Source organism: Rhinoderma darwinii (genome assembly GCF_050947455.1).
Source record: "Rhinoderma darwinii isolate aRhiDar2 chromosome 4 unlocalized genomic scaffold, aRhiDar2.hap1 SUPER_4_unloc_1, whole genome shotgun sequence".
Classification (NCBI taxonomy): domain Eukaryota; kingdom Metazoa; phylum Chordata; class Amphibia; order Anura; family Rhinodermatidae; genus Rhinoderma; species Rhinoderma darwinii.
In genome coordinates this window covers 841,879-907,042 of record NW_027461753.1, presented here as the reverse complement: position 1 = coordinate 907,042, position 65,164 = coordinate 841,879, and the positions used below count along the sequence as shown (strand labels likewise).

Below are 65,164 nucleotides of genomic sequence, written 5' to 3'. Positions count from 1 at the left end.
CAGCTCCAGGCCAAAAATAAGCGGCGCTGTGAACAGGACTCCGTATTAATCTCCACCGGCGTCACCTGTCACAGTGTAGCAGGAGCAGCGATAATAACCTTATATTAGGCTGATACAGTGTCCCGGAAATAAAGGAGGCGCCATCCAGTCCTGAAGGGGTTAAGAGGTGGTCAGAATCCTAATAACCGTGTATGGGAGGGGGCGTCGCGTGACAGCGAGGCACCATCCACCTCTCACCTGACTGATTTATCTTCATCTATTCTTGCCATGAACGGGGGGGGAGGATCGGGCCCCGTCGGGGTGTATTCACACGGTGCGGTCATATCGCAGTTTCTTTAGGATCGGGCCCCGTCGGGGTGTATTCACACGGTGCGGTCATATCGCAGTTTCTTTAGGATCAGGCCCCGTCGGGGTGTATTCACACGGTGCGGTCATATCGCAGTTTCTTTAGGATGAGGCCCCGTCGGGGTGTATTCACACGGTGCGGTCATATCGCAGTTTCTTTAGGATGAGGCCCCGTCGGGGTGTATTCACACGGTGCGGTCATATCGCAGTTTCTTTAGGATCAGGCCCCGTCGGGGTGTATTCACACGGTGCGGTCATATCGCAGTTTCTTTAGGATCAGGCCCCGTCGGGGTGTATTCACACGGTGCGGTCATATCGCAGTTTCTTTAGGATCAGGCCCCGTCGGGGTGTATTCACACGGTGCGGTCATATCGCAGTTTCTTTAGGATCAGGCCCCGTCGGGGTGTATTCACACGGTGCGGTCATATCGCAGTTTCTTTAGGATCAGGCCCCGTCGGGGTGTATTCACACGGTGCGGTCATATCGCAGTTTCTTTAGGATCAGGCCCCGTCGGGGTGTATTCACACGGTGCGGTCATATCGCAGTTTCTTTAGGATGAGGCCCCGTCGGGGTGTATTCACACGGTGCGGTCATATCGCAGTTTCTTTAGGATCAGGCCCCGTCGGGGTGTATTCACACGGTGCGGTCATATCGCAGTTTCTTTAGGATGAGGCCCCGTCGGGGTGTATTCACACGGTGCGGTCATATCGCAGTTTCTTTAGGATCAGGCCCCGTCGGGGTGTATTCACACGGTGCGGTCATATCGCAGTTTCTTTAGGATGAGGCCCCGTCGGGGTGTATTCACACGGTGCGGTCATATCGCAGTTTCTTTAGGATGAGGCCCCGTCGGGGTGTATTCACACGGTGCGGTCATATCGCAGTTTCTTTAGGATGAGGCCCCGTCGGGGTGTATTCACACGGTGCGGTCATATCGCAGTTTCTTTAGGATCAGGCCCCGTCGGGGTGTATTCACACGGTGCGGTCATATCGCAGTTTCTTTAGGATGAGGCCCCGTCGGGGTGTATTCACACGGTGCGGTCATATCGCAGTTTCTTTAGGATGAGGCCCCGTCGGGGTGTATTCACACGGTGCGGTCATATCGCAGTTTCTTTAGGATCAGGCCCCGTCGGGGTGTATTCACACGGTGCGGTCATATCGCAGTTTCTTTTCTGTGAATTCTCATTTTTTCCCTCCTCGTTTGTACAGTTGGGATCCTTAAAGGGGCCTCACCACGATTAACCCTCACGGCATGTCAGGCTTTCATCAGAGTCCCTAGGTCACCGGTTTCCAGGAGGGGGCGGGTCATACATGTGCGCCGCCCACAACAGACCACAGCTTTTACTTTGGCTCCACTATTAGAAGTAAAAAAAAATGTCCCCTTTTTGCTCCTGTAGATTGTCCAAAATAATATCGTAGTATCATCATTCGTAAGGCCGAAAAAAAGAGCTCTGTGATCCGGGCACACGGGCGAGTGTACTGGCGGGAGAGGGGGAGTCAGGGTCTCCTTCTCTGAGAAGTTCCTCCGGCACAGTCATCCCAACCTGGTTCCCTAGGAGAATGGTTTTGGCGGACTGGAGGCCGACTGGGAATGTCGCCTTCCTCCCCATTATGCTGAAAGATACAAGTGAGAGGATGACATCACTGACACCGGCCTCCCCCAAAGGTCTGCGCAGGTGACCCTGATGAGCTGCCGCTGTCTGACCTCACGCCCTCTGATAGGCCGCATGGTGTCCACAACCTGGAGACAATATGACATGATGATGGAGGAGACCCCAGGACCGGCTGAGGGGGTGTCCAGAGCTTATGACTAATAGAGGTTGTTTTCGGAGCGCATATAGATTCCCTATAGTCACTTCATTACCGTTCATCAGCATAAGTCCCCTCAATGCTGAGCAGATGGGGCCACATACAGCGAGATAGTGTATATACCATGAAGTCTCATATGTATCACATGATCACTATTATCACTACTATATCACATAGTCACTATTACATCACATGATCACTATTATCACTACTATATCACATGGTCACTATTACATAACATGCTCACTATTATCACTATTATACCACATGGTTACTGTTATATCACATGATCACTATTATCACTACTATATCACATGATCACTATTATCACTACATAACATGCTCACTATTATCACTATTATACCACATGGTTACTGTTATATCACATGATCACTATTATCACTACTATATCACATGATCACTATTATCACTACATAACATGCTCACTATTATACCACATGGTTACTGTTATATCACATAATCACTATTATCACTACTATATCACATGATCATTATTATCACTACTATATCACATGATCACTATTATCACTACTATATCACATGGTCACTATTACATCACATGATCACTATTATCACTACTATATCACAGGATCACTATTATCACTACTATATCACATGATCACTATTATCACTACATAACATGATCACTATTATATCACAGGATCACTATTATATCACATGATTACTATAATAAACTATCACATGATCACTATTATATCACATGATCACTATTATCACTATTATATCACAGGATCACTATTATAAACTATATCACATGATCACTATAATATCACAGGATCACTATTATCACTATTATATCACATGATCACTATAATAAACTATATCACATGATCACTATTATATCACATGATCACTATTACATCACATGATCACTATAATAAACTATATCACATGATCACTATTATATCACATGATCACTATTACATCACATGATCACTATAATAAACTATATCACATGATCACTATTACATCACATGATCACTATTACATCACATGATCACTACTATAATCACATGATCACTATTATCACTACTATATCACATGATCACTATTATCACTACTATATCACATGGTCACTATTATCACTATTATATCACATGATCACTATTATCACTACATAACATTCTCACTATTATCACTATTATACCACATGGTTACTGTTATATCACATGATCACTATTATCACTACTATATCACATGATCACTATTATCACTACTATATTACATGGTCACTATTACATCACATGATCACTATTATCACTATTACATCACATGATCACTATTAACACTACTATATCAGAGGATCACTATTATCACTACTATATCACATGATCACTATTATCACTACATAACATGATCACTATTATCACTACTATATCACAAGATCACTATTATATCACATGATTACTATAATAAACTATATCACATGATCACTATATCACATGATCACTATTATCACTATTATATCACAGGATCACTATTACATCACATGATCACTATAATAAACTATATCAGATGATCCCTATTATATCACAGGATCACTATTATATCACATGATCACTATAATAAACTATATCACATGATCACTATTATATCACATGATCACTATTACATCACATGATCACTATAATAAACTATATCACATGATCACTATTACATCACATGATCACTATTACATCACATGATCACTATAATAAACTATATCACATGATCACTATTATATCACATGATCACTATTATCATGACTATATAACATGGTCACTATTATATCACATGATCACTATTCTCAATAATATATCACATGATCAATATAATCACTACGATATCATATGGTCACTATTATCACTACTATATCACATGGTCACTATTATCACTACTATATCACATGGTAACTATTATCACTACTATATCACATGGTCACTATTACATCACATGGTCACTATTATCACTACTATATCACATGGTCACTATTACATCGCATGATACCCATTATCACTATTACATCACACAATCACTATTATTACGACATAACATGATCACTATTATCACTACTATATCACAGGATCACTATTATCACTATTGCATCACATGATCACTATAATAAACTATATCACATGATCATTACATCACATGATCACTATTACATCACATGATCACTATTATCACTACTATATCACATGATCACTATTATCACTACTATATCACATGGTCACTATTATCACCACTATATCACATGATCACTATTATCACTACTATATCACATGATCACTATTATCACTACATAACATCCTCACTATTATCACTACTATATTACATGGTCACTATTACATCACATGATCACTATTATCACTATTACATCACATGATCACTATTATCACTACTATATCACAGGATCACTATTATCACTACTATATCACAAGATCACTATTATATCACATGATTACTATAATAAACTATATCACATGATCACTATTATATCACATGATCACTATTATCACTACTATATCACAAGATCACTATTATATCACATGATTACTATAATAAACTATATCACATGATTACTATTATATCACATGATCACTATTATCACTATTATATCACAGGATCACTATTATATCACATGATCACTATAATAAACTACATCACATGATCACTATTATATCACAGGATCACTATTATATCACATGATCACTATAATAAACTATATCACATGATCACTATTAGATCACATGATCACTATTACATCACATGATCACTATAATAAACTATATCACATGATCACTATTAGATCACATGATCACTATTATCATGACTATATAACATGGTCACTATTATATCACATGATCACTATTCTCAATAATATATCACATGATCAATATAATCACTACGATATCATATGGTCACTATTAATACTACTATATCACATGGTCACTATTATCACATGGTAACTATTATCACTACTATATCACATGGTCACTATTACATCACATGGTCACTATTATCACTACTATATCACATGGTCACTATTACATCGCATGATCACAATTATCACTATTACATCACACGATCACTATTATTACGACATAACATGATCACTATTATCACTACTATATCACAGGATCACTATTATCACTATTATATCACATGATCACTGTAATAAACTATATCACATGATCACTATTATATCACATGATCACCATTACATCACATGATCACTATTACATCACATGATCACTATTACATCACATGATCACTACAATAAACTATATCACATGATCACTATTATATCACATGATCACTATTATATCACATGATCACTATTCTCAATATTATATCATATGATCAATATTATCACTACTATATCATATGGTCACTATTATCACTACTATATCACATGGGCACTATTATCACTACTATATCACATGGTCACTATTACATCACATGATCACTATTATCACTATTACATCACATGATCACTATTATTACTACATAACATGATCACTATTATCACTACTATATCACAGGATCACTATTATCACTACTATATCACATGATCACTATTATATCACATGATCACTTATATCACATGATCACTATTATCACGACTATATAACATGGTCACTATTATATCACATGATCACTATTCTCAATATTATATCACATGATCAATATTATCACTACTATATCATATGGTCACTATTATCACTATTATATCACATGGGCACTATTATCACTACTATATCACATGGTCACTATTATATCACATGATCACTATTCTCAATATTATATCACATGATCAATATTATCACTACTATATCACATGGTCAATATTATCCCTACTATATCACATGATCACTATTGCATCACATGATCACTATTATTACTACTATATCACATGATCACTATTACATCACATGATCACTATTATTACTACTATATCACATGGTCACTATTATATCACATACCAGTCCACTGAGTGAAAAGTCTACATTAAGACCGTTGGGATTGATGGTATTGAGCCCGCCCATCCATTGCAACTCTCTTGTTTTAAGAAACTTGGTCCTGTTTCCACCACGTCTGAGGGGGGGGGGGGAAATATGATCTAAGGCCTCATGCACACGACCGTAGCCATGTGCTCGCCTGTGATTTTCGGGTCGGCCGGCAGCAGACCGTTAGCCGCAAGCTGCCCGCAGATCTTGGGCCATGCACATGGCCGCGGCCATTATTTTCAATGAGCCCGGACCGCAGAAGACGGCCGTAATAAGACATGTCCGTTCTTTCTGCGGTGCGGGCTCCCGGGCCATGCACAGACCGTAAAAACTACCGTCGTGTGCATGGCCCCATAGAAATGAATGGGGCCGCATTTCTCCCGTGGATTTTCAGGGGAATTGCGGCCGCAAAAGCACGTTCATGTGCATGGGGCCTAAGATCCAAAACCTTAATCGTTGTTCAGTGTGACCCATGTCTGAAAAATGTTTGAATACAGGAAGATCCAGGCGATTTTTTCGGATGGTGTACCTGTGTTGATTCAACCTAGTTTTTAGGTCAAGTGTGGTTTCCCCAACATACAGAAGATGGCAGGGACATTGTAAAACATACACAACAAAATCAGTGTTGCATGTGCAAAAATGCAGAATGTGAAAAATTCTTTTAGTATTGGGATGTACCAGAGTGGAGCCTTTCAACATGAGACTGCAATTAATGCAGCCCAGACACGGGAAAGAGCCTAATTTTGGTTTGGTCAGGTATGTCCTTCTATAAGATTTAAGAGGACCCATATCGGCCTTCACCAGTCTGTCCCTCAGGCTTCTGGATCTATGATAAGAGAGTAAAGGATAATTAGTGAGTTCAGGAACATGTGTCAGACAATTCCCTAACATGGGCCAGTGTCGTCTGATGACTTTCGATATTGCATTGCTTTCGTCCGTGTATGTAGAGACAAAGGGAATGCGGTCTATTCTAGGTCTAGTGTCCCTAGGTCTAAGGAGTGTGTTCCTGTCCATCCGTCCAAGTTTAAGTCTATGTTTGTCTAATAACCTCGTTGGGTAACCACGGGTACGGAATCGATCAATCATAATATCAAAAGTTTTTTCTGTGGTATCTGTGTCACTAACAATTCTTTTGACCCGCATTAACTGACTCGAGGGTAAGCTTTCTGCCATCTTCCGCGGATGATTACTGCTGTATAGAAGTAGATTATTACAGTCTGTGGGCTTTGTATATAATTCGGTAATAAAACCATCATCTTTGATTTTAACCAAAACAACTATTAATTGAATATCAGTTTCCGATTGTACCAACGCGAATTTGACCTTATCATCAAAAGAGTTTAGGCACCAGAAAAAAACCTTGGAGTGTCTTAGAGTCACCCGACGAAATCACAAAGATATCATCAATATATCGCCACCACTTGATAACATGTTCAAAGTGGTGGGACCTATAGATGAATGATACCTCCAGCATGCGCATAAATATATTGGCATAGGTGGGGGCAATGTTGGACCCCATCGCTGTACCTTGTAATTGGAGCTAAAAATTATCCCCAAACAAAAAGTAATTATGCCTCAAAATTATATTGAGTAATTGAAAAAGAAATGTACAGCATTCTGGTGTAAAATCAGATGAATCAAGACAATTTTTCACTGCTTGTAAGCCCCTAGTGTGGTCTATGACTGTGTATAGATTGATAACATCAAAGGATACCAATGTGATCTTTTTGTCTGGCGGTAAAATAACACCCTCAAGTTTGTTAAGAAAATCTGACGTGTCCCTGATATATGAGGTAGCCTAAGTGGCATAAGATCTCAAAATTTTGTCCCGGAAACAATGGGTCGACCAGGAGGGTCAACCAGAGACTTATGTATTTTTGGAAGTGTTTACAGAACCGGAGTTCTAGGCTGTTCAATTGAAAGATACTCGGCCAGGTTACAATCTATAATCCCACCAGTTATAGCCTCATCCAGAATGCTTCTAATCTCCCTGCTGATCTCAAGTTTAGGATCATGAGTAATACGTTTATACACCACGGTATCGTCTGTCTCCTGATTTCTGTAAGGTATGACGAGGTGTCCATCACCACCACTGCTCCACCTTTATCTGCTGGTTTGATTGTAATGTTAGTGTCTCTAGCTAATTTTTCCAATGCTTTAGACTCATCCACAGTCAGATTCGGATGTATAAACTTTTCACCACTGACTGACTCCGTCTTGATTATTTCAATATCGCCCTTTACAGCTGTAATGAAAGCATCTATAACGGACATATTGACAGGAGGCATAAACTTACTCCCTTTGGTAAGACCTAACTTTCTAAGGTTTAATTCAGGATCAACATTGTGTTCAGTCAAAGAAGAAGATGGATCCGCCGTTGTCAATCCACTCTGTGTGATCTTTTCCGTCTCCTATTGTCTCTATATTTAGACCCATCTCTGTGGTCCACGTTTTGTTTGTTTTGTTTTTGTATAGATAGTTAGATAGATAGATAGATAGATAGATAGATAGATAGATAGATAGATAGATATGGGATAGATAGATAGATAGATAGATATGGGATATAGATATGGGATAGATAGATAGATAGATAGATAGATTAGATATGAGATAGATAGATAGATATGGGATAGATAGATAGATAGATAGATAGATAGATAGATAGATAGATAGATAGATAGATAGATAGATATGAGATAGATAGATATGAGATATAGATAGATAGATAGATAGATAGATAGATAGATAGATAGATATGAGATAGATAGATAGATATGAGATAGATAGATAGATATGAGATAGATAGATAGATAGATAGATATTAGATAGATAGATAGATATGAGATAGATATGAGATAGATAGATAGATAGATATTAGATAGATAGATAGATAGATAGATAGATAGATAGATAGATAGATAGATAGATAGATATGAGATAGATAGATAGATTCTTGGACTTTTGGACGGTGTGTGGGATGGGAAGTGACCGTTTTGACGTATTTTGGGTCTGTACTGGGGTATAATATAGAATTTTTAGTATATTGTGTGCAGTGGTCACTCTTTTGGACCCCCTCCCCTTTCTTTCTTTCTCCAGGGCCCTGGTTGATCCCCCTGCCCCCTTTGCAGCTGTCCCCTTTCTCTTCATGTGTCCAAGAAAGGAGCAGAAGACGCCTTGGGAGTCCACGGCTATTTTGGTCGGGACAGTTTTGTCCTCCCACCTCCTCCCTTCTCCTTACAGCCAAAGTTGAGGTTGAGGCTAAAGTTAGAAGCAGCGTCTTGGAGGAGTGGAGTATATAATCCCTCCTGGGGTCTCCTCTTCCATGTCACTCACTCCTTCTCACCAGGACAAGCACCCAGCACAACCGAGGACATGGTAAGTGGATGAGAGGGGCCTGGACCCGGCATGTGTGGCCTAGACCCGGCATAGCCCCGGCCGGGAGCCCCCTGGATTATGTGCTACAGTTCCAGAAGATGCGCTGGACAGGGCAGAGGGAATGGGGAGAACATAGGAGAGAGGACGGAAGCTTGTCTGCTGGGGCTCTACTTCAGGCACAAGGACAAGGGTCCAAGTTGGGTCAAACCCCTAACCCAACGATCCTGTGTCCTAAAGGGGCTGAATATAGGACTAGTGCAGTGTCACCCCAATGCCAGTTGGCACCCTAGCAGCATATAGTCCTCACTCATTTTATTTATCTCCTTCCCTTCTCTCCTGAATATGAGCCCTTATATCTGCCCCATAATTGCCCCTCTTACACCTTAAAAAACTCAAAAATGTTACCACTACTGCAGCAATTAACCCCCAAATCTCTAAAATCCCTGAAACCAGCGAATCTCTATGACTGCTCATCCACTGGCTAAACCTGTGTCCATACAAATGGTGGATAAACTTTCCTCTAAACTCCTACAATTTCTACGCCAATATCCCTGGACCCCTACAACATCTGTAGATACTTATCTGTAGACCCCTAGAACATCTGTAAATACTTATCCCTAGAACATCTGTCAATAATTATCTCTGAACCCCTAGAACATCTGTAGATACTTATCTGTAGACCTCTAGAACATCTGTAGATACTTACCTGTAGACCCCTAGAACATCTGTAGAAACTTACCTGTAGACCCCTAGAACATCTGTAGATACTTACCTGTAGACCCCTAGAACATCTGTAGATACTTACCCGTAGACCCCTAGAACATCTGTAGATACTTACCTGTAGACCCCTAGAACTTTTGCAGGTACCTCTGGTCATCATGTCTGATCCATATGGCTCCGCACTGGTCCTGGGCACCTGTCAATCGGTCTCTTCCTTCACCCACAGGCACCAGCAAAGAAGGCCAAGAGAAAGGCAGCAGATGGAGGATCCTCCAATGTCTTGTCCATGTTTGACCAAACCCAGATCCAGGAGTTTAAGGAGGTGAGTGTCTTGTTGGGCCCCCGTCTTGTTGGGCACCCGTCTTGTTGGGCCCCCATCTTGTTGAGCCCCCGTCTTGTAATGAGGGTTCATTTAGCAATTTTTTATATCATTGAGGAAGAATTGGATGGACATTCCCCCAATTACAATTATTGTACATGTGCCGTCATTTTTGTAAGAGATTTTGGTTATATCGTCAATGTAACAATCAGACGGGCGTTAATCATGTGTGTATGCGATCAGATGTGATCAGGGGTTAACCAGGGATTTTCTGCATCGTTATACTGTGTAATAATCGTTACAATGGCTCTAAAACAAACACATTGTAACAATTATTTCTCACAGAGAACCCCCATAATACACTCTGCTCGGATGCACCCCAGGAGGTGGGTTACCCTCATGCACAAGATATAAAACATGTCACAGGAACATGAGAGGGGGAGACAGGTGTGTGAGCGGGGGAGGGGGAGCCAAATATAGAGTCATCAGCAGCCCGGGATGTCTCACTCCCTAGAGCAGGGCTTCTCAAACTCTAAGGTGCCCCCTAGTAGTTGTGAGATGCCCCCTAGTTGTTGGTGAGGCTCTTCCATTATGGGTAAGATTCCTCCTTTTTATGGGTGCAATGTCCCTAGTTGTTGGTGAGATGCCCCTAGTTCTGGGCAAAGTGCCTCTTAGTTTTTGGTATGATGCCCCCTTGTTGTTGGTGAGATGTCCCTTAATTGTTGGTGAGGTGCCCCCTACCTGTGGATGAGACGCCCCTTGTTGTGTTTGAGACGCCCCCTAGGTGTGGGTAAGATTCCTCCTTTTTATGGGTGAGATGCCACCTAGTGGTTGGTGAGATATTTACTAGTTGTGGATGAGTTGCCTCCTAGTTGTTGGTGAAGCAACCACTAGTTATAGGCGAGATGCCCCTAGTTGTGGGTAAGAGGCCCCTAGTTATAGGTGAGATGCCCCTAGTTGTGTGTGAGAGGCCCCTAGTTGTGGGTGAGATGCCCCTAGTTGTGGGTGAGAGGCCCCTAGTTGTGGGTGAGAGGCCCCTAGTTGTGGGTGAGATGCCCCTAGTTGTGGGTGAGATGCCCCTAGTTGTTGATGAAGCACCCCCTAGTTATAGGTCAGATGCCCCTAGTTGTTGGTGAAGCACCCCCTAGTTATAGGTGAGATGCCCCTAGTTGTTGGTGAAGCACCCCTTAGTTATAGGTGAGATGCCCCTAGTTGTTGGTGAAGCACACCCTAGTTATAGGTCAGATGCCCCTAGTTGTTGGTGAAGCACCCCCTAATTATATGTGAGATGCCCCTAGTTGTTGGTGAAGCACCCCCTAGTTATAGCTGAGATGCCCCTAGTTATAGGTGAGATGCCCCTAGTTGTGGGTGAGAGCCCCCTAGTTGTGGGTTAGAGGCCCCTAGTTATAGGTGAGATGCCCCTTGTTGTGGGTGAGATGCCCCTAGTTGTGGGTGAGAGCCCCCTAGTTATAGGTGAGATGCCCCTAGTTGTGGGTGAGAGGCCCCTAGTTATAGGTGAGATGCCCCTAGTTGTGGGTGAGAGCCCCCTAGTTATAGGTGAGATGCCCCTAGTTGTGGGTGAGAGCCCCCTAGTTGTGGATGAGAGCCCCCTAGTTATAGGTGAGATGCCCCTAGTTGTGGGTGAGAGCCCCCTAGTTATAGGTGAGATGCCCTTAGTTGTGGGTTAGAGGCCCCTAGTTATAGGTGAGATGCCCCTAGTTGTGGGTGAGAGGCCCCTAGTTGTGGGTGAGACGCATGAACTGTCCGCTGAGAAATATTTGTGCTGTTGGACCTGGACCACAGGTGCCGACGGCCCCGTAGAAAAAAATTGGGAATCCGTGGTCTGGAGCTGCCACAAGATCAAGTTCTGTATTCACACCTGCAGCTGCTCTTCTTACATTTTCTGTACAGCTGGATGCAAACTAGTGTCCCCTGTTATCAGCCACTTCAGGCTCGCGAGAGGCCGACTGTAGAGTTCAAGGAATGAAAGGAAGTGCGGAAACCTCCCCTCTCCCATGACTCCTACTTTATGTGGACGTTCACAAGTGCTGAGATCCTTTTATAGTGTGACTGATATCCTCTTATTACACTCTCGCTCTATTATAAGCCTTGGATATTGGGGTCCCTTCTTGACACCCCTGGCCTCTTTAGGTTACGCTCTACTTTCTCCTCAGGCCTTCACAGTGATTGATCAGAACAGAGACGGGATCATCGATAAGGAAGATCTGAGAGACACTTTTGCAGCTATGGGTGAGTGCAGCGCCAGGTGAAACCCCATCCCCCCCCCCCCGTCCTATCCCGCGTGGTGACGTGGAGTAACATGTATATATGTCCCAGACTCTTCTGCATGGAGCTTACATATTTGAGGGGCTCTCACACCTTCCTGTCTCTGACCCCCTGTAACTGCTCCTGGCAGGTCGCCTGAATGTGAAGAATGAAGAACTCGATGAGATGATCAAGGAAGCGTCTGGACCCATCAACTTCACCGTCTTCCTGACCATGTTCGGCGAGAAGCTCAAGGGTGAGAGGGGGGGAGCATCAGATATACAGGGAGGGGTCCTTGCTGTAACTCATACACTACAGGGGGTCATCTGGGGAGTGGGATTATTAGTTCATGGGTCTCCAGTGCCTTCCCTGACTGAATGTTTCCTGCAGGTGCTGATCCCGAGGACGTCATCACTGGGGCATTTAAGGTGCTTGATCCTGAGGGCAAAGGGGCCATCAAGAAGCAGTTGTAAGTAGTACTCCCCTCCCCATTCTCCCCCCCTCTCTCCTCCCACTCACCTTCTGATTCTCCTCTCCACCCTCCTCCCCTCCCCACCTCTCCCCCACACTCTCCACCCCTCCCCACTCACCTTCCCACTGTCCTCCGCCCGTCCCCCTCCTCCCTTCATCCTCCTGCAGCTCTTCCTGTCACTTTTCTCTGTTTTCTCTCAGCCTCGAGGAACTCCTGACCACACAGTGTGACAGATTCAGTGCAGAAGAGGTGAGCGCCCCCAGATGCTGCCAATGACTTGTATTGACATCACGTCGGACCCCCACTCACCGTTTCCTTCTCTCCCTCAGATTAAGAACATGTGGACCGCGTTTCCCCCTGATGTTGCCGGCAATGTAGACTACAAGAACATCTGCTACGTCATCACCCACGGAGAGGACAAAGACCAGGAGTAAATGGAGCCACGTCGAGCCCCCATGGGGGAGCCCCCTCACACCAAGCGCAGAACCCCAACTTGCTGTATATTGCGTCTTATTTTGTAAACCCGACTCATCAAAGACACAACTGTAATTTATTTCTTTTGGTGGTCTGGAAGGGGCCCCAATTTGTTGCCTCATTTCCTTCTGCTGGAACCCCCCACTCTTTGTCCCCTAATATTTCAATGTCTTAAAGTTGGAACTCTGGAATCCTCAGGGGAAGAAAACTCAATAAAATCTCGTTTTTATTCTACTTGTTCAGTGATTTTCATTGTCAAAAATGTGACACAAAAGAATAAATGTCCGAGCGTCCAATCAACTCAAGCCAAACCTCATTCTAACTGCTCCCCATAACATGAACCTCATTCTAACTGCTCCCCATAACATGAACCTCATTCTAACTGCTCCCCATAACATGAACCTCATTCTAACTGCTCCCCATAACATGAACCTCATTCTAACTGCTCCCCATAACATGAACCTCATTCTAACTGCTCCCCATAACATGAACCTCATTCTAACTGCTCCCCATAACATGAACCTCATTCTAACTGCTCCCCATAACATGAACCTCATTCTAACTGCTCCCCATTACATGAACCTCATTCTAACTGCTCCCCATAACATGAACCTCATTCTAACTGCTCCCCATAACATGAACCTCATTCTAACTGCTCCCCATTACATGAACCTCATTCTAACTGCTCCCCATTACATGAACCTCATTCTAACTGCTCCCCATAACATGAACCTCATTCTAACTGCTCCCCATTACATGAACCTCATTCTAACTGCTCCCCATTACATGAACCTCATTCTAACGCTACTGCTCCCCATAACATGAACCTCATTATAACTGCTCCCCATAACATGAACCTCATTATAACTGCTCCCCATAACATGAACCTCATTATAACTGCTCCCCATAACATGAACTTCATAACTGCTCCAAAAAAACATGAACCTCATTATAACTCTACTGCTCCCCATAACATGAACCTCATTATAACTCCATGGTGCCCTCATAACCTGAACCTCCTTATTATAACTCTACTGCTCCCCATAACCGCACCAACCGAACCCTCCTGAATGTAACTAGAGCCCCCTCTGATTTAATCCTTCTTGACATAACTCCAGCCATCCATAACCTCAACCTCCTCCTTATAACTATACAGTTACCCATAACCCCATAACATGAACCTCATTATCACTCCAGGGTGCCCTCATAACATGAACCTTATAACTCCATCGCTCCCCGTTACACATCAGCCCGAATCTCCTCAATATGACTCAATAGACCCCCATTACCTCAAATCCATGGACCTCCTCATTAGAACGCTACCGATAATCCCTTTAGACCCAGAATTCCTAATTAAAACTCATTATAATTCAACAGGTTCCTACCCCCAACTTGAAACTTCTCAATGTAGCTCTACAGCTCCCCCTAACATGAACCTCCTTCTAACTCCACTGCTCCCCATAACATGAACCTCCTTCTAACTCCACTGCTCCCCATAACATGAACCTCCTAACTCCACTGCTCCCCATAACATGAACCTCCTTCTAACTCTACAGCTTTTTCCCATAATGCTTAACAGCCCAAACCGTCAGCTCTATATGTCCCCTCAGAGCCCCTATATTATCAGTACACCAATGAAGCCCCTAAGGGTCTGTTCACACGACAGCGCAAAATACGTCTGAAATTACAGTGCTGATATCGGGCAAAAACAGCTCCTGAATTTCAGACGTTTTGCTTGTACTCGCGTTTTTCGCGGCGTCTTTTACGGATGTAATTGGAGCTGGTTTCAATGGAGTCAATGAAAAACGGCTCCAAAAATGTCCCAAGAAGTGTCCCGCGTGCAACGTATAGAAGCGTCCCGCATGTAATGTATATAAGTGTCCCGCATATAATGTATATAAGTGTCCCGCATGTAATGTATATAAGTGTCCCGCATATAATGTATATAAGTGTCCCGCATATAATGTATATAAGTGTCCCGCATATAATGTATATAAGTGTCCCGCGTGTAATGTATATAAGTGTCCCGCATATAATGTATATAAGTGTCCCGCATGTAATGTATATAAGTGTCCCGCATATAATGTATATAAGTGTCCCGCATATAATGTATATAAGTGTCCCGCATATAATGTATATAAGTGTCCCGCATATAATGTATATAAGTGTCCCGCATATAATGTATATAAGTGTCCCGCATATAATGTATAGAAGTGTCCCGCATATAATGTATAGAAGTGTCCCGCATATAATGTATATAAGTGTCCCGCATATAATGTATATAAGTGTCCAGCATATAATGTATATAAGTGTCCTGCATATAATGTATATAAGTGTCCCGCATGTAATGTATATAAGCGTCCCGCATATAATGTATATAAGTGTCCCGCATGTAATGTATATAAGTGTCCCGCATGTAATGTATATAAGTGTCCCGCATGTAATGTATATAAGTGTCCCGCATGTAATGTATATAAGTGTCCCGCATATAATGTATATAAGTGTCCCGCATATAATGTATATAAGTGTCCCGCATATAATGTATATAAGTGTCCCGCATATAATGTATAGAAGTGTCCCGCATATAATGTATATAAGTGTCCCGCATATAATGTATATAAGCGTCCCGCATATAATGTATATAAGTGTCCCGCATATAATGTATATAAGTGTCCCGCATATAATGTATATAAGTGTCCCGCATATAATGTATATAAGTGTCCCGCATATAATGTATATAAGTGTCCCGCATATAATGTATATAAGTGTCCCGCATGTAATGTATATAAGTGTCCCGCATATAATGTATATAAGTGTCCCTCATATAATGTATATAAGTGTCCTGCATATAATGTATATAAGTGTCCCGCATATAATGTATATAAGTGTCCCGCATATAATGTATATAAGTGTCCCGCATATAATGTATATAAGTGTCCCGCATATAATGTATAGAAGTGTCCCGCATGTAATGTATATAAGTGTCCTGCATATAATGTATATAAGTGTCCCTCATATAATGTATATAAGTGTCCCGCATATAATGTATATAAGTGTCCCGCATATAATGTATAGAAGTGCCCCGCATATAATGTATATAAGCGTCCCGCATATAATGTATATAAGTGTCCCGCATATAATGTATATAAGTGTCCCGCATGTAATGTATAGAAGCGTCCCGCATATAATGTATAGAAGTGCCCCGCATATAATGTATATAAGCGTCCCGCATATAATGTATATAAGTGTCCCGCATATAATGTATATAAGTGTCCCGCATATAATGTATATAAGTGTCCCGCATATAATGTATATAAGTGTCCCGCATATAATGTATATAAGTGTCCCGCATATAATGTATATAAGTGTCCCGCATGTAATGTATATAAGTGTCCCGCATGTAATGTATATAAGCGTCCCGCATGTAATGTATATAAGCGTCCCGCATATAATGTATATAAGTGTCCCGCATATAATGTATATAAGTGTCCCGCATATAATGTATATAAGTGTCCCGCATATAATGTATATAAGTGTCCCGCATATACTGTATATAAGTGTCCCGCATATAATGCATATAAGTGTCCCGCATATAATGTATATAAGTGTCCCGCATATAATGTATATAAGTGTCCAGCATATAATGTATATAAGTGTCCCGCATATAATGTATATAAGTGTCCCGCATATAATGTATATAAGTGTCCCGCATATAATGTATATAAGTGTCCCGCATATAATGTATATAAGTGTCCCGCATATAATGTATATAAGTGTCCCGCATGTAATGTATATAAGTGTCCCGCATATAATGTATATAAGTGTCCCGCATATAATGTATATAAGTGTCCCGCATATAATGTATATAAGTGTCCCGCATATAATGTATATAAGTGTCCCGCATATAATGTATAGAAGTGTCCCGCATATAATGTATAGAAGTGTCCCGCATGTAATGTATATAAGTGTCCCGCATGTAATGTATATAAGTGTCCCGCATATAATGTATATAAGTGTCCCGCATATAATGTATATAAGTGTCCCGCATATAATGTATAGAAGTGTCCCGCATGTAATGTATATAAGTGTCCCGCATGTAATGTATATAAGTGTCCTGCATATAATGTATATAAGTGTCCCGCATGTAATGTATATAAGTGTCCCGCATGTAATGTATATAAGTGTCCCGCATGTAATGTATATAAGTGTCCCGCATGTAATGTATATAAGTGTCCCGCATATAATGTATATAAGTGTCCCGCATATAATGTATATAAGTGTCCCGCATATAATGTATATAAGTGTCCCGCATATAATGTATATAAGTGTCCCGCATATAATGTATATAAGTGTCCCGCATGTAATGTATAGAAGTGTCCCGCATGTAATGTATATAAGTGTCCCGCATGTAATGTATATAAGTGTCCCGCATATAATGTATATAAGTGTCCCGCATATAATGTATATAAGTGTCCCGCATGTAATGTATATAAGTGTCCCGCATATAATGTATATAAGTGTCCCGCATATAATGTATATAAGTGTCCCGCATATAATGTATATAAGTGTCCCGCATGTAATGTATATAAGTGTCCCGCATATAATGTATACAAGTGTCCCGCATATAATGTATACAAGTGTCCCGCATGTAATGTATATAAGTGTCCCGCATATAATGTATATAAGTGTCCTGCATATAATGTATATAAGTGTCCCGCATATAATGTATATAAGTGTCCCGCATATAATGTATATAAGTGTCCCGCATATAATGTATATAAGTGTCCCGCATATAATGTATATAAGTGTCCCGCATATAATATATATAAGTGTCCCGCATATAATGTATATAAGTGTCCCGCATATAATATATATAAGTGTCCCGCATATAATGTATATAAGTGTCCCGCATATAATGTATATAAGTGTCCTGCATATAATGTATATAAGTGTCCCGCATATAATGTATATAAGTGTCCCGCATATAATGTATAGAAGTGTCCCGCATGTAATGTATATAAGTGTCCTGCATATAATGTATATAAGTGTCCCGCATGTAATGTATATAAGTGTCCCGCATATAATGTATATAAGTGTCCCGCATATAATGTATATAAGTGTCCCGCATATAATGTATATAAGTGTCCCGCATGTAATGTATATAAGTGTCCCGCATATAATGTATATAAGCGTCCCGCATATAATGTATATAAGTGTCCCGCATGTAATGTATATAAGTGTCCCGCATATAATGTATATAAGTGTCCCGCATATAATGTATATAAGTGTCCCGCATATAATGTATATAAGTGTCCTGCATGTAATGTATATAAGTGTCCCGCGTGTAATGTATATAAGTGTCCCGCATATAATGTATATAAGTGTCCCGCATATAATGTATATAAGTGTCCCGCATATAATGTATATAAGTGTCCCGCATATAATGTATATAAGTGTCCCGCATATAATGTATATAAGTGTCCGCATATAACGTATATAAGTGTCCCGCATATAATGTATATAAGTGTCCCGCATATAATGTATATAAGTGTCCCGCATATAATGTATATAAGTGTCCCGCATGTAATGTATATAAGTGTCCCGCATGTAATGTATATAAGTGTCCCGCATATAATGTATATAAGTGTCCCGCATATAATGTATATAAGTGTCCCGCATATAATGTATATAAGTGTCCCGCATGTAATGTATATAAGTGTCCCGCATATAATGTATATAAGTGTCCCGCATATAATGTATATAAGTGTCCCGCATATAATGTATAGAAGTGTCCCGCATATAATGTATAGAAATGTCCCGCATGTAATGTATATAAGTGTCCCGCATATAATGTATATAAGTGTCCCGCATGTAATGTATATAAGTGACCTGCACTTCTTTGACGCGGGCGTCTTTTTACGCGCCGTCTTTTGACAGCGACGCATATAATGACACCTCGTGGGAACAGAACATCGTAAAAACCATTGCTGGCAACGGGCAGATGTTTGCCGACGTATTGGAGCCGTCTTCTCAGGCGCAATTCGTGGTGTAAACCGCCTCCATTACGTCTGAATATATATATATACACACGTGTGAACACACCCTGAACGTGTACCTGCCGCCAGTTTATCACCCGTGAAGCTGCCACGTCTGAGGTTCGTGGTATCACTGGTCATCTCTAGGTCCTCCACATGTGTGACATTGAAAATTGTTATTCTACTTTGCAGAGTATAAGCCATAGGGGGCGCCGTGTCTGCGGGAGGTGCTGCACCTCATACCGTAACATGTCCAAAAATTTCACCAGTCCTGACCAGTGGCCCCTCATTGTTGGGCCCCTGGTCACATTGGCGTCAGTGTCTTGTTGGATGACCCTGGCGGGTCGTGACTTGATGACAGGATAAGGTCTTCTCCATGGATTACCGGGCGGGTGTCCAAGCTTCTCGGTGACATTTGGGTTCTACTGTAAATGAATTGGGTTATGGGGCTAGGACTCTTCAAAGTGCTGCAGGACCCCCCCCGGTGAGGGGCAGCTCGAGTTCTTCAAGCCTTTGGCTAATTTTAGAGAAAAGTCAATGCTTGGAGGCCCCTGCGTGAGGCACCCCATTGACACCATGTCCACATGAGGCCCCAGAAACTGGAGAAAATTCTGTGGAGAAACACCTCCAGAAGCTTCGACCACAATTCCTGGAAAAGCAGTCTTTATAGAGAGAGCAGCGTGGTGGAGTAACTACAGAAGGCAAAAAAGAAGAAGGGAGAACTGTTAGAATAACTCGAAGAATGGACAATGGGGAACAAGGAGGCGCACACATGGAGCCACCATCGAGATTTAGTGGACCTACCCCACATGGAGCCACCATCGAGATATAGTGGACCTACCCCACATGGAGCCACCATCGAGATATAGTGGACCTACCCCACATGGAGCCACCATCGAGATATAGTGGACCTACCCCACATGGAGCCACCATCGAGATATAGTGGACCTACCCCACATGGAGCCACCATCGAGATATAGTGGACCTACCCCACATGGAGCCACCATCGAGATATAGTGGACCTACCCCACATGGAGCCACCATCGAGATTTAGTGGACCTACCCCACATGGAACCACTAGGAAGATAAGGTACCTTTTAACAATGGACTCATTATGCAGTTGTAGTACTTCGAGCACAGCTCTGCAGAATATGTAGGTGACAGTGTAAGCTGCGCGGTAGGGAGGTCCCTCATCTTTGGTGGCCCGGCTCAGTATTGTAATGATGGTGCGCTCTATTACAGGAATACGCTGGGACATCTATTGCTGATGAGCTGTATCGTGGCAAAGTCTCGTACCTCAGGGGTGAAATTATCCAGCATTATGAGATCTGCTTCAGCCGCTGCGGCCTCCAAGGCTTCCTCCACAGATCTGCACTCCACCTCCACCTTTAGAGTGCGGCCAGCAAGCGCGCGCACACCATGAAGAGCCTGGAACGAAACCCAGACAGAGTAGATGTTATCACTGCACAGTCCTAAAGGAGGATCCCAAAAGATCTGCAATATTGTATTAGCCGCGCGGTCGGTGGCCGATTTCCAGTACGTGGGTTTTAGGGTATGTTCACACGACCTATTTTCAGACGTTTTTTGTGCCATAAACGCCCGAAAATCGGAAGCAGAACGCCTCCAAACATCTGGCCATTGATTTCAATGGGAAAACGGCGTTAGGTTCCGACGAAGCGTTTTTCGCAGCGTTTTTTTTTTTTACGCGTAAAAAAACGGCCGCGAAAAAGAAGTGCAGGACACTTCTTGGGTCTTTTTTTGGAGCCTTTTTCCATAGACTATTAAAAAAAGCTCCAAAACGGCCGTAAAAAACGCTGCAAAAACGCGAGTGGCACAAAAAACGTCTGAAAATCAGGAGCCGTTTTCTCTTGAAGCTCCGTATTTTGAGAAGTTTTTGACTTTGCGTGTGAACAGAGCCTTACAATTACTCCCGTGCGTTACTTCTTCTTTTGTTATTTCTCATGTTAGCCCCAATATCAAACTGGGGAGGCCGTGTAACAAAGGGGGGGTCTCACTGAGCCATGAACATCAAAGATTCTCAGCGTGATTCTACTGCCCGGCACCCGCAACAAGATGGAAAGTCAGGAGGACGCGCCACGGGGGAGACATCCAGGAGGACGCGCCACGGGGGAGACATCCAGGAGGACGCGCCACGGGGGAGACATCCAGGAGGACGCGCCACGGGGGAGACATCCAGGAGGACGCGCCACGGGGGAGACATCCAGGAGGACGCGCCACGGGGGAGACATCCAGGAGGCAGCGCCACGGGGGAGACATCCAGGAGGACGCGCCACGGGGGAGACATCCAGGAGGCAGCGCCACGGGGGAGACATCCAGGAGGCAGCGCCACGGGGGAGACATCCAGGAGGACGCGCCACGGGGGAGACATCCAGGAAGACGCGCCACGGGGGAGACATCTAGGAGGACATGCTATGGGGAGGCATCCAGGAGGACACGCTTTTTTTGGAGCCGTTTTCCATAGGCTCTATTGAAAAAAGCTCCAAAAACGGCCGTAAATGCTATGGGGAGACATCCAGGAGGACACACTATGGGGAGACATCCAGGAGGACACACTATGGGGAGACATCCAGGAGGACACACTATGGGGAGACATCCAGTAGGACACACTATGGGGAAACATCCAGGAGGACACACTATGGGGAGACATCCAGGAGGACACACTATGGGGAGACATCCAGGAGGACACACTATGGGGAGACATCCAGGAGGACACACTATGGGATGTGTATAGTAAGATTCAATCCATTTCTCCTCACCTTTTTGACTCCTCCCATTGCCCATATATGGTTATCCTTTAACATGATCAGATCACCAATCCCGTACCGGTGAGCTCCAGCTCCTCCCACTAGGAGACCATACTTCTCAGGCAGTCGAAATCCAGGAGTGGTTTTGCGGGTACCTGTGACCTGCCCCTGCCATCCTGCCGCCCGTGCCTGCTCTGTCACCTGTCTTGCTAGTGTGGCCACACCACTGACCCGGGATAAGACATTGAGTGCTGGGCGTTCTGCCAGTAGAAGATCATTGACATGACCTGAAAGGTGGAGAATATTGTGAATGAATGGACCCAGAGGATGGGGGGCAGTGATAAGCGGAACACATCTACTTCCTGCTCTTTAGATTTACTATTAGTAAATCTGCCACAGGGTCTTTGGAGCCCATGTAGTCAGATCCCTTGTACCCGGCTGGGCACCCCTGTAGTGGGCAGTTCAATTCTTTGCTCACCTACAACTAAATGCCCCTCATTATCTCTGTCCCACGGCTCCATTCATGGCACAATCTGTTCTATAGCCAGAAGATATAACACCAGTCCCATCACCCCCTGCAGAGCCGCCATATTGTTATATTTACCCAGCATCAGGAAACGGAGGAACCCGCAGGAAAGCCGCAAAATTCAAACCCATGCCCTCCAGTGCTGCAAGACGTCACCACACCCCTCCCGACTGCGGGGGGCAGCACTATACCTCCTCCCCACCTGCGGGGGGCAGCACTATACCTCCTCCCCACCTGCAGGGGGCAGCACTATACCTCCTCCCCACCTGCGGGGGGCAGCACTATACCTCCTCCCCACCTGCAGGGGGCAGCACTATACCTCCTCCCCACCTGCGGGGGGCAGCACTATACCTCCTCCCCACCTGCGGGGGGCAGCACTATACCTCCTCCCCACCTGCGGGGGGCAGCACTATACCTCCTCCCCACCTGCGGGGGGCAGAACTATACCTCCTCCCCACCTGCGGGGGGGCAGCACTATACCTCCTCCCCACCTGCGGGGGGCAGCACTATACCCCCTCCCTGTATGCGGGGGCAGCACTATACCCCCTCCCTGTCTGCGGGGGGCAGCACTATACCCCCTCCCTGTCTGCGGGGGGCAGCACTATACCCCCTCCCTGTCTGCGGGGGGCAGCACTATGTCTCCTCCCCACCTGCGGGGGGCAGCACTATACCCCCTCCCTGTATGCGGGGGCAGCACTATACCCCCTCCCTGTATGCGGGGGCAGCACTATACCTCCTCCCTGTATGCGGGGGCAGCACTATACCCCCTCCCTGTATGCGGGGGCAGCACTATACCCCCTCCCTGTATGCGGGGGCAGCACTATACCTCCTCCCTGTATGCGGGGGCAGCACTATACCCCCTCCCTGTATGCGGGGGCAGCACTATACCCCCTCCCTGTATGCGGGGGCAGCACTTTACCACACCAGATATATGCCTTGAAATGAAAATAATGAGACTAACACATGACACGTCTTATTATATTCTGCCCCCCCCCACCACATCTATATAATGTACTGTAGAGGGGGTGCATGTAAACAATTGTAACGGTAGTAATGGAGGGGAACTATGAGGACAATATGAAACTAGCACTATAGGAACTAATGCGAGACCGGCACTACGGGGGACTAATGCGAGACCGGCACTACGGGGGACTAATGCGAGACCGGCACTACGGGGGACTAATGCGAGACCGGCACTACGGGGGACTAATGCGAGACCGGCGCTACGGGGGACTAATGCGAGACCGGCGCTACGGGGGACTAATGCGAGACCGGCGCTACGGGGGACTAATGCGAGACCGGCGCTACGGGGGACTAATGCGAGACCGGCGCTACGGGGGACTAATGCGAGACCGGCACTACGGGGGACTAATGCGAGACCGGCACTACGGGGGACTAATGCGAGACCGGCACTATGGGGGACTAATGCGAGACCGGCACTACGGGGGGACTAATGCGAGACCGGCACTACGGGGGACTAATGCGAGACCGGCACTACGGGGGACTAATGCGAGACCGGCACTATGGGGGACTAATGCGAGACCGGCACTACGGGGGGACTAATGCGAGACCGGCACTACGGGGGACTAATGCGAGACCGGCGCTATGGGGGACTAATGCGAGACCGGCGCTACGGGGGACTAATGCGAGACCGGCGCTACGGGGGACTAATGCGAGACCGGCGCTACGGGGGACTAATGCGAGACCGGCGCTACGGGGGACTAATGCGAGACCGGCACTACGGGGGACTAATGCGAGACCGGCACTACGGGGGACTAATGCGAGACCGGCCCTACGGGGGACTAATGCGAGACCGGCACTACGGGGGACTAATGCGAGACCGGCGCTACGGGGGACTAATGCGAGACCGGCGCTACGGGGGACTAATGCGAGACCGGCGCTACGGGGGACTAATGCGAGACCGGCGCTACGGGGGACTAATGCGAGACCGGCACTACGGGGGACTAATGCGAGACCGGCCCTACGGGGGACTAATGCGAGACCGGCACTACGGGGGACTAATGCGAGACCGGCGCTGTATTGGTATCATAAATGTTTCCGTGCTCAGTATCTGCAGGGACATCGTGTACATATCAGAACAATGTAGAGATGTCACCTCGGACCGTGGCCACTCTGGTCACTGGCTCAAGCCACGCGCCTTCACTACGCTGCCACTCCACGCTGCAGCCAGCCGCTTCACAAACAGCCGCAAAGAAGGGGGCCCCTGCCAGGACCCCCACCGACTTGCACAATAGTACTGCCTCCTGGCACTCCTGCCCACCACGGGAAGCAGCCCATCCAGCGAAGTCCAGCCATGGCGCATCCTCTGCCAGCCAATCCCGAGCAAGCTGCTGCAGACGACTGCGGGGCAGAAGGAGTCTCAGATCATCAGACGCCATCGTCACTGGTGGTCTACATGTAAAAAACGATCATCAAGATCCAAGACTGATCAAATCCCCGCATCTCTGAATACACCTCAAACTGCTCTAGTACCCCCCGCACCCCGTCCCCTCAATTATACCCCGCACCCCGTCCCCTCAATTATACCCCGCACCCCGTCCTCTCAATTATACTCCGCACCCCGTCCCCTCAATTATACCCCGCACCCCGTCCCCTCAATTATACCCCGCACCCCGTCCCCTCAATTATACTCCGCACCCCGTCCTCTCAATTATACCCCGCACCCCGTCCCCTCAATTATACCCCGCACCCCGTCCTCTCAATTATACTCCGCACCCCGTCCCCTCAATTATACCCCGCACCCCGTCCCCTCAATTATACCCCGCACCCCGTCCCCTCAATTATACCCCGCACCCCGTCCTCTCAATTATACCCCGCACCCCGTCCCCTCAATTATACCCCGCACCCCGTCCTCTCAATTATACTCCGCACCCCGTCCCCTCAATTATACCCCGCACCCCGTCCCCTCAATTATACCCCGCACCCCGTCCCCTCAATTATACCCCGCACCCCGTCCTCTCAATTATACTCCGCACCCCGTCCCCTCAATTATACTCCGCACCCCGTCCCCTCAATTATACCCCGCACCCCGTCCCCTCAATTATACTCCGCACCCCGTCCCCTCAATTATACTCCGCACCCCGTCCTCTCAATTATACTCCGCACCCCGTCCCCTCAATTATACCCCGCACCCCGTCCTCTCAATTATACCCCGCACCCCGTCCCCTCAATTATACCCCGCACCCCGTCCTCTCAATTATACCCCGCACCCCGTCCCCTCAATTATACCCCGCACCCCGTCCCCTCAATTATACCCCGCACCCCGTCCCCTCAATTATACCCCGCACCCCGTCCTCTCAATTATACTCCGCACCCCGTCCCCTCAATTATACCCCGCACCCCGTCCCCTCAATTATACCCCGCACCCCGTCCTCTCAATTATACTCCGCACCCCGTCCCCTCAATTATACCCCGCACCCCGTCCCCTCAATTATACCCCGCACCCCGTCCCCTCAATTATACCCCGCACCCCGTCCCCTCAATTATACCCCGCACCCCGTCCTCTCAATTATACCCCGCACCCCGTCCCCTCAATTATACCCCGCACCCCGTCCTCTCAATTATACCCCGCACCCCGTCCCCTCAATTATACCCCGCACCCCGTCCCCTCAATTATACCCCGCACCCCGTCCCCTCAATTATACCCCGCACCCCGTCCTCTCAATTATACTCCGCACCCCGTCCCCTCAATTATACCCCGCACCCCGTCCCCTCAATTATACTCCGCACCCCGTCCCCTCAATTATACTCCGCACCCCGTCCCCTCAATTATACCCCGCACCCCGTCCTCTCAATTATACCCCGCACCCCGTCCCCTCAATTATACCCCGCACCCCGTCCCCTCAATTATACCCCGCACCCCGTCCCCTCAATTATACTCCGCACCCCGTCCCCTCAATTATACCCCGCACCCCGTCCCCTCAATTATACTCCGCACCCCGTCCCCTCAATTATACTCCGCACCCCGTCCCCTCAATTATACCCCGCACCCCGTCCTCTCAATTATACCCCGCACCCCGTCCCCTCAATTATACCCCGCACCCCTTCCCCTCAATTATACCCCGCACCCCGTCCCCTCAATTATACCCCGCACCCCGTCCCCTCAATTATACCCCGCACCCCGTCCCCTCAATTATACCCTGCACCCCGTCCCCTCAATTATACCCCGCACCCCGTCCCCTCAATTATACCCCGCACCCCGTCCCCTCAATTATACTCCGCACCCCGTCCCCTCAATTATACTCCGCACCCCGTCCCCTCAATTATACCCCGCACCCCGTCCCCTCAATTATACTCCGCACCCCGTCCCCTCAATTATACTCCGCACCCCGTCCCCTCAATTATACTCCGCACCCCGTCCCCTCAATTATACTCCGCACAAGGGGCGTAACTAGGAAAGACTGGGCCCCATAGCAAACTTTTGACTGGGGCCCCCCTCCCCTGGGTGTCACACAACCCCCCCTTGTAGATAGTGCCTTTTTTACAGCCCCCTCTGTAGATAACGCCCCGCACGCCGTTACACTCCACGCCCCGCACGCCGCTACACTCCACGCCCCGCACGCCGTTACACTCCACGCCCCGCACGCCGTTACACTCCACGCCCCGCACGCCGTTACACTCCACGCCCCGCACGCCGTTACACTCCACGCCCCGCACGCCGTTACACTCCACGCCCCGCACGCCGTTACACTCCACGCCCCGCACGACGTTACACTCCACGCCCCGCACGACGTTACACTCCACGCCCCGCACGACGTTACACTCCACGCCCCGCACGACGTTACACTCCACGCCCCGCACGCCGTTACACTCCACGCCCCGCACGCCGTTACACTCCACGCCCCGCACGCCGTTACACTCCACGCCCCGCACGCCGTTACACTCCACGCCCCGCACGACGTTACACTCCACGCCCCGCACGCCCTTACACTCCACGCCCCGCACGCCCTTACACTCCACGCCCCGCACGCCGTTACACTCCACGCCCCGCACGCCGTTACACTCCACGCCCCGCACGACGTTACACTCCACGCCCCGCACGCCCTTACACTCCACGCCCCGCACGCCCTTACACTCCACGCCCCGCACCGTGCTCGCCCTGATTCCCCCCATGCATTGTCTTACCCTCCTGTTGTGTTTCTTTAGCTGCGGATTTGGAAATCTTCATATTTTTGAGAATGATTTTGTTTCTTATAGGAAAAGACAGACGGAGTTATTTATTAACATTTTACAGGGATCAAAGTTTAGAGGTCATTGATGAATGGGGGTAAACAGGGGGGATGGTGGAGGAGGCTCCATAGGGAATGCATTGAGGGCCTAGTGACTCCAGACAGGAGGGAGTGAAGATCACGAGGGAGCGCCGGAGCCAAAAATTATGTGATGCCGGGACACAAAGTATGTCTGAACGCAGCAGCACTGACCCCCCAATGTACAAACGGAGGGGGCAATAAAAGAAAATGGGGAGCGCCCCTCTGTATATATTACCACACACGCCGCTCCCTGTATATATTACCACACACACTGCTCCCTGTATATATTACCACACACACTGCCCCCTGTATATATTACCACACACACACGCTGCTCCCTGTATATATTACCACACACACTGCCCCCTGTATATATTACCACACACACTGCTCCCTGTATATATTACCACACACACTGCCCCCTGTATATATTACCACACACACTGCTCCCTGTATATATTACCACACACACTGCTCCCTGTATATATTACCACACACACTGCTCCCTGTATATATTACCACACACACTGCTCCCTGTATATATTACCACACACACTGCCCCCTGTATATATTACCACACACACTGCTCCCTGTATATATTACCACACACACTGCTCCCTGTATATATTACCACACACGCTGCTCCCTGTATATATTATCACACACACTGCCCCCTGTATATATTACCACACACACTGCCCCCTGTATACATTACCACACACACTGCTCCCTGTATATATTACCACACACGCTGCCCCCTGTATATATTACCACACACTGCTCCCTGTATATATTACCACACACACTGCTCCCTGTATATATTACCACACACGCTGCTCCCTGTATATATTATCACACACACTGCCCCCTGTATATATTACCACACACGCTGCTCCCTGTATATATTACCACACACGCTGCCCCCTGTATATATTACCACACACTGCCCCCTGTATATATTACCACACACTGCCCCTGTATATATTACCACACACGCTGCTCCCTGTATATATTACCACACACACTGCCCCCTGTATATATTACCACACACACTGCCCCCTGTATACATTACCACACACACTGCTCCCTGTATATATTACCACACACGCTGCCCCCTGTATATATTACCACACACGCTGCCCCCTGTATATATTACCACACACACTGCTCCCTGTATATATTACCACACACACTGCTCCCTGTATATATTACCACACACACTGCCCCCTGTATATATTACCACACACACTGCTCCCTGTATATATTACCACACACACTGCTCCCTGTATATATTACCACACACGCTGCTCCCTGTATATATTACCACACACGCTGCTCCCTGTATATATTACCACACACGCTGCCCCCTGTATATATTACCACACACACTGCTCCCTGTATATATTACCACACACGCTGCCCCCTGTATATATTACCACACACACTGCTCCCTGTATATATTACCACACACACTGCCCCCTGTATATATTACCACACACACTGCTCCCTGTATATATTACCACACACACTGCCCCCTGTATATATTACCACACACGCTGCCCCCTGTATATATTACCACACACACTGCTCCCTGTATATATTACCACACATGCTGCTCCCTGTATATATTACCACACACACTGCTCCCTGTATATATTACCACACACACTGCTCCCTGTATATATTACCACACACTGCTCCCTGTATATATTACCACACACACTGCTCCCTGTATATATTACCACACACGCTGCTCCCTGTATATATTACCACACACTGCCCCCTGTATATATTACCACACACACTGCTCCCTGTATATATTACCACACACTGCTCCCTGTATATATTACCACACACACTGCCCCTGTATATATTACCACACACACTGCTCCCTGTATATATTACCACACACTGCCCCCTGTATATATTACCACACACACTGCCCCCTGTATATATTACCACACACACACGCTGCTCCCTGTATATATTACCACACACACTGCCCCCTGTATATATTACCACACACACTGCCCCCTGTATATATTACCACACACACTGCCCCCTGTATATATTACCACACACACTGCTCCCTGTATATATTACCACACACACTGCTCCCTGTATATATTACCACACACACTGCCCCCTGTATATATTACCACACACGCTGCTCCCTGTATATATTACCACACACGCTGCTCCCTGTATATATTACCACACACACTGCCCCCTGTATATATTACCACACACACTGCCCCCTGTATATATTACCACACACACTGCCCCTGTATATATTACCACACACACTGCCCCTGTATATATTACCACACACACTGCTCCCTGTATATATTACCACACACACTGCCCCCTGTATATATTACCACACACACTGCTCCCTGTATATATTACCACACACACTGCCCCCTGTATATATTACCACACACACTGCCCCCTGTATATATTACCACACACGCTGCTCCCTGTATATATTACCACACACGCTGCCCCCTGTATATATTACCACACACACTGCCCCCTGTATATATTACCACACACACTGCTCCCTGTATATATTACCACACACACTGCTCCCTGTATATATTACCACACACACTGCTCCCTGTATATATTACCACACACACTGCTCCCTGTATATATTACCACACACACTGCCCCCTGTATATATTACCACACACACTGCCCCCTGTATATATTACCACACACACTGCCCCCTGTATATATTACCACACACACTGCTCCCTGTATATATTACCACACACTGCCCCCTGTATATATTACCACACACACTGCTCCCTGTAGATATTACCACACACACTGCTCCCTGTATATATTACCACACACACTGCTCCCTGTATATATTACCACACACACTGCCCCCTGTATATATTACCACACACACTGCCCCCTGTATATATTACCACACACACTGCCCCCTGTATATATTACCACACACGCTGCTCCCTGTATATATTACCACACACACTGCTCCCTGTATATATTACCACACACACTGCTCCCTGTATATATTACCACACACGCTGCCCCCTGTATATATTACCACACACACTGCTCCCTGTATATATTACCACACACACTGCCCCCTGTATATATTACCACACACACTGCTCCCTGTATATATTACCACACACACTGCCCCCTGTATATATTACCACACACTGCTCCCTGTATATATTACCACACACACTGCCCCCTTTATATATTACCACACACGCTGCCCCCTGTATATATTACCACACACGCTGCTCCCTGTATATATTACCACACACGCTGCTCCCTGTATATATTACCACACACGCTGCTCCCTGTATATATTACCACACACACTGCTCCCTGTATATATTACCACACTCACTGCCCCCTGTATATATTACCACACACGCTGCTCCCTGTATATATTACCACACACGCTGCTCCCTGTATATATTACCACACACACTGCTCCCTGTATATATTACCACACACGCTGCACCCTGTATATATTACCACACACACTGCCCCCTGTATATATTACCACACACGCTGCTCCCTGTATATATTACCACACACGCTGCTCCCTGTATATATTACCACACACGCTGCCCCCTGTATATATTACCACACACACTGCTCCCTGTATATATTACCACACACACTGCTCCCTGTATATATTACCACACACGCTGCACCCTGTATATATTACCACACACACTGCTCCCTGTATATATTACCACACACACTGCTCCTGTATATATTACCACACACACTGCCCCCTGTATATATTACCACACACACTGCTCCCTGTAGATATTACCACACACGCTGCCCCCTGTATATATTACCACACACACTGCCCCCTGTATATATTACCACACACACTGCCCCCTGTATATATTACCACACACACTGCTCCCTGTATATATTACCACACACACTGCTCCTGTATATATTACCACACACACTGCTCCCTGTATATATTACCACACACACTGCTCCCTGTATATATTACCACACACACTGCTCCCTGTATATATTACCACACACACTGCTCCCTGTATATATTACCACACACACCGCTCCCTGTATATATTACCACACACACTGCCCCCTGTATATATTACCACACACTGCTCCCTGTATATATTACCACACACACTGCCCCCTGTATATATTACCACACACACTGCCCCCTGTATATATTACCACACACACTGCCCCCTGTATATATTACCACACACTGCTCCCTGTATATATTACCACACACACTGCCCCCTGTATATATTACCACACACACTGCTCCCTGTATATATTACCACACACACTGCTCCCTGTATATATTACCACACACACTGCTCCCTGTATATATTACCACACACACTGCTCCCTGTATATATTACCACACACACACTGCTCCCTGTATATATTACCACACACGCTGCTCCCTGTATATATTACCACACACACTGCCCCCTGTATATATTACCACACACTGCTCCCTGTATATATTACCACACACACTGCTCCCTGTATATATTACCACACACACTGCTCCCTGTATATATTACCACACACACTGCCCCCTGTATATATTACCACACACGCTGCTCCCTGTATATATTACCACACACACTGCTCCCTGTATATATTACCACACACGCTGCCCCCTGTATATATTACCACACACTGCTCCCTGTATATATTACCACACACACTGCCCCCTGTATATATTACCACACACACTGCTCCCTGTATATATTACCACACACACTGCCCCCTGTATATATTACCACACACACTGCTCCCTGTATATATTACCACACACACTGCCCCCTGTATATATTACCACACACACTGCCCCCTGTATATATTACCTCACACACTGCTCCCTGTATATATTACCACACACGCTGCTCCCTGTATATATTACCACACACACTGCCCCCTGTATATATTACCACACACACTGCCCCCTGTATATATTACCACACACACTGCTCCCTGTATATATTACCACACACTGCTCCCTGTATATATTACCACACACACTGCCCCCTGTATATATTACCACACACGCTGCTCCCTGTATATATTACCACACACGCTGCCCCCTGTATATATTACCACACACGCTGCCCCCTGTATATATTACCACACACACTGCTCCCTGTATATATTACCACACACGCTGCACCCTGTATATATTACCACACACGCTGCTCCCTGTATATATTACCACACACACTGCTCCCTGTATATATTACCACACACACTGCTCCCTGTATATATTACCACACACGCTGCTCCCTGTATATATTACCACACACACTGCTCCCTGTATATATTACCACACACACTGCTCCCTGTATATATTACCACACACACTGCTCCCTGTATATATTACCACACACGCTGCTCCCTGTATATATTACCACACACACTGCCCCCTGTATATATTACCACACACGCTGCCCCCTGTATATATTACCACACACGCTGCCCCCTGTATATATTACCACACACACTGCTCCCTGTATATATTACCACACACACTGCCCCCTGTATATATTACCACACACGCTGCCCCCTGTATATATTACCACACACACTGCCCCCTGTATATATTACCACACACGCTGCTCCCTGTATATATTACCACACACACTGCCCCCTGTATATATTACCACACACACTGCTCCCTGTATATATTACCACACACACTGCTCCCTGTATATATTACCACACACACTGCCCCCTGTATATATTACCACACACACTGCTCCCTGTATATATTACCACACACACTGCTCCCTGTATATATTACCACACACACTGCCCCCTGTATATATTACCACACACACTGCCCCCTGTGTATATTACCACACACACTGCTCCCTGTATATATTACCACACACACTGCTCCCTGTATATATTACCACACACACTGCTCCCTGTATATATTACCACACACACTGCTCCCTGTATATATTACCACACACACTGCTCCCTGTATATATTACCACACACGCTGCCCCCTGTATATATTACCACACACACTGCCCCCTGTGTATATTACCACACACACTGCTCCCTGTATATATTACCACACACACTGCTCCCTGTATATATTACCACACACACTGCCCCCTGTATATATTACCACACACACTGCCCCCTGTGTATATTACCACACACACTGCTCCCTGTATATATTACCACACACACTGCTCCCTGTATATATTACCACACACACTGCTCCCTGTATATATTACCACACACACTGCTCCCTGTATATATTACCACACACACTGCTCCCTGTATATATTACCACACACACTGCTCCCTGTATATATTACCACACACACTGCTCCCTGTATATATTACCACACACACTGCTCCCTGTATATATTACCACACACACTGCTCCCTGTATATATTACCACACACACTGCTCCCTGTATATATTACCACACACACTGCTCCCTGTATATATTACCACACACACTGCTCCCTGTATATATTACCACACACACTGCTCCCTGTATATATTACCACACACACTGCTCCCTGTATATATTACCACACACGCTGCCCCCTGTATATATTACCACACACACTGCCCCCTGTATATATTACCACACACACTGCTCCCTGTATATATTACCACACACACTGCTCCCTGTATATATTACCACACACACTGCCCCCTGTATATATTACCACACACACTGCCCCCTGTATATATTACCACACACACTGCTCCCTGTATATATTACCACACACGCTGCCCCCTGTATATATTACCACACACGCTGCTCCCTGTATATATTACCACACACACTGCTCCCTGTAGATATTACCACACACACTGCCCCCTGTATATATTACCACACACACTGCTCCCTGTATATATTACCACACACACTGCCCCCTGTATATATTACCACACACACTGCCCCCTGTATATATTACCACACACACTGCTCCCTGTATATATTACCACACACACTGCTCCCTGTATATATTACCATACACACTGCTCCCTGTATATATTACCACACACGCTGCTCCCTGTATATATTACCACACACGCTGCTCCCTGTATATATTACCACACACACTGCTCCCTGTATATATTACCACACACACTGCCCCCTGTATATATTACCACACACGCTGCTCCCTGTATATATTACCACACACGCTGCTCCCTGTATATATTACCACACACACTGCCCCCTGTATATATTACCACACACACTGCCCCCTGTATATATTACCACACACACTGCCCCCTGTATATATTACCACACACACTGCTCCCTGTATATATTACCACACACACTGCTCCCTGTATATATTACCACACACACTGCTCCCTGTATATATTACCACACACGCTGCCCCCTGTATATATTACCACACACGCTGCCCCCTGTATATATTACCACACACACACTGCCCCCTGTATATATTACCACACACGCTGCTCCCTGTATATATTACCACACACGCTGCTCCCTGTATATATTACCACACACACTGCTCCCTGTATATATTACCACACACACTGCCCCCTGTATATATTACCACACACACCGCCCCCTGTATATATTACCACACACACTGCTCCCTGTATATATTACCACACACACTGCTCCCTGTATATATTACCACACACACTGCTCCCTGTATATATTACCACACACACTGCCCGGCCCCACCCCCCATGCTCTGGCCGGGGATTCCGCTGCAGGAGGTGCCCCTGACATCAGTGCCCTTATATGGACAGTAAAGTCACGGGCCACTCCTGTAGCGCTGAAGTCCCCGGACAAAGCATTGCGGACGCCCTGGCCGGAATTCTGCTCATAGAGAGAGCCGGGACTGTACCGTCCATATAAGGGCAATGTCGTCAGGGGCACCTCCTGCAGCGGAATCGCCGGCCAGGGCGACGACAACTCTTTGGTCGGGGATTTCGCTCCTGGATGGGTGAATGGCAGAGCGGGAGGTGGATAGTTTCCTGCTCCGCCATAGTATTCAATTGTATCTGCATCCTGAGGACGCAGATACAATTGAATGTAGCAGAAGCCGGGACAAGTCCCAGCACAGTAACTTGCCGAGACTGTCTCTGCAAATTCGGGACAGTTGACACGTTTGCACATATTTCTAGCACGCTGGAGTCCCGTCACCTGGGGGCTGAGGAGGCTCTTCATGTGTTTCAGCTGCATGCTGCTCCCTGGTTCTCTCCGCAGGTCGGTGACGTCGGTCCCGGTTCTCTCCGCAGGCAGGTGACGTCGGTCCCGGTTCTCTCCGCAGGTCGGTGACGTTTCCTGTACTCCGTAGATCAGCAGCGTTTTTAACTCCGGCGGTTGCCCAGGTAACAGGGTAGATGCTGGAAGGTGTGACGTCAGTGATCACGTGGTGTTCGTGGTCATCTCTAGGAAGTGACAGTTGTGGGCGACGCATACGGCCCGTAACGTCACTACGTAATCAGCGATGTGCTGCATTCGCCGCCATGTTTGTCGTGGGCAAATATTCTTTATGTCTACAACAAAAATTCTACATCTGTAAATTTCCCTCCGCACGATACCGGAGCCCGGACCGGGGCCGCACCCTCCTCTACACACCCCACGTCACAAAGGACACTCAATGAAACGAAGCCCCGCCCCTTATTGTTCGGAGGCCCCACCTCCTGTATATCCTCTTGGTGACTTTACGCCGGGTGCGTATGTAATGTACGGAGGGGCGGGACAAAAGGGGTGTGGTCTGGTCTTGACCCGCCCTCATGGGCGTCTTCTCCATCATTATTATCAGCCGGGTGTAACATGGACGCCCTGAAATCTGCCGGGAGAGCGATAATGAGGAGCCCGAGCCTCGCCCGACACCCCCGACACCAGAGTGAGAGGGGGAGGGGACAGCGGGGTGTAATCACGTGTAATGTATCATATAGATATATATACTGTGTCATGGAGGGCCCCCCATCATGTGTGTAATACCCGCGTCCCCCCGTCATGTGTGCGATACCCGCGTCCCCCCGTCATGTGTGCGATACCCGCGTCCCCCCGTCATGTGTGCGATACCCGCGTCCCCCCGTCATGTGTGCGATACCCGCGTCCCCCCGTCATGTGTGTGATACCCGCGTCCCCCCGTCATGCGTGCGATACCCGCGTCCCCCCGTCATTTGTGTGATACCCGTGTCCCCCCGTCATGTGTGTGATACCCGCGTCCCCCCGTCATGTGTGCGATACCCGCGTCCCCCCCGCTTGTGTGCGATACCCGCGTCCCCCCCGCTTGTGTGCGATACCCGCGTCCCCCCCGCTTGTGTGCGATACCCGCGTCCCCCCCGTCATTTGTGTGATACTCGTGTCCCCCGTCATTTGTGTGATACCCGTGTCCCCCGTCATGTGTGCGATACCCGCGTCCCCCCCGTCATGTGTGCGATACCCGCGTCCCCCCCGTCATGTGTGCGATACCCGCGTCCCCCCGTCATGTGTGCGATACCCGCGTCCCCCCCGTCATGTGTGCGATACCCGCGTCCCCCCGTCATGTGTGCGATACCCGTGTCCCCCGTCATGTGTGCGATACCCGTGTCCCCCCGTCATGTGTGCGATACCCGTGTCCCCCCGTCATGTGTGCGATACCCGCGTCCCCCCGTCATGTGTGCGATACCCGCGTCCCCCCCGTCATGTGTGCGATACCCGCGTCCCCCCGTCATGTGTGCGATACCCGTGTCCCCCGTCATGTGTGCGATACCCGCGTCCCCCCGTCATGTGTGCGATACCCGTGTCCCCCGTCGTGTGTGCGATACCCGTGTCCCCCGTCGTGTGTGCGATACCCGCGTCCCCCCCGCTTGTGTGCGATACCCGCGTCCCCCCCGTCATTTGTGTGATACTCGTGTCCCCCGTCATTTGTGTGATACCCGTGTCCCCCGTCATGTGTGCGATACCCGCGTCCCCCCCGTCATGTGTGCGATACCCGCGTCCCCCCCGTCATGTGTGCGATACCCGCGTCCCCCCCGTCATGTGTGCGATACCCGCGTCCCCCCGTCATGTGTGCGATACCCGCGTCCCCCCCGTCATGTGTGATACCCGCGTCCCCCGTCATGTGTGCGATACCCGCGTCCCCCGTCATGTGTGCGATACCCGTGTCCCCCCCCCTTCGTGTGTGTGATACCCGTGTCCCCCCCCCCCTTCGTGTGTGTGATACCCGTGTCCCCCCCCTTAGTGTGTGTGATACCCGTGTCCCCCCCCCCTTCGTGTGTGTGATACCCGTGTCCCCCCCCTTCGTGTGTGTGATACCCGTGTCCCCCCCCTTAGTGTGTGTGATACCCGTGTCCCCCCCCGTCGTGTGTGTGATACCAGTGTCCCCCCCCCGTCGTGTGTGTGATACCAGTGCCCCTTCCCCCGTCGTGTGTGTGATACCCGTGTCCGTCCCCCCCTTCGTGTGTGTGATACCCGTGTCCCCCCCCCCTTCGTGTGTGTGATACCCGTGTCCCCCCCCTTCGTGTGTGTGATACCAGTGTCGTCCCCCCCCCGTCGTGTGTGTGATACCAGTGTCCCCCCCCCGTCGTGTGTGTGATACCAGTGCCCCTTCCCCCGTCGTGTTTGTGATACCCGTGTCCCCCCCCCCTTCGTGTGTGTGATACCCGTGTCCCCCCCCTTCGTGTGTGTGATACCAGTGTCCCCCCCCCCCGTCGTGTGTGTGATACCCGTGTCCCCCCCCTTCGTGTGTGTGATACCAGTGTCCCCCCCCCCGTCGTGTGTGTGATACCAGTGTCCCCCGCCCCCCGTCGTGTGTGTGATACCCGTGTCCCCCCCCCCCTTCGTGTGTGTGATACCCGTGTCCCCCCCCCCCTTCGTGTGTGTGATACCCGTGTCCCCCCCCTTCGTGTGTGTGATACCCGTGTCCCCCCCCCCTTCGTGTGTGTGATACCCGTGTCCCCCCGTCATGTATATATGACCCCCGGCCCCTGACATTACTGATTCTACTTCTTGTGGCGCGTTGTCCTTGTTCTTTATACTGAGGGGTCCCGGTCCCTCGTCATTAACCCTATATATCGCACCTCTTCACCTATGACGGCGCCCCTGGAGAGACATCTGCTTGTTGGACGGGAATCCTGATGAGATAATAAAGGACACCCCTCTCCACACCCGTCAGGTTTCCTGTCCTCGATGTGGGACTGTCCTGTATGACCACATTTCCCTCTGGATTGCAGGTTCTTTCCTGGTCTCTGAGGGGTTCTCTGAAGGTGTAAGTTTCTTCGGGGGCAGATTTAAGCCTTGGGCAGTCCTCCCTCTCCTGGTCACGCTTCCCTTTCTGGAGGTGGTCTTCATCCAGTCGCTGTCGGATCTTTTCTGGAGGAATGCGCGGTCTCCCCCGGCCTCCTGCTCCGGCTATATGCCCTTTGCTGTGGGAGCCGGAACACATGTTCTGTTTTTAGGCCAGGGAGGAACCTACAAAAAAATGGGATAAAGCCTGAATTAAGGAGTGTGCGGTGTAAAGCAAAAAGTCGTCCGCTTCCTATACGAAAATATTCTGTCCGTCCTGTCAGGGAGGAGTCCACCAGCCTCGCGTCTAGCATCGTAGACCTTGTCCGGCCGGTCCGGGAGGAGTCCACCAGCCTCGCGTCCAGCATCGTAGACCTTGTCCGGCCAGTCCGGGAGGAGTCCACCTTCCTCGCGTCCAGCATCGTAGACCTTGTCCGGCCGGTCCGGGAGGAGTCCACCAGCCTCGCGTCCAGCATCGTAGACCTTGTCCGGCCGGTCCGGGAGGAGTCCACCAGCCTCGCGTCCAGCATCGTAGACCTTGTCCGTCCTGTCAGGGAGGAGTCCACCAGCCTCGCGTCTAGCATCGTAGACCTTGTCCGTCCTGTCAGGGAGGAGTCCACCAGCCTCGCGTCTAGCATCTCCCGGACCGGCCGGACAAGGTCTACGGAGTCCACCAGCCTCGCGTCTAGCATCGTAGACCCTGTCCGGCCGGTCCGGGAGGAGTCCACCAGCCTCGCGTCTAGCATCGTAGACCTTGTCCGTCCTGTCAGGGAGGAGTCCACCATCCTCGCGTCTAGCATCATAGACCTTGTCCGGCCGGTCCGGGAGGAGTCCACCAGCCTCGCGTCCAGCATCGTAGACCTTGTCCGGTCGGTCCGGGAGGAGTCCACCAGCCTCGCGTCTAGCATCGTAGACCTTGTCCGTCCTGTCAGGGAGGAGTCCACCAGCCTCGCGTCTAGCATCTCCCGGACCGGCCGGACAAGGTCTACGGAGTCCACCAGCCTCGCGTCTAGCATCGTAGACCTTGTCCGTCCTGTCAGGGAGGAGTCCACCATCCTCGCGTCTAGCATCGTAGACCTTGTCCGTCCTGTCAGGGAGGAGTCCACCATCCTCTCGTCTAGCATCGTACACCTTGTCCGTCCTGTCAGGGAGGAGTCCACTCGCGTCCAGCATCAAAGACCTTGTCCGGTCTGAGGGTAAGAATTCCCTTAAATCCCTAAAACAAGAAGCGAGATTTACCCAGTGCGTCTACTGGCCGGATGGTTTTCTGTCTCTTCTAGCAACGATTATTACGTGTTAAAGGGAGAGCGAGACTTTTCTGTGGGTTCCTCGGACAGGGGGGGGGGGGGGAGGGGAGCCTTTGCTACAAGCCAGGAAAAGGTGTCTTCAAATTGCTAAGCAGTGTCCGGCTGTCATTTTGGGAGTGATTGTACAAATGGCAGCTGGTAGACGGTATAGGACACACCAAAAGGCTAAGGCTCTGTTCACACGCTTCCTAAACAAAGGGAAAACCGCTCCTGATTTTCAGCCATTGTTTAATCAAACTCGCGTTTTTTACGGCCGTTTTTGTATCTGTTTTTTCTATAGAGTCAATGAAAAACTGCTCCAAAAACATCCCAAGAAGTGATATGCACTTCTTTTTGGTGGGCGTCTTTTTACGTGCTGTTTTTGGAAAACGGCCACGTAAAAAACGCCCCGTCGGAACAGAACGCCATATTTCCCATTGAAACCAATGGGCAGATGTTTGGAGGCGTTCTACTTCAGATTTTTCAGCCGTTTTTCGGGACCTTTACGGCCTGAAAAACGGTTGAAAACACTGTGTGTGAACGTACGCTTAGAATGATGAAAGTGAATGACTTTTCAGTTGACCGGTTCACATGGCGTGCATTTTACACTTTTTTTGCGCACACGCGCTCCGCTCTGTTACGCGCACACGCGCTCCGCTCTGTTACGCGCACACGCGCTCCGCTCTGTTACGCGCTCCGCTCTGTTACGCGCTCCGCTCTGTTACGCGCACACGCGCTCCGCTCTGTTACGCGCACACGCGCTCCGCTCTGTTACGCGCACACGCGCTCCGCTCTGTTACGCGCACACGCGCTCCGGTCTGCTACGCACACACACGCTCTGCTACGCACACACGCGCTCTGTTACGCACACACGCGCTCTGCTACGCACACACGCGCTCTGCTACGCACACACGCGCTCTGCTACGCACACACGCGCTCATCTACGCACACACGCCCTCCGGCATCGTCTTCCAGACGGGCTGTGTCGGTCCTCCGGCATCGTGTCTTCCAGACGGGCTGTGTCGGTCCTCCGGCATCGTGTCTTCCAGACGGGCTGTGTCGGCCCTCCGGCATCGTGTCTTCCAGGCGGGCTGTGTCGGCCCTCCGGCATCGTGTCTTCCAGGCGGGCTGTGTCGGCCCTCCGGCATCGTCTCTTCCAGGCGGGCTGTGTCGGCCCTCCGGCATCGTGTCTTCCAATCGGGCTGTGTTGGCTCTCCGGCATCGTGTCTTCCAGGCGGGCTGTGTCGGCCCTCCGGCATCATGTCTTTCAGGCGGGCTGTGCCGGCCTTCCGCCATCGTGTCTTCCAGGCGGGCTGGGCCGGCCCTCCGGCATCGTGTCTTTCAGGCGGGCTGTGCCGGCCTTCCGCCATTGTGTCTTCCAGGCGGGCTGTGCCGGCCCTCCGGCATCGTGTCTTCCTGGCGGGCTGTGTCGGTCCTCGGCCCTCCCAGGCGGGCTGTGTCGGCCCTCCGGCATCGTGTCTTCCAGGCGGGCTGTGTCGGTCCTCGGCCCTCCGGCATCGTGTCTTCCAGACGGGCTGTGTTGGTCCTCGGCCCTCCGGCATCGTGTCTTCCAGACGGGCTGTGTCGGCCCTCCGGCATCGTCTTCCAGACGGGCTGTGTCGGTCCTCCGGCATCGTGTCTTCCAGACGGGCTGTGTCGGTCCTCCGGCATCGTGTCTTCCAGACGGGCTGTGTCGGCCCGCCGGCATCGTGTCTTCCAGACGGGCTGTGTCGGCCCTCCGGCATCGTGTCTTCCAGACGGGCTGTGTCGGCCCTCCGGCATCGTGTCTTCCAGACGGGCTGTGTCGGTCCTCGGCCCTCCGGCATTGTGTCATCCAGCTGTGATGTGGCTGCAGTTCACATCCAGAGCTCTTCAATTGGATGATTTGAAAAAATGGGACAGAAGCAAATTCTCCTGTGATCACCCCCTTCACCTCTCTCTACGATGAGTCTTCCTCTCAGGTGTTGGATGAACAGTGAGAGCTTCAGAAGATGGGTTTCGTGGATGACATCACCACGGATGCGGGCCCCGGGGGTTAGGGAGCCCACTGTTACTCCTTCCTCCAGGGTCAGTGGGATTATCAAACAAAAAACGCAGTGAAAATAGCTTTCTCTGACTCCCATTGATTTTAATGGGAGGTCAGAGGCGGAACTGCGGCAAGAAGGAGCCTGTCGCTTTATTTTCCCTCCGCCTTCCATTGAGATTTTCTGGCGCTGATTCTGAAGTGGTTTCCGCTTCAATCAGCGCCAAAAAACGCTGTGAACTGGACATAAAACCGATCCAAAGGGGTCTTTTGTATATATTGTAAATATTGAAGAGGTGGGATATCTTTGGACTACCCACGTTTCTGGTGAATGGTTATAGGGTGGCCGCCGCCGCCGCACATCTTTTCCTCCACCGCTCCGTGCCTCATCTACGAGCAGGTCTCATTAATAGTCACGATGTCTACAGACATCCCTCAGTTATATCCTCCTGTCACATCCAGCGACCCCCTCATTCCCCTCCTGTACAACTTTCTTCTCTTGTGTCATTTCAGAGCTACCTGACACGTGGACGGATTCGCGTGATGCACTTCTGGAGGGGGTTGTCTTTCATCTCAAGTACCTTGGCATTACTCTGGTGGAAAAACCCAAAGGCGAGGACATGGCAGCTGCGGCCATCCGCCGCATCATCACTATGGTGAAAGTCTGCTTTATTTATCTCCACATCTGTATGGACCGGGCATCTGACCACTCCTAGGTGTCCGTGCATTGATAAATGTCTCACAAGCGCCTTCTCTTACATCCACTGCTGCCTCAATAATGTGTTCCCGGGCAACCAATGTAACCAGAGAACATAACTCCATGTAGAATACAGGCATGGAGCTGTAGAGGACGTGTGGTACAGGACGTGTAGTACGGGTATAAGGGTGTTCGGGACGTGTGGTATGTGTGAAGAGTGGCACGATCCGGGTGAAGCGCAGGCAGTGAAGTCCAGGTAGAGGGCGGCACGGGACGGGGAGTCCAGGTAGAGGGCGGCGCGGGACGGGGAGTCCAGGTAGAGGGCGGCGCGGGACGGGGAGTCCAGGTAGAGGGCGGCGCGGGACGGGGAGTCCAGGTAGAGGGCGGCGCGGGACGGGGAGTCCAGGTAGAGGGCGGCGCGGGACGGGGAGTCCAGGTAGAGGGCGGCGCGGGACGGGGAGTCCAGGTAGAGGGCGGCGCGGGACGGGGAGTCCAGGTAGAGGGCGGCGCGGGACGGGGAGTCCAGGTAGAGGGCGGCGCGGGACGGGGAGTCCAGGTAGAGGGCGGCGCGGGACAGGGAGTCCAGGTAGAGGGCGGGACGGGGAGTCCAGGTAGAGGGCGGCGCGGGACGGGGAGTCCAGGGAGAGGGCGGGACGGGTAGTCCAGGTAGAGGGCGGCGCGGGACGGGGAGTCCTGGTAGAGGGCGGCGCGGGACGGGGAGTCCAGGTAGAGGGCGGGACGGGGAGTCCAGGTAGAGGGCGGGACGGGGAGTCCAGGTAGAGGGCGGCGCGGGACGGGGAGTCCAGGTAGAGGGCGGGACGGGGAGTCCTGGTAGATGGCGGCGCGGGACGGGGAGTCCAGGGAGAGGGCGGCGCGGGACGGGGAGTCCAAGGAGAGGGCGGCGCGGGACGGGGAGTCCAAGGAGAGGGCGGGACGGGACTTGCAGTACTGGTGCCCCTCATCTCTGGATCCTCTCCTCCGGTCTGCATCTGTGCGCTGGATGTAGTTGTTTTAGGGTTTTCTGTGGGTTGTGTCCGTCCAGTGAAGGTGATTTGTATTCTGGGTGGGATTGCTGATGTTTTCTTGTCTTCCTCAGGCTCGGGCAAGTGCAAAGCGTCTTCAAAAAGTCATAGTGACGGTAACACCGCATGGGATCACTCTGCAGGATGCTGCCACCGCACAGCAGATAGAGTACGTGTCTATATACAGGTGAGACGTGAATTCTTTACCCTATAGAATAGATCTACACCGTTTACCCAGAAATGTAACCATCCATTTTAAAACGATGGATTTGTGGTAAAATTGCATGTCGGTGTGACATTAGCGGCTACTACGTGTAACCTTACCTTAAAGGGGTGGTCCAGTCGCTAAAAATTGATGGCCTATTCTCCTGGTCGGAATCAGACGCCTGGCACCCCCACCGATCAGCTGTTTTGAAGGGGCTGTAGTGCTCGTACAAACGCTGCTTCCCCTTCATTTCTACTCGCTCACTGTGAATCATCGACACGGACGTAGCAGCAAATCACAGGTATCGCGTCCTCTTCTCCGACTGAAGTAAAGAACATTGATGATCTGGTTACAATGGCGCCTGAAAGGGGCGAGGGGATATATTAGGGGTGATATAAGTGGCAGCAGGTGATCAGTCAGTGGTTGATGTTGGAAGCAGATAAATGGAGAAGTGCGAGGATCTGAGCGACTGTGACAAAGGGACAAATTGTGATGTATAGATGACTGGGTCAGAGAATCTCCAGAACGGCTGGCCTTGCGGGAGGCGTCTCCGGGCCTTGCGGGAGGCGTCTCCGGGCCTTGCGGGAGGCGTCTCCGGGCCTTGCGGGAGGCGTCTCCGGGCCTTGCGGGAGGCGTCTCCGGGCCTTGTGGGAGGCGTCTCCGGGCCTATATACAGATGAGGCCTGTGTCCTGTGTACACGTCACCTATAGGACATTTCTATGTTGAGATTCTTACTCTGCGGCTCCCTGAAGGTTTCTCTTGATTTGGTTTCTCCGCAGGATTTCTTATTGTACGACGGACAAGGTTCAGAATAAGGTTTTTGCTTATGTGGCCCAGAACCAGTCCAATGGAGCCCTGGAGTGCCACGCTTTCCTGTCCCCCAAGAAGAAGCTGGTGGGTTCAGCCTGATCCTGGGCTGTGGCATATGTGGGGTACAGGCCGGCGGGGGGCTGCTCTGTACTGATTACATAATACCCATCATGCAATGCTCTCTCTTCCAGGCCCAGACAGTGACGCTTACTGTGGCGCAGGCCTTTACGGTGGCTCTCGACCTGTGGCAGTCCAGCAAGGAGGGTACAGTATCTATAGGGGAATTATAGATGGTAACGACCCGCAGTAACACCGTGATCGTTCATCTACATAAGTCATGGGTGGGATCGGTGCGTTCTGCTCGCAGTGACACTGACCATAGACGAGCTGAGGCCAGGCGCCGAAGGGGAGGCTCCTCTCCCATGATTAATGATCGGGGCTGCAGAGAGCGTCACCCCTCCCCCTCCGCGTGTCGTGGGGAGGTCCCGGACTCCACATCTTTAGTAAATCTGACATATTCTTTATTCCAATCAGGTAAACCGGACCCCAGGTTACATGAGACGACCATTCCACCTGGAGCAGGTGCCACGGACCCCCGGCCAGGTATGACCTGTCCCTACACAATGCCGTGCCCTCCTTATCTGCTTGGGGGGCTGGTATACATGGAGCAGAGCATGGGAGGGATGAACCGTTGTAATAGGGGGAGTGTCCGGCTCTAGGGTTTTCATGGATCGCCCTCCCCGCCTCATGCTGTCACATGATATTACAGATGACCGTGCCACCGCAGCCGTGGATGCGTCTCGTGTGCCGGTGAGGAACGTTCCATGCGGGGTGAGTACCGGGGGGCAGCGGAGGGGGAGGGAGCGGCTGACCTGTATACATCATTCTTCTAATGTCTGCTCCTCAGGATAATGAAGACGAGGAAGAAGATGATGACCTCGAAGATTTCTCAAGGTCAGTGCTGTGATCCCTGCTCCTGTGCTTTATTACATAATGTACTGTTCAGGGGCCTGGGAAATCTGGGTGACCCCCTCATGGGAGCTGTGCTGAACGCAAGTAATGAGGTAGATTCACCCGCTATAGTGTTACTGTATATGATCTATATGTACACGATACGACGTCATGGATGAGAAGAAATCCTGATCATAAACACATAGGATTATTATATGTGGTAAGAGCTATATCCTCCTGGACGGGGTCTACTCCTATATATCCTCCTGGACGGGGTCTACTCCTATATATCCTCCTGGACGGGGTCTACTCCTATATATCCTCCTGGACGGGGTCTACTCCTATATATCCTCCTGGACGGGGTCTACTCCTATATATCCTCCTGGACGGGGTCTACTCCTATATATCCTCCTGGACGGGGTCTACTCCTATATATCCTCCTGGACGGGGTCTACTCCTATATATCCTCCTGGACGGGGTCTACTCCTATATATCCTCCTGGACGGGGTCTACTCCTATATATCCTCCTGGACGGGGTCTACTCCTATATATCCTCCTGGACGGGGTCTACTCCTATATATCCTCCTGGACGGGGTCTACTCCTATATATCCTCCTGGACGGGGTCTACTCCTATATATCCCCCTGGATGGGGTCTACTCCTATATATCCTCCTGGATGGGGTCTACTATATATCCTCCTGGACGGGGTCTACTCCTATATATCCTCCTGGACGGGGTCTACTCCTATATATCCCCCTGGATGGGGTCTACTCCTATATATCCTCCTGGATGGGGTCTACTATATATCCTCCTAGACGGGGTCTACTCCTATATATCCTCCTGGACGGGGTCTACTCCTATATATCCTCCTGGACAGGGTCTACTCCTATATATCCTCCTGGACGGGGTCTACTCCTATATATCCTCCTGGACGGGGTCTACTCCTATATATCCTCCTGGACGGGGTCTACTCCTATATATCCTCCTGGACGGGGTCTACTCCTATATATCCTCCTGGACGGGGTCTACTCCTATATATCCTCCTGGACGGGGTCTACTCCTATATATCCTCCTGGACGGGGTCTACTCCTATATATCCTCCTGGACGGGGTCTACTCCTATATATCCTCCTGGACGGGGTCTACTCCTATATATCCTCCTGGACGGGGTCTACTCCTATATATCCTCCTGGACGGGGTCTACTCCTATATATCCTCCTGGACGGGGTCTACTCCTATATATCCTCCTGGACGGGGTCTACTCCTATATATCCTCCTGGACGGGGTCTACTCCTATATATCCTCCTGGACGGGGTCTACTCCTATATATCCTCCTGGACGGGGTCTACTCCTATATATCCTCCTGGACGGGGTCTACTCCTATATATCCTCCTGGACGGGGTCTACTCCTATATATCCTCCTGGACGGGGTCTACTCCTATATATCCCCCTGGATGGGGTCTACTCCTATATATCCTCCTGGATGGGGTCTACTATATATCCTCCTGGACGGGGTCTACTCCTATATATCCTCCTGGACGGGGTCTACTCCTATATATCCCCCTGGATGGGGTCTACTCCTATATATCCTCCTGGATGGGGTCTACTATATATCCTCCTAGACGGGGTCTACTCCTATATATCCTCCTGGACGGGGTCTACTCCTATATATCCTCCTGGACGGGGTCTACTCCTATATATCCTCCTGGACGGGGTCTACTCCTATATATCCTCCTGGACGGGGTCTACTCCTATATATCCTCCTGGACGGGGTCTACTCCTATATATCCTCCTGGACGGGGTCTACTCCTATATATCCTCCTGGATGGGGTCTACTCCTATATATCCTCCTGGATGGGGTCTACTCCTATATATCCTCCTGGATGGGGTCTACTCCTATATATCCTCCTGGATGGGGTCTACTATATATCCTCCTAGACGGGGTCTACTCCTATATATCCTCCTGGACGGGGTCTACTCCTATATATCCTCCTGGACGGGGTCTACTCCTATATATCCTCCTGGACGGGGTCTACTCCTATATATCCTCCTGGACGGGGTCTACTCCTATATAGCCTCCTGGACGGGGTCTACTCCTATATAATCCTCCTGGACGGGGTCTACTCCTATATATCCTCCTGGACGGGGTCTACTCCTATATATCCTCCTGGACGGGGTCTACTCCTATATATCCTCCTGGACGGGGTCTACTCCTATATATCCTCCTGGACGGGGTCTTCTCCTATGTATCCTCCTGGACGGGGTCTTCTCCTATATATCCTCCTGGACGGGGTCTACTCCTATATATCCTCCTGGACGGGGTCTACTCCTATATATCCTCCTGGACGGGGTCTACTCCTATATATCCTCCTGGACGGGTCTACTCCTATATATCCTCCTGGACGGGGTCTACTCCTATATATCCTCCTGGACGGGGTCTACTCCTAAATATCCTCCTGGACGGGGTCTACTCCTAAATATCCTCCTGGACGGGGTCTACTCCTAAATATCCTCCTGGACGGCGTCTACTCCTATATATCCTCCGGGACGGGGTCTACTCCTATATATCCTCCGGGACGGGGTCTACTCCTATATATCCTCCGGGACGGGGTCTACTCCTATATAACGGCCTCCAGTCTTGGGTTTGATGATCGGTTTACACTCCTGGATTTGGGGATTTTCTGCCGTTGTTCTCTGCAGATCCTCTCAGGTCGGATGATGACGTCGGTGGACGGACATTTTCAGGTATTGGATTGGGTACAAGTCAAGGCTCTGGCCACTCAAGGACATTCACAGAGTTGTCCCCCCCCCCCTTGTTGGAAGGTGAACCTTTGGCCCAGTTTGAGGTCAAGAGCACTCGGATCAGGTTTTCATTAATATTTCTGTACTTTGCTCCTTTCATTTTTCCCTCAGCCCTGACCAGTCTCCCTGTCCCAGCTGCGGGAAAAATACCCCCACATCATGACGCTGCCTCCACTACCACCACCACCATGCTTCACTGTAGGGAGGGTATTGGGCAGGTAATAAGCAGTGACTGGTTTCCTCCAGACATGATGCTGCCCCCACCATGCTTCACTGTAGGGAGGGTATTAGGCAGGTGACGGGCAGTGACTGGTTTCCTCCAGACATGATGCTGCCCCCACCACCATTCTTCACTGTAGGGAGGGTATTGGGTAGGTGATGAGCAGTGACTGGTTTCCTCCAGGCATGATGCTGCCACCACCACCATGCTCCACTGTAGGGAGGGTATTGGGCAGGTGATGGGCAGTGATTGATTTCCTCCAGACATGACGATTAGAAATGAGGCCAAAAAGTTGAATCTTGGTTTCATCAGACCACAGAATCTTTTTTTTCTCACAGTCTGAGGACCTTTAGGTGATTTTTTGTAACCTCCGGGCGGTTTTCATGAATCGGTTACTGAGGAGCGGCTTCTTTCTGGCCACGCTGCCATAAAGCCCAGATTGGTGGAGTGCTGCAGTGATGGTCGACCTTCTGGAAGTTTCTCCCATCTGCACACATGATCTTTGGAGCTCAGCCAGACTGACCATTGGATTCTTGGTCACCTCTTACCAAGGTCCTTCTCCCCCAATTACTAGTTTGGTGGAGCCGCTCTAGGAAGAGTCCTGGTTGTTCTAAATTTCTTCCATGTAGGAATTATGGCGGCCTCCTGGGAACTTTCAGTGCAGCAGACATTATTTTGTCCCCTTCTCCAGATCTGTCTCTTCACAATCCTGTCTCTGAGCTCTACAGGCCGTTCTCTCCTCCTCATGACTTGGTCTTTGCTCTGATATACATTGTCAGCTGTGACCTTGTATGGCGTGTCTTTCGAATCATGTCCAATCAAAAGAATTTACTGCAGGTGGATCCAATCAAGGTGTAGAAACATTTCACAGATGATCTAGAGAAATTAGAGGCCCCGGAGCGAAATGTCAAGTGTTGTAACAAAGCGTCTGAATACTTATGTCCATGAGAAATTGTACTTTTTCCTTTTTCAATAAATTAGTAAAGAACTAAAATTCTGTATTCACTTTGTCATTATGGGGGACTGAGTGCAGAACGAGGGGGAAAACGTGTTTTTGTTTTTTTTCTATTTTAGCACAAGGATCAACATGAAAAAAGGGAAAGGATCTGAAGACTTTCCGAATGCACTGTATAGGGGTAGATTCTATAGAGTCGGAGAATATGTAGGCGTAGATGCCATGAGAGCCGAGGATATATATTCGACAGAATCGGGGTGGATATAGCTCTTACCTCCATAGTCCGCCATTGCTATAGGAGTTGTTATATTGATCGTTTGGTCTAGCTATTTAGTGAAGTTCATAAATTGTGTGAATGGGGGTGTCTACTTATGTGAGGGCTTATGGGAGTCTCATGTTCTCCGTTCCCTCATTGATGGGGGGTGTATACTTATGTGAGGGCTTATGTGAGTCTCCGGGTCCCCGTTCCCTCATTGATGGGGGTGTATACTTATGTGAGGACTTATGTGAGTCTCCGGGTGTCTGTTCCCTCATTGATGGGGGGTGTATACTTATGTGAGGACTTATGTGAGTCTCCGGGTCTCTGTTCCCTCATTGATGGGGGTGTAGAATCTTCACCTCTGGTAAGTCTCTGACTGGGTGAGGTGAAGTCCTCTTGTGGACCATAGCGATATTTGGTGACCCCGGGCTACATGTGACCGCATACCTTCATCCTCACACTATACCTATAGATAGCATGCGTCTTTCTATTACACCCTTATGTCGGGGGCTGGGGGGACATAATATGGGGGTAGATACGTGGTTACAGTTAGACCTGGCTTAGATGTGTATAAACTGTTCTCTCTCCTGTAAGCTGCCTGATGGAGGACTCTGCGGACACGATGGGTAATATCTCCGTCTTCTCATCCTGTCTATCCCAGTGTTTCTCATGTAAAGTGTCCGGCTCTGTGCCAGGACGGGTCATCGCTCCTTCCTATTTTCCAGGCATGACCAGAGGACTATCTGGCCAGACACGCTCCCGTCATGGAGGTTATTGCTCTCTGGGATAGGATGTCATCCGCAGTCTGATGGTACAGAATTGTGATGTTCCTCAGATGAACATTTATCCATAGAGCTCAATCGCCTCCTCGGTGGAAGTGTTTCTTGACTTAGGATTGTCCTCCCAAGCTCATATATAGAGGATTCGTTTTTAATTTGGTTTATAAAGTCTGCACTCACAACATTTTGGCACTTCCTATGTAAAGTTATTCCCTAGATTTGAGTTGAAACCACTAAGAAGTTCAACCAAATGCCTCTCTGTGGTCCGGCACGGTGTCCCTCTTCTGCCCCAGCCAATCCTTCTCCCCCATATCATGTTCTCCTTCATAACAACCCCCCACCGTTCTTCTCTTCACTCTGTGGTGTCCACAGTCTCCTCTGTATCCCTATGTCTCTGCACATCTGTCTACATTCATTTACCATTCTTCTTGCCCATGATCCCTCTGTCAATCCCTTTAATATCTGGCTCCTTGATGTCTCCTGTTCCAGTCATTGTCTATGTCAGATCTAGTACCTTCTGTCCGGTCTCCTCTTTCAGGTTGGCAGAGGTCGGCACACAGCAGCTGGGATATCCGGAGGCAGTGACATGAAGGCTGCAGGTAGAGTTATCACTTTGGTTTTACTGATTGTCTGCACGTTCTCACATATGTCTGATTACGTTACATCATCTATAGGATGTGGAGGCACTTGGCTTACAGAAACTAGGCTCGGTCAGTGCGAATTGCTGAAAAACACTGAGCAGTTGGGTCTCGGTAGAAAGTACTTTACTTTGGTTTATGTCGGTCTTCTGGAAAAGCTCTTAAATGCTGATATCTTTTTTTCCTTTTCTTCCCAAACATTTCTTTATTCTGCACATAATGATTATCATCATAGATTCCACGTTCAAAAGGCTGACGTCCGTGAGCTACATGTCTAAATGGTTCAACACACACATCTTCAGAAGCTCCACCGTTAACTGGTCTCTTATAAAGACCTTTAAAGTTCCCCACATTAATGACCCATCCTGAACTCTGTAGGAACTAAAAGGTCGGTCATCCAGGTCTTCAGAAGCTCCACAGATAAATAGTCCATCATTGTGATCTTCAGAAGCTCCGCAGATATATGATCCATCATCGTGATCTTCAGAAGCTCCGCAGATATATGATCCATCATCGTGATCTTCAGAAGCTCCGTAGCTATACGGTCCATTATCGTGATCTTCAGAAGCTCCACAGATATATGATCCATCATCGTGATCTTCAGAAGCTCCGCAGATATATGATCCATCATCGTGATCTTCAGAAGCTCCGTAGCTATACGGTCCATTATCGTGATCTTCAGAAGCTCCGCAGATATATGATCCATCATCGTGATCTTCAGAAGCTCCACAGATATATGATCCATCATCGTGATCTTCAGAAGCTCCACAGATATATGATCCATCATCGTGATCTTCAGAAGATCCGTAGCTATACGGTCCATTATCGTGATCTTCAGAAGCTCCACAGATATATGATCCATCATCGTGATCTTCAGAAGATCCGTAGCTATACGGTCCATTATCGTGATCTTCAGAAGCTCCACAGATATATGATCCATCATCGTGATCTTCAGAAGCTCCACAGATATATGGTCCATTATCGTGATCTTCAGAAGCTCCACAGATATATGATCCATCATCGTGATCTTCAGAAGCTCCGTAGCTATACGGTCCATTATCGTGATCTTCAGAAGCTCCACAGATATATGATCCATCATCGTGATCTTCAGAAGCTCCACAGATAAATGATCCAGCATCGTGATCTTCAGAAGCTCCACAGATAAATGATCCATCATCCAGACTCTCGGTTTCCCTCAATAAAATGATCATCCAGGTTTATAGTAGCTCCAGCAATACATGGTGATGACTACCCTGATAAATAACTTCTAAGACTTTGAATTCTTATGGTGCTAATGTTCACAAAGTCCTGCAAACCGGACGCAGACTCTTAATAATAAAACTTCTTAATCTCCGTGCTTGAATGACCAGATACAAAGATGTCTATTCACTGTGTTGGATGGAACGGTCTGTGGCACATGGTGGTTGTAGTCCTGGTGCCTCTGCCCAGTGGTGGTTATAGTAAGCTGTAACCCTCCTCCTCTCACGACACAGATCCTACAGGGTAGCTGTCCTGTACAGTGGGTAAAGCAGGGTTTGGGGTTGTGGTTGACTGGTTGGTGAGTTCTATTTTCGGTCTCCTGCCACCATAAGGACGGCCTGGCCGCTTGTTCTTTGTGTACCAGCCACCGCTACAATCTCTATTTATATCACTTTATCAGAAAGACCTTTATTAAAATGAAATCTTCTTGAAATAAAGTCTCTTGTGTCATTTATGGGGTTAAGAGACGGCCGCGGCTTGTCCTGGTGGGGGAGCAGCACTGAATGTCTTCGGATTAATATGATGTGTAATGTTCCTGTTATCAGGGGTCTGCTGATTGTTGCGGGACCAGGAACTAAGGAGACCTGAGCTGCTGGTCACTGATCGGTCCACACTACAGGGGGTCACATACATAACCATGTGGATATCACTGAGCGGATGAAATGTTACTCGTTGAGGATTTGGGGTTTTCTTGGTTCACCTGGATGATACGATTTTTAATACACAAATATGTGCAACACTTCCGGCCAGGATGCAAACTGCGCGGAGACCAACATCCTATTAACGATTGTTCGTCCCCTGTACGGTTTGCATCGGCCATGTAAAGGGCCTTTAAACGAGTGGGGATTGACTTGATATATTGTCGATTGGCACTTGTTATGGGCAGACATCTGCCGGGTGAATCCGCCTCTAGTCTTCTCGCTGCGGGGGCTTTCTTCCCTGCACACTGGTAAGTATGGACTTCAGCCTCCTGTCAGCAGAATCCTCTCTCCTAATTCTTTGAACCTTTAGTAGCCTGACTGTATATAACTTACCAATCCGATGTGTCCGCAGGAAGACGATCTATGTTGGCAAGTTAAATCCCTGAAAAGTTGAGCACTCTTTTGACTGATCCCCGGATAATGGTCGGTCTGATGTGACCCTTACTCTTTATATAGGAACCTTAAACCTAGAAATGTATGATAAGGGTATGTTCACACGCAGAGTCAAAAACGTCTCAAAATTACTGAGCTGTTTTCAAGAGAAAACCGCTCCTGATTTTCAGACATTTTTTGTGCCACTCGCGATTTTTGCTGCGTTTTTTACGGCCATTTTGGAGCTTTTTTCACTAGAGTCTATGGAAAAGTGCTCCAAAAACGTCCCAAGAAGTGTCCTGCACTTCTTTTTCTCGGGAGTTTTTTTACGCGTAAAAAAACGCTCCGTCGGAACAGAACGCCGTTTTCCCATTGAAATCAATGGGCAGATGTGTGGAGGCGTTCTACTTCCGATTTTTCCGCCATTTTTTGGGGCGTATACGGCCTGAAAAACGGCCGAAAATAGGCCGTGTGAACATAACCTTACTGTAAACTGGTAGAAATCCTGCTGAGAACACAGGGTTAATGTCCTTCTCATCTCTCTGTTATTCAGCTAGCAGGTGACTGGGGAAGGGGCTTGTGGCGAAAACGGGTCAGTGGGGGTCGGTTTACGCCAAGAGAATGTGGGCGATAGATTCAGGCGACACAGATTAACAGGGGACAAGCCACAGCGGCGCGTTTATTAACAGGGACAGACACACACAGAACCAATGCATCGCTGCTTCTCCCCTCTGGGCTGGATGGGACAGGCTACCTCACTATGGGGTCTCTCCACTGTACCTTTCATCCTTTGGGGTGTCTCCAGATCCTCCTTAGTTAGATGGGACTCCAGCACTTGTCCTCTATTACTGTCCCTAGGTCAGGTACCATCTCTGAGGTAGATAGCCCCTGCCTGCAGCTCACACTGCTATCTCATCCTCTCCTGGGCTGCAACTAACTGAGAACTCATCCACTACCACTATATCCCTCACTCAGGAAACAGGCCCCCTCCTTTTTCTTATTGACATTACACATGTTCCTGCTCTCAGCCTGTGACTCATTCTCCTTCAGTGTAATATTAACCCTAGAGGGGGAGGACATTGAAGCAGCACTGAATACAATACAATACAATATAAAACAACTGGTTATCAAACATAACGTAATGCAGTTTTAGGGGACATATCCCCATCTAGCACCGGGCGCCATCTAAGCTATGGCACCCGGATGGCGGGAGTGCGACGGTTTGCGGCAGGCTTAACCTTTATCTGGGTACAATGCCTGTAACCGTCATCCGTTCCGCCACAGACCTCCCCCAGCTTAGATCCAGAATCAGTCCTGCTGACCCTCTGTCGGGCCAGTGATGAGATCTGGGCCCGGTGCTGTCAGTCTCTGCCCATCAGTGTCCTGCTGCCAAGAGAGTCCATCAGCATTCCCGTGGTCCCGGCCCTTTTTATGAGAGATGGTAAAGTTATAGGATTGTAAGGCCAGGCTCCACCGTAGTAAACTCCCATTGTCCCCGGCGGTTCGGTTCAACCAACTGAGAGGGCTGTGGTCTGTGACTATGGTGAACTCCCTCCCATAAACGTAGGGCTGGAGCTTCTTTAGAGCCCACATGACAGCTAGGCACTCCTTCTCAATGGTTGCGTATGCCCTCTCTCGGTCCAGCAACCTCCGGGAGAGGTACGCGACCGGGTGTTCGTGGCCCGCCTGGTCCACTTGGCTCAGTACCGCTCCCAGCCCGATGTCTGAGGCATCGGTTTGGACTATGAACCGCCGGTGGAAGTCAGGGGCAGCCAGGACAGGGGAGGTGGAGAGGGCAGTCTTAAGGCTCCCGAAGGCCGCCTCAGTCAGGGGACCAGGGCATCAGTCGACTGAACCTTTTGGACGTCAAGTCGGTCAAGGGCTTGGCCAGGGTACTATACTGCTGGATGAATTTTCGGTAGTACCCTATGACTCCCAGAAAGGCCCTAACCTGCTTCTGGTTGGCCGGCCGGGGCCAATGAAGAATGGCCTCCACCTTGGCCGGCTCGGGGCGGATCTGTCCGCTGCCCACTCGGTGCCCCAGGTAGGCGACTTCTGCCATCCCCATCTGGCACTTGTCGGGGCGGATGGTGAGGCCGGCGTACCGGATGCGCTCCAGGATCTGCGCCACGTGCCCCAAGTGTTCCTCCCAAGTCTCGCTAAAGATAGCGATATCGTCCAGGTAGGCCTGGGCAAACTCCTGACACCCCACGAGGATCCGGTCGACCACCCTCTAGAAGGTCGCGGGGGCGTTCTTCATCCCGAACGGCATGCACGTAAATTCAAACAGACCGAACGGGGTGATGAACGCCGAGCGCTCTTGGGCTTCCTTGGTCAGAGGAATCTGCCAGTAGCCCTTGCTGAGATCCAGAGTGGACACGAAGCGTGCCCCTCCCAGCCTATCGAGCAGCTCATCAATCCGGGGCATCGGATAGGCATCCGTAACGGTTACCTCGTTTAGCCGCCGGTAGTCTATACAGAACCTCGTGGTTTTGTCCTTCTTGGGGACCAACACAACGCCGGCGGCCCAAGGACTGTGAGATGGTACAATGGCCCCCATCTCCAGCATTTCTTCTACTTCTTTTCTCATCGCGGTCAGCACTGAGGGAGCCACTCGGAACACGGGCTGCCTCAGGGGTCGGGCTCCTCCAGTGTCGACCTCGTGAGCGACTAGGGAGGTACGTCCGGGGGATGCGGTGAACAGGGCCTCCTGGGCTGCTAACACCTCCCCCATCTCCCTACTCTGCAAGTGCGATAGCTGGACTTCAAGCTGCACATCTGCCAGCCCTGTCTGGCGTCGGGCCTCTGCCAGTAGGTCAGGGATGCGGTCCACGTCAGGGTTGTCCATGGGCGGGCAGCATATTGCGACCGCTCCTACCTCCCTTACCACATAGGCCTTGAGCCGGTTTATGTGGTAGTTCCGTACCCGCTTTTCTGCTTTGTCGTGGGCTACTAGGTTGTTCGTCGTCCCCTGACGCCCCACTACAGTGTACGGTCCAGCCCAATTGGCCTGCAACTTGTTGCCTCGTACTGGTGCGAGGACCAGTACCTTCTCCCCCACCCCCAGCTCTCGGGGTCGGGCGCTACGGTTGTACTCGTCCCGTTGACGGCTTCGAGCTACTTACAATCTCTGATGGGCCAAATCCATCAGCCGTGCTAGGCGCTCCCGCATTTGGCTCACATAGTCTACTACTGGGATCTCCGGGCTTGCAAACTTCCCTTCCCAACCTTCCCGGACTAAGTCCAAGGGTCCCCGGACCCGCCTCGCGAACAGCAACTCGAATGGGGAGTGCCCGGTAGACTCCTGCGGCACCTCTCGATAGGCAAAGAGAAGCTGCTGCAAGGAGCGGTCCCAGTCTCTCCCCTCCGAGTGGACGTATCGGAGTAGCAACTGCTTGAGGGTACCGTTGAACCTTTCACACAGTCCGTTCGTTTGGGGGTGGTAGGCGGTGGTTCTTAGAGAACTCACCCGTGCCGATTCCAGAAGTCCTGCATGAGTTCTCCCTGGAATTCAGATCCCTGGTCTGTGAGTACCTCACGCGGGAACCCCACCCGGCTGAAGATGTCCATGAGTACCTGGGCGACGCGCTCAGCATCCTTGGAGGACAGAGCCACTGCGTCCGGGTATCTGGAAGCGAAGTCTACCAGGGTTAGGATGTAACGCTTTTCCCCTCGGCTGGGGGGATTAATGGGGCCAACCAGATCTATGGCCACCTGCTGGAAGGGCTCTCGGATGAGGGGCAGCTGCCTGAGCGGCACCTTGCGCGGGGCTCCCGCCACCCGTTGGCAGACAGGGCACGAAGCTCGGTACCGCCGCACGTCCTCAGTCAGCCCTGGCCAAAAGAAAGCCTTCGAGAGCCGGGGCCTGGTGGACCTGGTCCCAGTGTGACCCGCCGCGGGTATATCGTGGGCCAGGGCTAACAGTCGTGCACGGTAGGCTTGGGGAACAAGCAGCTGTTTGGAGGCGGTCCAGGGCGACTCGGGCTTGGTCGGGGCTTCGACCCGGTACAACAGCCCGTTGTCCCACTGGAACCCTGCCTGGGCCCCTCCACTGGGTGGTCGATCGGCCAGGCTACGGGCAGAGGACAGGGAAGGATCCGTATGCTGGGCCTCCCTAAAAGCGACCCTATCCACCTCCCCCAGGTCTGTCGGGGGGTTCGTCAGGTCGGTCAGTTGTGAGGCGTCAGGGGCTTGGGTACTTGCCACCGGCGGTTCGGGGGGCGGGGCTTCCGGGAGAGGAGCCTCGGTGGTTACACGGGTCGGTGGTGGAGGCCGGTAAAGGTTCTCCCGGGCTTGGCTGCGGGTCACGGCCCCAGCGAACTGACTTGTGAGACCGTTCCCAAGGTCGTTCCCCAATAAGACATCGGCGGGGAGATCCGGCATGAGCCCGACTTCGACCTCCCCTTTTCCGGGCCCCCAGTCCAGGTAGACTCTGGCGTGGGGAATGGACCGTTTCTGTCCGTCCGCCAGGGCAATCCGGGCTAATCGCTGGGGAAGAACCTTAGACTGGGGAACCAGGTCCGATCTTACCAGGGTGAGGTATGCCCCCGAGTCACGGAGTCCTTGGACGGTGCGGCGTCCCAGCACCACGGGCTGTCGGTGGCCCTGCATGTTGGCAGGGACCTGGTTTGTCACGAGGCTCGCAAGCTCTACGTGGTAGATCACCTCCTCCACCTCTGGTGCATCTAGGAGGTGGTCACACTCATCGGGGTCGCCCGCCTCCGGGCAAAAGGCGACCCGGGTTGGGGTTGGTCTGGGAAAGGGCATCGTTGATTGGGCCAGGGGGCAGTCCCGTCGGATGTGCCCCGGCTGGTGGCACCCATAACACTGGCGGGAGTCCGTAGGGCCGCGGACCCTTGGAGGGATCAGGGCGGCCGTAGGCTGCGGCTGGGGTCTCATCGAAGTTGGTCGCGGTGGTTCCGCTATTTTGGTAGGGGCTCGGAGCTCTCGGCGTTGGTCCTGGCGCGGAAGGCTTCTCCACTGGGGTCGGTGGGCCAAGAACTCGTCGGCCAGGGTGGCGGCATCTTCAGGGGTGCTGGGGTGGCGGTCCGCGACCCAGGCACGAACGGGGACCTCCATCCTGGAGAGGTGTTGCTCCAAAATGACGAGGTCCTCCAGGGCCTCCCGACTGAAGGCCTTCTTCCCCTCGGCCCACCTGGAGCAGCTTAAGCGGAGCTGGGCTGCCAGTTCCACATGGGTACCCTGGCCGGCGAGCGTCAAATTACGGAACCGCTCTCTGTAAGTCTCTGGGGTGATCGCATACCTCTTCAGCAGGGCGTCCCGGAGGCAACCGTAGTCCCGTCCGTCCTCTGGACCTAGGCTCCGGTAGACTTCAAGGGCCCTCCCTTGCAGGCTGGGCCCCACGTAGCGAGCCCATTCGGTGGTGGGGATGTCATGCACCTGTAGCTGTGCCTCCAGCATGGTTAGGTGTGCATCGATATCCGTGGACGAAGGATCCAACTTGGGGAGGTCGTTGTATCGTAGTTGGGGTCTTCGGGGCCCGGCAGGGATTGGGGTTGTTGGTTCTGGGGGTGGCACTGCATGGGCCACGGCCCCAACGATGATCAGGCGCTCGGCCTCGGAGCTTTGAGGCCCCAGAGCGGTCAGCAGATCCCCCATCCGCAGGGCCTGGGTGTCCGAGATGGAGCTACGGCCAGTTCCCTGGCGACTGGCCGGTTCTTCGGGGCAGTAGTCAACGTCACCCTCGGCCATCTCTCCCATCTCGGCCGGGTTCGCCAGGTCCCAGGCTTGGAGCTTCTCAATCAGCCGATCCTTGATGTCGCGGGACGAGAAGGCAATACGCCGGAACCGGCACAGCTCTTGGAGTGTAATTCGGAGGTAGCTGCCATAGGGGACAGCCTCTGCTCCGCCGGGAGGATCCATAGTCAGGCTCCATGACTGGGGATTTAGGTGCCTGTGGTCCCCCTGTACTGCAGCACGTGTGGCAGTCCGCCATGGAGGTCTGGCCCCTGCCGCTTCCCCTAGAACGGGCTGAATCTATCCCACCGCTGCCACCAAATGTGGCGAAACCGGGTCAGTGGGGGTCGGTTTACGCCAAGAGAATGTGGGCGATAGATTCAGACGACACAGATTAACAGGGGACAAGCCACAGCGGCGCGTTTATTAACAGGGACAGACATACACAGATCCAATGCATCGCTGCTTCTCCCCTCTGGGCTGGATGGGACAGGCTACCTCACTATGGGGTCTCTCCACTGTACCTTTCATCCTTTGGGGTGTCTCCAGATCCTCCTTAGTTAGATGGGACTCCAGCACTTGTCCTCTATTACTGTCCCTAGGTCAGGTACCATCTCTGAGGTAGATAGCCCCTGCCTGCAGCTCACACTGCTATCTCATCCTCTCCTGGGCTGCAACTTAACTGAGAACTCATCCACTACCACTATATCCCTCACTCAGGAAACAGCCCCCCTCCTTTTTCTTATTGACATTACACATGTTCCTGCTCTCAGCCTGTGACTCATTCTCCTTCAGTGTAAGATTAACCCTAGAGGGGGAGGACAGTGAAGCAGCACTGAATACAATACAATATAAAACAACTGGTTATCAAACATAACGTAATGCAGTTTTAGGGGACATATCCCCATCTAGCACCGATCGCCATCCAAGCTATGGCACCCGGATGGCGGGAGTGCGACGGTTTGCGGCAGGCTTATCCTTTATCTGGGTACAATGCCTGTAACCGTCACCCGTTCCGCCACAGGGCTTAGCGTTATATGTTTCCTGCTGCAGACAGTGGTGGCGCGCGGAGGGCTCCTACTGCAGCCAGTTGTCTTACAACCAATAATATCTTTCTTTATATAGTGCAGTACTTTACAATTCAGAGGGAGCATGTACAGACCAAGTCAGACATTACATAGTGAAAAAAACGTAACTATTCAAAAAGGAGTGAGGGCCGTGCTCACAAGAGCTTACAATCTATGAGGAAATAAGAGGGACACAAAATGTAAGAAGTGCATGCCCAGCCATGTTTTATACAGGGTAGGACACAAAGCTGCATGAGCCGGTCACCAGCCAGTATATGTGTGACACAGATGTGAAGTGTATTGGGGTGCAGGGGGTGTGGGGGATACTGCTGAATGAAGGGGTCAGGTTCTGATGACTAATGTAATAGGGGGAAGCAAAGGAAAGGAGTCCGATTAGCGGATGTTTTAGTCCGGTCTAATGTGGTATGTTTTCAGGACACGTCTAAAACTGTGGCTGTTAGGAGTTAAAGGGGTTGTCCACCTTCTGACAACTTATGACCTATCCACGGGATAGGTCATCAGTACGTCATCGGTGCGGTCCGACACTCGGACACCGGATGTTGTGGCACATAATCCTATGTACGGAGCCCGGAAGCAGTTGGCTCCGTACATTGCATAGCGGCCGTGCTGCAGGTCTGCTCCTAATCACTTGAACAGTACTGCAGCTCGGCTGCTATTCCGGAGCTAACTGCTACCGGCCTGTACGTCCGGTGCACGGAGGCGCCGGACCAGCTGATCTGTGCGGGGCCCGGGTGTCGGATTCCCACAGATCATGTACTGATGACCTTTCCGGTGAATAGGTCATCAGTTGTCAGAAGCTGGAAAACCCCTTTAATCTGGTTAGGATAGCAAATTCCAGGGGACTGGTGCAGCACGAGAGAAGTCCTGGAGACAGGAGGTTCGGATTATAGAGGATGTCCATTTTAAATAATTGGCAGAACGTAGAGCACAGGTGGTAGACGGAGATGAGGGAGGAGAGTGGTGGTGCAGCACTGGGGAGAGCTTTGTGGATGATAAAGTGTCAATTGTATTCAAGTGAATGGGCAACCAGTGCAGTGACTGGCACAGGGTAGAAGCATTGGTGTAGTGGTGCAGTGACTGGCATAGGGTAGAGGCATTGGTGTAGTGACTGGCACAGGGTAGAGGCATTGGTGCAGCTGTTGGTCCGATAGATGGGCCTGGCTGCTGCATTCAGGATAGGTTGTAGAGGGGAGAATTTAGTGAGGAGAAGACTATTTGTAATGAGTTAGGGTCCTCTTACAATGCCCGACGAGGGCCGTGTACACGAGCGCCGATCCACGAGATATCTCGTTGATCGTCGCTCTTTGGTCCTGTCACGCGGAGCTGTGTATGAGGACGAGTGCTCGTTACTCCGATCACTCGTCCTCATACATTTCTATTGTGTCTGCAGCACGTCTCCCTGTTTACGCACCAAGATGTGCGGCAGACAACCATAATATTTTAGGCTGCAGAAACTATATGATCAGCCGATGATGAACGAGTGTTTGCTTGTTCATCGGCTGATCATTGCCCTGATTACAGGGGACAATTATCGGGAACCAGCAATTTGTGAACGCTCATGTGCCCGATAATTGGCTCGTGTACAAGCGGCGTTACAGGAATCAAGGTAAGAGGGAATTAGAGCGACATTGAGATTTGGGTATTTACACAGTAAGAAAACGGTGGAGTCAGATGTTTGAGGTGCAGGTGATATTAGCGTGTAAGTGATTTGAATATAAAGAGTAAAGTGAAGACCAGAGCCCAACATAAACCCAAGACAGCAAGCGTTCTGCCCAGGAGTGATGGTAGTGGTAGAGACAGCGGGCGTGCTGCCCTGGAGTTATAGTAGGGATAGAGACAGCGGGTGTGCTGCCCAGCAGTGATGGTAGTGATAGAGACAGCAGGTGTGCTGCCTAGTAGTTATGGTAGTGATAGAGACAGCGGTTGTGCTGCCCAGGAGGGATGGTAGTGGTAGAGACAGCGAGCGTGCTGCCCAGGAGTGATAGTGATAGAGACAGTGGGCGTGCTGCCCAGGAGTTATGGTAGTGATAGAGACAGCGGGCGTTCTGCTTAGGAGTGGTGATAGAGACAGCAGTTGTGCTGCCCAGGAGTGATGGTAGTGGTAGAGACAGCTGGTGTCCTGCTTAGGAGTGATGGTAGTGATCGAGACAGCGGACGTGCTGCTTAGGAGTGGTGGTAGAGGCAGAGACAGCGGGCGTTCGGCCCAATAGTGTTGGTAATGGTAGAGACAGCGAGCGTGCTGCCCAGGAGTGATGGTAGTTATCGAGACAGCAGTTTTTCTGCCCAGGAGTGATGATAGTGATAGAGACAGCGGTTGTGCTGCCCAGGAGTGATGATAGTGGTAGAGACAGCGGGCGTGCTGCCCAGGAGTGATGGTAGTGATAGAGACAGCGTGCGTTCTGCCCAGGAGTGATGGTAGTAATAGAGACAGCGGGTGTGCTGCCTAGGTGTGATGGTAGTGATAGAGACAGCGGGTGTGCTGCCCAGCAGTGATGGTAGTGATAGAGACAGCGGGTGTGCTGCCTAGGAGTTATGGTAGTGATAGAGACAGCGGTTGTGCTGCCCAGGAGTGATGGTAGTGATAGAGACAGAGGGCGTGCTGCTTAGGAGTGATGGTAGTGATAAAGACAGCGGGCGTGCTGCCCAGGAGTGATGGTAGTGATAGAGACAGCGGTTGTGCTGCCCAGGAGTGATGGTAGTGATAGAGACAGCGGTTGTGCTGCCCAGGAGTGATGGTAGTGATAGAGACAGCGGGCGTGCTGCTTAGGAGTGATGGTAGTGATAGAGACAGCGGGCATGCTGCTTAGGAGTGATGGTAGTGATAGAGACAGAGGGCGTGCTGCTTAGGAGCGATGGTAGTGGTAGAGACAGCAGTTGTGCTGTCCAGGAGTGATGATAGTGGTAGAGAGAGCGGGCGTGCTCTTTAGGAGTGATGGTAGTGGTAGAGACAGCCGGCGTTCTGCCCAGGAGTGATGGTAGTGATGGAGACAGCGGTTGTGCTGCCCAGGTGTGATGGTAGTGGTAGAGACAGCGGGCGTGCTGCCCAGCAGTGATGGTAGTGATAGAGACAGCGGGCGTGCTGCTTAGGAGTGATGGTAGTGATAGAGACAGCGGGTGTGCTGCCCAGGTGTGATGGTAGTGATAGAGACAGCGGGTGTGCTGCCCAGCAGTGATGGTAGTTATAGAGACAGCGGGTGTGCTGCCTAGGAGTTATGGTAGTGATAGAGACAGCGGGCGTGCTGCCCAGGAGTGATTGTAGTGGTAGAGACAGCGAGCGTGCTGCCCAGGAGTGATGGTAGTGATCAAGACAGCAGTTGTGCTGCCCAGGAGTGATAGTGATAGAGATAGCGGTTGTGCTGCCCAGCAGTGATGGTAGTTATAGAGACAGCGGGTGTGCTGCCTAGGAGTGATGATAGTGATAGAGACAGCGGTTGTGCTGCCCTGGAGTGATTGTAGTGGTAGAGACAGCGAGCGTGCTGCCCAGGAGTGATGGTAGTGATCGAGACAGCAGTTGTGCTGCCCAGGAGTGATTGTAGTGGTAGAGACAGCGAGCGTGCTGCCCAGGAGTGATGGTAGTGATCGAGACAGCAGTTGTGCTGCCCAGGAGTGATGGTAGTGGTAGAGACAGCGGGCGTGCTGCTTAGGAGTGGTGGTAGGGACAGCGGGCATTCTGCCCAGGAGTGATGGTAGTGGTAGAGACAGCGGGCGTGCTGC

At 49.9% G+C, this 65,164-nt stretch overlaps 3 protein-coding genes and 1 long non-coding RNA gene across 7 annotated transcripts; 2 read left to right on the top strand and 2 right to left on the bottom strand.

Moving 5' to 3' along the window:
* Positions 1–8,423: 8,423 nt before the first annotated feature.
* Positions 8,424–14,041, top strand: LOC142683593 (myosin regulatory light chain 11). The gene is made up of 8 exons (XM_075847441.1): positions 8,424–8,486; positions 9,279–9,557; positions 10,504–10,599; positions 12,771–12,846; positions 13,013–13,117; positions 13,252–13,330; positions 13,534–13,582; positions 13,663–14,041. The coding sequence occupies exons 2-8, from the start codon at positions 9,555–9,557 to the stop codon at positions 13,765–13,767; spliced, it is 513 nt and encodes a 170-aa protein (XP_075703556.1). The 5' UTR covers positions 8,424–8,486; positions 9,279–9,554; the 3' UTR covers positions 13,768–14,041.
* On the bottom strand, positions 14,017–15,902 carry LOC142683594 (uncharacterized). Its single transcript, XR_012853978.1, has 2 exons — positions 15,314–15,902; positions 14,017–15,278 (listed from the first exon to the last, which is right to left on the bottom strand). It is a non-coding gene; the product is annotated as an uncharacterized LOC142683594 (long non-coding RNA).
* Positions 15,903–19,911: 4,009 nt separating this feature from the next.
* LOC142683579 (nicotinate-nucleotide pyrophosphorylase [carboxylating]-like) lies at positions 19,912–28,576 on the bottom strand. 2 transcript variants are annotated; one of them, XM_075847424.1, is made up of 5 exons: positions 28,279–28,576; positions 25,250–25,545; positions 22,620–22,894; positions 21,139–21,270; positions 19,912–20,534 (listed from the first exon to the last, which is right to left on the bottom strand). In XM_075847424.1, exons 2-5 carry the CDS (start codon positions 25,530–25,532, stop codon positions 20,292–20,294), a joined length of 933 nt encoding a protein of 310 aa, XP_075703539.1. In that variant the 5' UTR covers positions 25,533–25,545; positions 28,279–28,576; the 3' UTR covers positions 19,912–20,291. The 2 variants fall into 2 exon arrangements, with proteins under 2 accessions (XP_075703539.1, XP_075703540.1); XM_075847425.1 differs by having other exon boundaries at positions 25,415–25,545.
* Positions 28,577–36,886: 8,310 nt separating this feature from the next.
* LOC142683588 (low density lipoprotein receptor adapter protein 1-like) lies at positions 36,887–53,994 on the top strand. Of its 3 annotated transcripts, none has more exons than XM_075847436.1 (11): positions 36,887–37,140; positions 43,508–43,650; positions 44,788–44,900; positions 45,699–45,813; positions 45,921–45,993; positions 46,264–46,332; positions 46,499–46,560; positions 46,637–46,683; positions 51,510–51,541; positions 52,233–52,293; positions 52,568–53,994. In XM_075847436.1, exons 1-10 carry the CDS (start codon positions 37,068–37,070, stop codon positions 52,277–52,279), a joined length of 774 nt encoding a protein of 257 aa, XP_075703551.1. In that variant the 5' UTR covers positions 36,887–37,067; the 3' UTR covers positions 52,280–52,293; positions 52,568–53,994. The 3 variants fall into 3 exon arrangements, with proteins under 3 accessions (XP_075703551.1, XP_075703550.1, XP_075703552.1); XM_075847435.1 differs by lacking the exon at positions 36,887–37,140 and adding an exon at positions 37,153–37,316; XM_075847437.1 differs by lacking the exons at positions 36,887–37,140; positions 51,510–51,541 and adding an exon at positions 37,153–37,316.
* Positions 53,995–65,164: the final 11,170 nt, after the last annotated feature.

Excerpts from the sequence above, each read along its gene's own strand:
- LOC142683579 (XM_075847424.1), bottom strand. The coding sequence starts at position 25,532 with ATGGCGTCTGATGATCTGAGACTCCTTCTGCCCCGCAGTCGTCTGCAG. Across the intron at positions 21,271-22,619 it reads CAATGGGAGGAGTCAAAAAG|GCTCTTCATGGTGTGCGCGC; the intron begins GTGAGGAGAAAT and ends GTTTCGTTCCAG. Across the intron at positions 20,535-21,138 it reads TGGATAATTTCACCCCTGAG|TTACTCCACCACGCTGCTCT; the intron begins GTACGAGACTTT and ends TGCCTTCTGTAG.
- LOC142683593 (XM_075847441.1), top strand. Across the intron at positions 10,600-12,770 it reads AGATCCAGGAGTTTAAGGAG|GCCTTCACAGTGATTGATCA; the intron begins GTGAGTGTCTTG and ends CTTTCTCCTCAG. Across the intron at positions 13,331-13,533 it reads GGGGCCATCAAGAAGCAGTT|CCTCGAGGAACTCCTGACCA; the intron begins GTAAGTAGTACT and ends GTTTTCTCTCAG.
- LOC142683588 (XM_075847436.1), top strand. The coding sequence starts at position 37,068 with ATGAAACGAAGCCCCGCCCCTTATTGTTCGGAGGCCCCACCTCCTGTA. Across the intron at positions 43,651-44,787 it reads TCCGCCGCATCATCACTATG|GCTCGGGCAAGTGCAAAGCG; the intron begins GTGAAAGTCTGC and ends TGTCTTCCTCAG. Across the intron at positions 46,684-51,509 it reads GACCTCGAAGATTTCTCAAG|CTGCCTGATGGAGGACTCTG; the intron begins GTCAGTGCTGTG and ends CTCTCCTGTAAG.